Raw genomic sequence first — 72,089 nt, 5'->3', positions numbered from 1 at the left:
TGCCTAACAGCCATCCAACCCTGGAATCTGAAATGGTAACTGACAGAGCTAAAAGTAAGATTAGCAGCATTCCTGCACCATGTTAGCTTAAATCCCACTAAGGAAACAGCTAAAAATGTATCTTTTCTCCTGCCCAGCATAAATCCTTCATGTGCTCTCACTTTGTGCTGTCGGTGCAGAGAAGTTCATATCTGGGTAGCTGTTTGCTCTATAAATATTTTAAAATTATAATAATCTTAAACTCAGAGTTAAGTAATTAGTTCTCTGATATTTACCCTATCCAAAGTTTTCTGGTCTGAATGTGACCTATCTTGCAAAAATCAACATTGAATCTAATGGCTCTGCTTCTTCCTCTTCTCATCTTACCTTCTTAGTATGGAAGGTGTTTATCCAGGTCAGCAGACTAGCACATTTCATAGCAGTGTAGGTGACCAGGATCACCTGGTACAGACCTCTTCAATGCTCCTTCAGGCGAGACTTGCTAACACTATATGAACCCAATCACTGGGGTTCAGGTGATGTCCTGAAGTAGCAGCATCAACCTGATTGGAGCTAGAACATACACCTCAGCCAATCCCTTGCAGTACTGGAGGACCAGAATATCTGTGATATTCACACAAATGGCAGCAGCTGGAACAGAAGGAATTCAAAAGGTTCTTCCCAACAGTACCATGTAAAGAGACAATCCTGTTAATCTATAAGAGGAGCTTCGAAAGCTCATCAATACCAAAGGAAGGGTGTCTGATCATTTAAGAGAAATTGAGGCACAGGCTTTGGCAAATTTAGCTGTGATCATTCCATTAAGTCTCTCTATGATGCGTAAATATCTGGGTCAATAGCTGAACTGGAATCTCTGTTCAATCACTACCGCTATGCATTCTAACTGCATCATCTAATTTTTAAAGTGGTTTCCTTGATCTGATTCAAAATGAACTGGCCTTCCGAATCACAGTATCATTTCCAGGAACAATACTTTGCAGATTGGCACAATTTCTGGTGGGATATGGCTCAACTCAGCAGGAAAACAATGACACAATGACGAGGATATACCTCAATGTGTTACATCAGGGCATCTCCACTAAATCGATCTGGAGACGGCTGAAGGGACCATCATACTTCGTAATGTGGCTCATTGTCACTACAATTTGTTTGCTCACATTTTGTTTCTGACAAGCAGCCCAACGCTGAAACAAATTTTCTGCCACCAACCAAAACAGGGATCAGTACTGTTGAAACACCATCCCATGTCTGCTTCCAATCACTAGACAACCAAATGTCACTGGCATCCCTTACACATCTCATCTTTTCCCATTTGGCTTTCGTTATTTCTGGGGCAGTGTCTTGCAGTTTTCATTGCTCATTTAAAGTATTTACTGCGTTTCACAGTATATTTGTAACAGTCTTTTCTTCCACATTGTATTGCCCATCCATGTGAAAGGTGCTGAACTCCAGTGAAAAATATTGGTCAATCTCGTTCGCATAGCGGTTGCCCATAGTGACAAAGTCATTGCCACTCTTGTGTGCAGAACAGTTTACCAATGCAATTTCTTTCAGCGATTGCAAGGTTTCCAATAAATTTGAGCCATATTGCCTCTTTCTAACGGGAGACCCAGCGGAAGTCATGAAACCTCGCTATGACCATAACTGTCCAAAGCCATGTACGACCCCGACTCCATATTGCCTGTCAGTATATATGGTACCTTACGGGCCTTCCAATATATAACAGGCTCCGTGAGGGCACTTAATTCAGCTACTTACACAGACATTACATAGCACGGTAGGATGCTTCTACTCTTAGGGTGCACACAGCATATGCAGCTCTTAGAATGCTGTGTCGATCTCTCAGACAAGATCTATCAACAAAAAGTGTATGATCAGACTCGGAAGGGGTACAGCCAGTATGGTGGGTTTTGGTTTTGTGCACAACTCAGTAATACTGGTGCAAACATGGTCAAAGTCCCCTCCTCATCTCCCTTGAGTTGGTAATAGAGAAACAGGGTTTAGGATATTACATCTTCTAACATTTTCAGTAGCCACAATGATTCTTTAATAGTAACTTAAGCTGTTGTTTGTCAAATCCTGAGTGTACCTGTGAGTCATGAGGATTTAAATTGAAAGAGGGACCATTATGATCAGTAGGTATCCCTTCACTATCCCTTCCATTTGCTGACCACTCTGTTGCTACTGTCCTGAAACAGTCAGGCAATGCTGAAGCTACTGAATCAAGAGTGGCTGAGAAATTCCCAATGAGGCAAAAAGTCTCTCCATGGCCTGTTTTAGCACGGATGAAACACACCAATCTCTCTCATTGCAAAAGAGCGCAAATTCTTTGGTGTGGCCTGTAATGTAAATCTTGAAACCCCTGAAAGGCTTCCATCCTTTCATCATCTTTTACTACTCGGTTATTGACATCAGTGTGTTTCTGCCTCCGAAAAGGCTTTGTCACAAATTAAAAGTTCGGGATCCATTGCCGACAATAGCCAACCATGCCAAAAAACAGTTGGACCTCTCTTTGTGTAGTACTGTGTGGTAAGGAAGTTCATCTGCAGGACTGTTTCTACTTGGTCATAGGACACTCATCTAGCTTCTTTTTATATCTGATGCACCAAGTACATGCCTTATTTTTGGCAAAACAAATGTTTCAGGGGAAATCTTATGTCATTCTCAACCAAATGGATGAGCAGAGCAATAGCTTCTTGCCTACAAGCTTCCATGGTCATTGATAAAATCAGAAGATCATCAATGTGCTGGATCATGGTACAGCTGCATAGGAACTGCAGAGATCATAGTTTCTTTTAAGTATCTGATTGAAATATGAAGGACTTTCAGTGTTCTCTTGGGGAGCGCAACACCACATAAGAGTCTTCACTTGGAAATTCAGGGAGAAAAACTGGCTGTCTTCGTGAAAGGAAACCGAGAAGAACCGTTGGTAGAGGTCAATGACCATGAACCATTCAGCTGCTGGAACAAAGTCACGGCAGGGTTCAATACCTCTGAATATCTTGGAACAACAATGTAGCTAATTTTTCAGAGATTTTGGACTCTCCTCCATTTTTTGCAAAGCCATAATCAGACAGTTACGTGTACTCCTGATGACGTCCTTGAAAATCCCCTGTTCTATCATGCTCTCAATGACAGGAGAAATTCTTGCAATGGCCTCTGGAGTCATCTTGTAAGGACATGTTTGAGGAAAAATTGCATTGGGAAGAATAGTTATCTTTAGAGATGACGCACCTTTTATCAATCTGATTTCATTCCCTGTAAAATCGCAACCATCCTCTTCGACTGCCTCTTTCAAATCAATGTGTATCTTCTTTGATAATAAATGCTTATAGGCAGGCTCTGGCATTTGTAGCTTGAACTCTGCATCTGTTTCTTGGATGTTAATTCTGACTCCATCCTGGATACAGTAAACAAGGCAGTTCAGATTACAAAGGAAATCCCTCCACAGCAAGTTTACAGGGCTGGAGTATTACACCACAAACTGGTGTTGTTTCTTGATATCTCCAATTTTTACTGAGACAGCAGTAATCTGACTGGGATGCTACTGATTTGTAATACCCAAAAGGGGTAGTTTTAGGACCTCATCCTTCGAGTGCGTAGCTCCTGTGTCTATCAAGAAAGATACTGGATTTCAATTGACCTATCTTATGGACCACTTTGGCCACTTCTAGGATTGCGCCAATCATGCACTCCTCTCTCCGAAGGCGCTGTCATTGGGCCTGATCAAAGTCTGTGGACCTCTCAAACATCACAGGAACTGGGGCATTGTGAGACACCAATGGATTAAGAGAAACCCTTTGGCTTGGTTGGAAATGTGGAATTCCTACCTGCATTTGTATAGGTTCATGGGGAATTTTGTGAGATATGTGATTTTAGAATCTATGGAGTTTACATAGACTGTCTGGCTATTGGATGAAGCTCTCCCCACACCACGAAATTTGCAGCTTGGTCATTGCTCATGGCCCAACTGAGATTGCAGCAGCACTCTTGCTTCCAATGCCCCACCTTGTTGCAAATGTGGCAGGTGGTGACCTTCTTTAGGGCACTTACACTAGTTCCCGGTGCGTTACCTCAACCTCTACATATCCCCGAGCCACTTCCTCCTTATGCCATGGAGACTCCTTTCATGCCTGTCCCAGTCCTGGCATCAGTTTTGGGCACATGAATGGGTACATTAAATCTCTTGATTCCTCCATTTTGTGCTAATTGGGTCTGGGCTATCAAGAACTTTTCGTTTAGCCCCTTTCACTTACCTTCTAACATGTCACTGCAATATTTTATATGCTGCAGGATCTCATCAAGGGGTTTACTCTGGGAACAAAGAACTCTTTGGAAAATATACTGATTTGGGGCCATAGTCCTTGCACAAGGGAGGCGAGGAATCCTCCCATGGTATCTCCAAGTGGGCCATTCAGTCCACTATGCTCCCTGTACACCCGCATTAACCTCTAAAATGTGCATGCATGGACTCTTTGGGTTCTTGTGTGGTTCAGAAAATCTTGGACCAGTTTATTTCCTTTTGGGAAACTTAGTTTTTAAGTATTTTATCGCTTCCTCATATTTGTTCTTTACTAAGGGTAAAGGTGTGTTTGTTCCCACTACCCTGGGGTTCTTGGGTCGGCCATTCCACTGCTCTATTGCATTCTGGTCCTTTGAGACTGTCACTTCAAACAATACATCAAATCTTCCCACAGGACCTCTGAAATGGTTACCAGATGATCCATCATGGGTATAAAACTTTTTACGATTTTCTCTTACCTTCAGAAGAGAATTTGATATCTGTCTGGGACAACAGGACATATACATATGCTCCTCCCCGTACTTCCCTCAGAGGGTATTACCCTCACTACTTCTCCTTTAGCTTCCCCCTCACACTCCTTGGGACCTTCCATCTTTCTTGTAAATGTAATAATTTCCTTCTTGGACCACAATTCTCTAAAGTGTTCGATCTCACTCCAATTCCTAATCCTCTCAATTAACTTTCATACATGGGACTTCAATCCCCTTGGATTGTGTAATTTCAATTTCTTTTCACCCATCATCATCCTAACATTCTTCCCCAACTTCTTTCTCTGTGTCAAATTTACTCCACACTCATCCACCACCTTCTTCATTCTCACATGTGCTTCTCGTGCCACTCTTGCACCTTTCTTGCTCATGTAAAGCAAGTCACTATCATTATAATGTCCTAGGAAATCCATCCCTACGTTTTCCTCTTTTTTTTTTTTTTATTAAAAGTTTTTATTTTTCTTTGCAAACATAAGCACAATTCTACTTACACAAAGTACATTTTAACAATTACAGTAATTTGCTTAATTTCTAATTTCTAAATCTCATCTTTGAGATATACCATACAAAGCATAACTTCAACAAAAATACAGTAGCACATTTAAGCAGTAAATGAATCTGAAACAAACCTTAAAGCAGAAAACAAAACATAACATAAAAGGGCAATTAATTAAGAAAAGAAAAGTCCCCACACTATTCTTCCCAAACACCCCCTAATCATCCTTTCTTTGCTTCTCTTTCCATTTACTTAATGGCTCCCATATTCTTTTCCCCAGGCATCTTCCTCTCCTCCGTTTCCGAGCATATATATTTTCCTCTATCTTGTAAGCGTACAGCGTATTTGCCAGCCAATTTTGGAATTTTGGGGGATTTTTATCTAGCCAAGCCCTGGCTATTGTCAATCTGTAAACTGCCATTAATACAAACAGAAATTCTGTGCACTGCTCATGCTCCTGCTCAGCCACTCCTAACATAATCCAAGATGGGGTAAGGCAGATCACGATACCCAAGGACCTTGCTAAAAACCCCTCTATCTCTTTAATCAATGAATGCAGCTGGGGACAGGTTGCGAAAATGTGTATGCTGTCTGCTTCCATCTCATTGCAGCGGGGGCAATTAATTCCTGTATTCCCGCCCCATTTTGCAATCCTTGCAGGCGTAAAGTAAAGAAAATATAATGTTTGATAATGCTGGGACTGCAGAGGGGCTGCGCTTAATATTGTGCATCCTAGATTTAAAGAATCAAAAAACAAATTGCTTTCAACCCCCAATTTGTCTGCCCATTTCATACTGAATTTCTCTAGATCATCCTGCTTTTCTTTCAGCAGAGCTGCGTAAAAGGACCTGATTGTGCAGTCCCCCATCAACTTTATTTTCTCCATTATTTCTATTTTATTAAAGCCTACTGGGCCCCCCACTTTGTTCTTTAAAAAACTTCTAATCTGCAAGTACTTGAAGAAGCCCCTATTATCTATACCATATGTCCCTCGCAATTCTGAAAACTGTTTAAAACCATCCTGAGCAAACAAGTCTCCTATTTGCGTAATCCCTCTTGCTGCCCATTCTGCCATAGTTTGATCAGCAAATATTTCCGCTGGGAGTGATCTATTATTAATCAGGGAGACATATCTATTATATCTCCCCATCTTGACTTTCTTTAAAAAAGCATTCCATACCGTAACTGCCGCCATAACAGTTTTGAACCTGGTTCTCTTGAAATATCTAAAATCTGTGCATTTTAGAAAACAATTACAAGCATTTGGCCCTAGTACAACAGCGTAAACCTCAGTAGACATAGTTTGCATTCTTACATCGTCAGTATTACCCCCAATTAGTCCTTGTATGTATTGCAAAACAGTGGCCATATAATACAAACGAAAATCTGGTGCACCCCAGCCCCCTTTTTCCCTTGGAAGTGTCATAAATCTATAGGCCCTCCGGGTCTTACCATGTGCCCAGATGAACCTGTTACATAAGGCCTCTATACCATTAAACCAACTGGCTTCAAACAACAGAGGTATGGCCCTAAAAAAGTACAAAAATTTAGGTAGAATCATCATCTTGATGATATTTGTGCATCCTACCAGTGATAGATGTAAATTGTTCATTTTTTCCAGATCCTTTTTAACTTGAACAATCAAAGGGTCCATATTACTTTTAACGATCTTATCTACTTCAGCTGTAATTCGCACCCCTAGATAAGTTGCCGCTCCCACCACTCTATCGTCAATACATACTACCCACTGGTTTTTTACAATCTGAGTTTTAGTGTTATTTAAACTATATCCTGAAAACTGCTCAAATCGCCCAGCTTCACCTTCAATTACTCTAATAGCAACTGTAGGTTTTGCAGTCAGAATGGCCACATCGTCGGCGTATGCTAACGTTTTAAATCTACATCCATTTAGAGCTAATGGTGGAATTTGAACATTGCTTTCCAGCTTTCGTATGTAGGGATCAAGGTATAAAGCGAAGAGCAGAGGGGAAGAGGGACACCCCTGCCTTGTACCTCTCTGGATGTTAACTGCAGATGATTGTCCTCTGTTAACCCTTATTTTGGCCGTCGGGTTTATATATAAGGTCTGCAAGGCCTTTATATATTCTGGCCCTATACCGTTCCATCTCAGAACTTTCCACAAATACCTCCAGGAGACCCTGTCAAATGCTTTCTCAACATCCAAAAACAAAGCAGCCATAGGTTCTTTTAGAGTGTTTGCTACGTCAAATGCCATGACTACTTGTCTAGTATGCTGAGTTGTTCCCTTACCCGGGATAAAACCATGCTGAGAAGGAACTACTAATGTTTCGATTATCCTAGATAGTCTTTTTGCCAAAATTTTTGAGAACACCTTGACATCTGCATTCATTAAAGTAATGGGGCGATATGACCCTGGAACATCTGTGGGTTTACCCTTCTTTGGTATTACAATAATGTCTGCACCGCCCCATGATTCTGGAACAGACTCACCCTTTTGTGCTAACAACATCACATTAAACATTTCTTTTAAGAGAGATGGTTGAAAGATTTTGTAAAATTCTACCGGTATCTGGTCCAGACCAGCTGCTTTCCCAGAAGGTAATTCCCTCAAAGCCTCCACCAATTCATTCAACTGCAGTATCTCTTCCAGTCGATTTCTGTCCTCCTCTATTAGCACTGACGGCTCTATCTCACTTAGATACGTCCTAATATCTTCCTCCCTTTCCTGACCATCTAGGGTGTAAAGTTCCGTATAGAAATGTTTAAAAACTTCTCCAATCTGTTCAGCTTCCTTGACCGCAACTCCCTGAGAGTTTTTGATCTCCTTGATATCAGCCAACCCCTCCCTTTGTCTGGCTCGCACAGCCAATATATGCCCCACTCGTTCGCTAAGTTCATATACCTTTTCTTTGTTTGCTGTGTACTTCTCAACTGTCTTTTCGCCATCCCATCCATAGCTTCAGTTTTTAGAGCAACTATTTTCAATAATATCTGGTCGATTAGAGAGTGTCTAAGTATAGCTGAAATAAGTGCTTCCTCTGCTTCCCTTATTAGTTCATTATCTTCTTCAGCTTTTGCCTTTGACTTTCTTTGCATCTTAATAACATAACTCAGAGTTTCCCCTCTTATACTAGCTTTAAAAGCGTCCCACACTATCCCTGGTGATGATGTACCCCTGTTTATCTCCCAGTATTCCTTAATCCAAATATTCATTCTTTCCCTATAGCACTGGTCCTGTAGTAGTGTTCTGTCAAAGGTCCATTGTCTTAACTCTTTATTTCTTTTTTGCCCAACTATTGCGGTTAGAACTAGTGGATTATGATCTGAAATAATCCTTGGTTCCCAATCTATCTTTACTCTATCCATCAGACCTCTCGTAATTAAGAAATAATCCAACCTAACCATTATCTGGTGAGGGGCTGAAAAGAAGGTACTCCCATCTATATTTGGGTGACATTTTAACCACGGATCTTCCAGAGAGGTATTCATTGCCATATCTGCTAAGGCTCTATAAGTCCTCTTTTTCCTCCCTGAGTATTTCCTAACAGGGTCTAAAAAGCTACTATCTGCATCATGTATATTCAAGTCACCACATAGTATGATGGGCTCCGGCCATTGTGCTAGTTCTGTGTCTAAATATTGAAAAATATCAGGATCATCTCCTGTAGATCAGTAGACCGAGACAACCGTAATAGTTCCCCCCCTGAACATTAGTTCTGCTATGACCCATCTACCCCACTGATCCTCCTTCTTTCTTTTGACCTGTGTGTCGTGTCTCTTGCCTAAAATAGCCACCCCTCTCGTCTTTGTATTTTGGTTAGTTTTCGCTAATACATTAAAACCAAGTTGGTCTAGTAAATAGGCTTTAGTACCTTCAATGTGTGTTTCCTGAAGGCACACCAGGTCGGGATTTAATGATTTTAACAGGGCAGCAGTTTTAAGCCTTTTATTTATCTCATTCAGTCCACAAATGTTTATCAAAACTATCCTACAAGTCATTATAGCTCATATTGTTTCCTATTTTCTGTATATACCTATGCCAGCAATATTCAATAAGCTTCATTGTTTCCTTGCCTACAAATTTTATTACAACACTATTGGATACCTTACCCACCAAGTCTTTCTTTACTCTCCTACGTGTATTGTGCTTGTACCCACCACCTAAGTGCATGTCTTTCCCCACCCCCACCCCCCGCATTTCCCCCTCTGCCTCCCTCCCCTTTGGATCCCCCCCCCTTGCGACAGGCAAATAGGTCAATCATGACCTATGTGTAGCCCCTGTAGTCTGCAGAGTCGCTACTCTCTCCCATCCTGCTCCCACATCTATCAGATACTTCTATCCGTATTTTTGTTTGCTTTTACCACTATGGGGTTTTTGGTGGGCTGTCTGTTGGGGTTTTTGGCGGGGTTCTGGCTCTACCTTCCTTTCTTTTGTCTAACTCCGTGATCTCTGCGAGATACTCCCCCGCTTTTATCTCAGATGTGAACATCTTTGTGTACCCCTTCCTAATAACTTTCAGTCTTGCCGGGAACAACAAATAGGCTTCTGCACCTTGCTTTTGGAAGGGTACTAGCATCTGCCTTAACTTCCACCTTCTTTCCACGGTAACGTGGCAGAAATCTGGTCTGGCAAAGAATGTGTTTCCGTCTGCTGTTTTTCTGGAACAAGGTCTTGCTTTGTCAATTATTTCTTGTCTTGCTAAAAAGTTCCCTAAAAAAATCAGCATTGCTCTTGGTAGTGCATTCTCTTGCCCCCCCCTGATTTTTCCTTACGAACAGAGGATATCTATGGGCCCTTTGTACTTCAAGTTCCCACCGCCATTTTGATTCTGGGAAGGCTTCTGTTAGCACTTTGACCACATACCCTCTAGGATCTTGACCCTCCCGCCCTTCCTCAAGTCCCAAAAGCCTTACGTTGTTCCGCCTCTGGCGGTTTTCGAAATCTTCTAGCTTCCATTGTAGGTCTTCCACTACTTTTTCTTTGTTCCATTTTAAAAGTCTTCCAATCCGTTATCTCATCTTCCACTCTGCTAGTCCTTTCTTCGACTTGTGTTACTCTCACTTCGACCTCTTCCTGCTTTCTGTTTACCCTTCTGAGAGAGGCTTGAAGTTTTTTTGTATCTCTTTTTGCTCTTCGGCTTTCTGCTCTAGCCTCGGACTGCATCTGCTTCAAAGTTCCAAACAGCATTTCCAGAGTTACATTTTGCGATTTTGCCCTCTCCTCATTTTCTCCCTCATTCTGATCTTTTTCTTGATAGGTTTTCGACATAGCCGAATAGTCCCACGATAATTTCTTGTTCATACTGCTTCTGGACCCTCTTCCATCTCTTCTGACTCCAACTCTCTTTTTCTTCTTGGTCGCTAAATCCCTAGAATCTTTACTTGTAGCTGAGCCTGAAGACTGATCCGTGCTGCTCCCCTCTTCCTCATTTTCGGGTTCACTAATGTCTGTAGTATCGGAGCCCTCATTGACTGAAAAAAATTCAGGGGAGCCTCCCCTCATACCTCTATCTTCTCTGCCTCCTTTACCACTCCCCTGGTCATACATAAGCTCCTGTTGATCTCCTAAGCTTTGTGCACTCCCCCAGCTCAGGTCGAGGTGCTGCAAAGTTTTTTTGTTTAAGTCTAACTCGACATTCAGTAGCGCGTCTAGCATTTGAAAGTTATTGTGCCTTTCCAGCTGCTCTAGCGCGTTACCTTTTGGATCAGCTTTCACTGCTCCCCCCTCGCTCGCCTTCTCAGCGGCTGCACTCTGTAACGTTTGCTGCGTGCTGTCTCCCGCAGCATTCAGTGGTTGCCCAGCAACCGGGTCCTCGACGCTTGCGTCCTCGCGGTCTGTTGCTTCTCCGGCGCCCGCGTTCAGCCCAGCTGGAAGCCGCGGAGATTCCGCTTCAATCTGTTTTCCCGATGGGGGTCCGCTCGCAGCCCCGGGCTGGCGAAGGTCGGGCACCTGCATCTGGACCAGCGGGAGTGCTTTAGAGGAAAAGGATTCCGGTAAGGTCGATTGCCGCATCTGCTCTTTTGCTGCCACCATTTGTGCGCGATGGGTTTTTCCTTCTGTGTCCAGTATTAACTCCTTTGCAGCCTTACTCGCTGCTAAACGGGTCTCTGGTTTTGCTTCGATCTTCTTCTCTTGCCTTTCCGTTTTCCTGAGTAAGGCGCTCTTAGTGGATCGGTTAAGGTGCAAGATGGCCGCCGTAGCTCTGTAGAGGACAGTCGCTTATTCTCCTCTCTCCCATCCCAGGATGTGAACGGACTCGAGTATTCAGGCCAGGTTTACTAAGAAGACTTTCAGTTAATTCGGGGGCAACTTTGCTTGGCTGTTGGAGAAAATTAATCAATACTGCTAAAGTACCCCACAAAATGTCTCAAAAAAGCAAGCTGGATAAGGACAAAGATAAGTCAGTATCGTCTGGGCCGATCAAAGGCTCAGCAACAAGAGAAGGTGCAATCCCAAAGGTACCAGCAGCTGCTGCTGCCGCTACTGCCAGAAAGCAAACGGAGCACCTTAACCGATCCACTAAGAGCGCCTTACTCAGGAAAACGGAAAGGCAAGAGAAGAAGATCGAAGCAAAACCATCCTACGTTTTCCAAAATGATTTCTTTAAACCCAGCTTTCAACTAAGTGACAGTAAATCTCTGTAGTGTATGTCTCATACTTGAGGGGTTAACTGGTATGGTGCAATAATCATTTGGCCTTCCACCATGGAACTCACCAAAACCTCTCCTTGCGGAAGGCCTAATGGTATTATACCTGTTACTGGTGTGGGATCCCTGGAGAACAATTTGAAGGGTCTGACTTAGGGGAGGACTAGTAAATGTATTGGCAAGGGAAGTTTGAAGGCACCCAACGAAAGCAGTGTTCTTCTCAAGGGCTGAGCAGGGGTTAAAACCGTAGTTTCTGTATAGCTTGGGGTACGAGAGCTTCTGTAGGGATTTTGGTGTCTGTCCTATTCTCAATTGCCATTAGAACTGTAGTGCTCAGTGAGGCTGCTGAGTTATACTGGGATGGTCTTATACTGAGGAGCTCGTCTATGAAGGCGCCCTCCTCCTTACTTTCTGCCTCTGAATTAATTTGGGTTTCATTTTCCTTTTTCTCCATCATTCTCTTTTGCTGTGTTCTCACTCTCTATCAAAGAATAAAAACTCCAATAGCCTCAATTACCTCTTCCCTCCACTTGTTTTCTCTCTCATAATCCTGCACGTGTATCCATGAGTGAGCCCAATTGCTGATTTCTATTGTAACTTCTTTTTCTTTTCATTTGCCATCTGCTCCCAAAGATTTAGAGCCTCAAACGGTATGGATCTGGGTTGAGGTTTCAGATCACAAATTCTCCTTCTCAAGGATTCTCTTCTGGGAATATGGAAAGTCCAGCTTAGTGGGAATCATAGGTCTCCATCTTGAATGTATATTCGTGCCATTGGCTAAGCCACTTGCATGTGTGTAACCCTTTCTTTGTCGCCATTTCATTAGCTGGTATGCCTTTCGAGAGGGAATTTCTCTTCCTTGCCCATTATGACAAACTCTCAATCGCTCAATTGCTCTCCGTTCCAATCTCACATGCTCCATGTACTGCTATGTTTGTGACTTTTCCACCAATACCAGCGCATCTCTGTCAAAGATCACCATATCACTGCATGGCTACATCATTCGCCAGCCAATCCCTTTGCAGCATCAAGTAACGCAATGCCCAAACACTGACAAGACTTTCTGAACCCCTATTCACAACAGCAAGAAGACTAGCTACTCTCACACCATACCCGGTGCACTCACTCTTGTGCACTAAGTTCAATTAGCGCACTAACAAAATAGAAATGTTACGTCCCTATCTTCGTGTGACTGATAGCGCTACATGCTACACCTCTCCTTAGCAGATAAGTTCAACATTTAGTAATCTAACTTGAGGTATCTCTATCCACTTTATACTGTGCATATAACAACTCACACTTGGTGAATTCAAAAGTCAAAGAATATCCTCAAGAATACGATAACTATGATTCCCAGAAATCCAAGAGCTTATTTTGTACAGCTACTACAATTCCCAACATATACTGCCTTACAACTCACTTCTTATCCTCCCTTCACGTGTGCACAGATCCCTATTGATACTCATGTCACTTTTATCCAGCCCACTCGTCTTACAGAACCAGGGTAGGGTTGAGACTAGTCAATTTGAATCTCAGAAGAAAACGATCTGAACCATGAAGGTGCAGTAACTGGTGCTATTGACAATTGGAAGTAACTAGTTCTGATCAGATTCATTCTGCACCATCAGCTCTGCTATCAGACCAGTTAGTGTCCAAGCCAGCTTCTCGTAATCTTACTAAGTGCAGGCCAATGACTCAGACTTGGAGCGGTGTAGTCTGTAGATGGACTTTGGTGTTCCCTGATTGGACCCGTCTCTATTTCTGATTGATCTCAAATCAATACGAATGGCAGACAAGGGTTATGATTTAAAAGAGTTTATATAATGAACTAATAAGTAAAATACATGAAATCTATCATATGCATGGTTAGCAATTAAGAATGCAGACATTATGTACAAATAATTCAGTTAAGTTCAATGCAAAATATAGCATAGGTTCACATTACAAAGTGTGCAATGGTGTTCCTAGTTGCAGAGGAAAGGTACATCCTTTTATAGGACTACTGACAAAATATTTCATACCTTACTAAGCATGTACATGGTTCTCAAGACATACACCAATGAGGAACAAGCAAGAGGAAACATTTTACTACAGAGTAAATTTAAGGATTCTATCATAATACTGTTGCATTGAGTTCAGTTGCTACCATGATTTATTCAAGCTCAATAATGGATGCACTGTCCTCAGTTAGGTTCAGTGTGATGAGAACTCTCTGGGAAAACTCACCATCTTCTAGTGTAAGGCTTGCAATTTTTTGGGTAGAGCTGAGAAATAACCCAACAATGATCACATGGTGTGGTACAGTGATGTTTGGTGGTGGAGGAGCATGGCGTTCCAGGACTTGGTGGCAAGGTGGGAGAAAGAGCGGCTTCCATCGTGGCTACGGTGAATCTGCGGTATCTGTGGTAGGGATGCAGATCAGAGGTTTCTGGATGGTTTGTGGATGTTCAAGTGGTGGTTCACATTTGGTGGTCCTTGGTTGTGGAGGGCTTTTTAGGCGTGTGTCAGTAACTTGAATTGGTATCTTTACTGGATGGGGAACCAGGGGAGGGTTCTCAGGTGTTGGGTGATGTGGGTCCGCTTGGGCAGTTGAAGGATCAGTCCTGCCACTGAGTTCTGTATTGTCTCCAGACTTCTCATGGGTTTGGTGGTACTTCCTTCGTACAGTGCACTGCCGTTGTCCAGCTGGCTGGTGATTAATGCTTGCATTACTTTTTTCTCGTGCTGATGGGGAGCCATTAGAAAATTCTTCGGAGCAATGAGAGAGCTTGGAAGCAGACAGAGGAGACGGTGTTGATTTGTCTTTTCATGGTGAGTTTTTTGTCCAGGATAATGCAGAGGTTGCGGGCGTGGTATGTTGATGTGGGGGTTGGCACAAGTTTAGCAGGCCACCATGTGTTGTTTCAGAGGGAGGCGTGGTTGCCAAAGATTAGCACTTCTGTATTGTCTGTGTTGTGCTTCAGACAGTTGTTCTTCATCCAGTCTGTGACCTTCTTCGTGCAGTTGTGGAAGTTAGTCTTAGTGGTGGTGGTGTCTGCTGAGAGCTGGTTATCAGCGGTGTTGAATATGATGTTGATACCGTGGGTTCTGATAATGTCGGCTAGAAGTGTCATGTTTATGTCAAAGAGGGTGGGGCTGAGGGACAAACCTTGAGGGATGCTGCAGATGGTGCTCATGGGTTCCGAGGTGAAGGGAGGTAGGCAGATTCTGTGCGTTAGTCTCGAGAGGAATGGTGCGATCCACCTTGAGTGCGTTTCCCTTGATCCCAATCTGGTTCAGTCTCTTGATGAGTATGTGATGGAATACGGTTTCAAAGGCTGCAGACAGGTCGAGGAGGATCAGGGCCACCAATTCTCCTGTTGAGAAGAGTGTGGATGCCATCCATGGCAGCGATCAAGGCGGTCTGGGTACAGCGGTTGGCGTGGTAACCAGATTGGGAGCCATTTGTTAGGTTTTTTCTCTCTTGGTGTTTGTGAGCCGCCGGTTGATTGCTTTCTACAGGTCTGTGGCGGGGAAAGGGAGCAGCAAAATGGGGCAGTAGTTCTGGAGTTCGATGGAGTCGTTGGAGGGTTTCTTGAGGAGGTGTTGGACTTCTGTGTGTTTCCATGCGACGGGAAAGGTGGTTGTGGCGATGAATGCATTGAGGATGGTGATGGGTTGGAGGCTGATCTCGGTGCTTTCTGGTTGAAGGAGCAGTGGGGGCAGGAGTCCATGGGTGCTTCTAAGTGGATGAAGTTTATAATGGCTGTGGTGTCTAGTGTAGTGAGCTTTTCCTGTGCAGTGAGGTGCTGGTGGGAGGAGGCTTCTGTTGGAATGAGGAGACTGAGGGGGTTGGTGAGTTGCGGCTTGAATTTCCTATAGATGGTGGATACTTTGTTGTGGAAGTGGTTCACTAGAGCATTTCAGAGTTCCTGTGAGGGGGCAATTGTGTTCTCGGTGGCCGTGGGACAAGAGACCTCTCAGACGATGGTGAAGAGTTCTTTGGTGTGGGTGGTACTGTGAAAAATGAAAAATTAATCTGCCCTTGGTGAAAGGCTACATTAAAGTGAACCATAGTTTTACATTAATTTCTGTCTTTCACCTGCTTACAAATAATATGAGCCCACTAATCATAATGAAAGGCAGCTCCATGATGCACAGATGGTTGCTTCATGGTGCAAAGATGGTTAAGCTAAATTGTCTGAAATTCAGTTAAAACCAAATGGATTGCAAACAAATGAGTACGTGTCCCTTCTGCTGTAACTCAAACATGTGTAACGGTTCACTGGCCTTCACCTGTTTACAGAAGCCAGTTCAGCGAGTTAATTCCTAGAATTGGCTCTCTGAACTGGGACGTGTCAATCTGCTCTGCCCCTGCTTGGGTAAAAGTGTTTGCTTAGGACAAATATCGTGTGTGGAAATTGTGCGTCTGCTGACCACCTCAAACAGTGCATGTTTGACAAAAACAAGATAACAGACTGAGGCTCTAGGTCAGGAGGCAGTAGCGAAAGAGATTGGCTAAATATTAACATGGTCATGTGCGTCATGTACAAGGTAAATGTACACGTGGACTATTTGTGAAATGCTCACACCATGATGTTAGTGTTAATGATTAATGTATTCAGGTTCTGAAAAATGTATAAAAGGACTGATTTCCTTTCTGTAAAACTAGATCTCTTTGCAGTCCTACTGGCAAATTGTCTCAACTGCAGTTCATTGGCAATAAAGAGCCACACTTGAAGCCCTTGTGTGTGTGTCCATCTCATTACTCCAGAAAACCGTGCTTTAACAGTTCTTGCCTCAATGCAGTTTGAAAGGGCGTATTTTTTTCGCTTCTTTGAGTTGTTGGTGGTATTTGTGATAGGCTTGGTCTGTAGTGTTCCTGCTGGAGAGCCATCTTCTCTCCATTTGTTTACAGCTACATTTCATTGTACTGAGGTCAAGTGTGTACCAGCTGGCACATTTGGTGGATCTGTAGGTTTTGGCTGGTTTGATGGGAGTGGCTGAGTCAGCGGCATTAGTGATCCAGGTTTGGAAGTTCCGAACTGTTTGTTCTCGGTTGGTTGCCTCGTCTGCCTCAATGGTGTTAAGGGCTTATATCTGCTGACTTAGAGGTGACGCCCGTTCGGATGCACATTCTTAGAACTACGGTTTTCCGTAACTGGGGACCTAGATTTGCCGAACAATACAGGACGCTGCCTTCCTTAAGAAGACGCTGCTGCCTACTTCCATAGCTAAGGCCGGGAAGGATTGTGGCATTTCTTTCTACAAGAAAAGAAAAGAAAAAAATCAGGTTAAAGGAAGACAGCGTTTATGACTTCAAGCTTATTTTCGATCTATGGTGTCATATATGAATGTTTCTTTTTATGAATAATAAAACTTTGTGATTTTTTTTCATACATTTCACTGTAGGTTCATCATTTTGCTGAGTTCTCTTCATTTTGATTGAATTGATATACAAATATGAGGTTGAGATGTGATTTGTTTGAGTGACTGTGGCTTACATGTTAGGTTGACCAAGGGAATTGTTGAATTTTCAGTTAAGGGTATCCACCCATTGGGTCTGTGTCACTTTGCTCCATCTGTGGAAGGAGGTTTTGGGGGTTGATGGTGGTGTGTAGTGATCCTTCGAGGGTGAAGTGGATGATGGAGTGGTCGGTCCAGCTGAATTCTATGGCATGGCTCCATTTGACTCTGTTTCTGGACATGAAGGTACCGTTCAGTGTGTGTTCCGTTTTGTGTGTGGGGTCTGTAACCAGTTGGGTAAGGCTGATGTTTCCCATTCATTACATGAGGTTGGTGGAGTCAGTGTCTGTGGGATCATTCAGGTGGAAGTTGAGGTCTCTGAGGAAGAAGTAGTGCTCGGACTCGATGGCAAGTGGGGTGGTGATGTATGAGGTGGCATTGCAGAGGCCGGTGCATGGTCCTGGGTGTCTGTAGGCGAGCAAGCCTTTGATGGTTGTTTTGTGGTCAGTGTCAAGATGAAAAAGAAGGTGTTCTATGATCAGTGTGTTGTTTTCTTTGGTGGTGGTGCAGCGGATAGTTTCTCTGTGGATGATGGCGATGCCCCCTTTGAGTTGAAATATCAGGGGAGGAGGCTGGCTTGAGCTAGGTTTCTGTGATGAAGGTCATGTCGGAGTGAGGGTGAAGATGGTGTCACAGACTATGGTGGCATGTTTGCAGAGAGATCTGGAATTCATCAAGAGGAATCTGAGTGTTTCAGGGGTGGTCTCAGTTGGCAGAGAGGAAGTGGTGCATGTTTCTGTGAGGGCTGGAGGTCCTCCGTTGCAGGTGAAGAGACTGCAGTGACAGGAGAAAGGCCCAGCTGTGAAATGAGGTGATGAGAGGCAGCAGTTGTTGCGGTGTCCTATGTCCAGGGCTTGAAGGTCTGTGGCCTCCATTAAGTAGATTCTGGGAGGAGGGAGGAGCGTTTGGCAAGCAGGAAGCGGGCAGCGCAAATGGCGAGTAAGCATCAAGGGTCACTGTGCAAAATAAGCCGAATAAGCACAATAGTTCACAATTTAAAGAAAGTCGAAAATCAGACTGAAATGCAAAGCAAGGTAAACTAACAATACATCTGGGCACAGAAGAATGACAATGAGCCAACCAGGAGGAGAGGCGCACAGCCAAGCAGCATGTGGGAGCTGATAGAGGACCAGCTCAATGGGATCACTCCGACCTCCATTAAGTAGGTCCTGGGAGTGGGCGTTGGATAGGCAGAAAGCAGATGGCAGGAATGCGAGCAAGCAGTGAGACTTGCTGTACAAAATAAGTCTAAAGAAGCACAAACAGGCGCAACTCAAACAAAATACAAAATCAGGCTGAAATGCAAAGCAAGGTCCCTAACTGCAAGAACGAGAAAAAAATAACTGAAGGCTGGCCGCAGGGCCAAAGAGGAAGGAGAAATCCTTTATTTGCAGCAGGTAGATAATATACACGGTATACGGGCACCGGGGCCAAGCAGGAAGGAGAGATCATCTATTTGCAGCAGCTAAGTAATGCACATGGCATGCCAAACAGGAAGGAGCAAAGAGCAGTAATGAGGCATGGAGACTCTTACAGCATGGAGACAAGAAGTCAAGCCTCTGGATATGTTAGCTCAGGTATCACTTCAAGCATTTTTTGTATAAAAAGTATAAAACATTAAGCAATGGTCACATACCTCAAGCCCAATATTGCCTGCGTGCAAGAAACAAGACTCTTATATGCCAACCCAAAGACATTTTCCCACTTAGGTACCAAATCGCTCTCTGCCACCAAGCAAGCATTCTCTCATAAAGTAGTCCTAATTCTCATTTTAAGTACTTCAAATAAGTGTTTTCTCAAACATGAAAGATCCTGTTGGCATATGAGTCGTGCTGTCTTTCTGTTTTTCCTTTCAGTTTTACATTTGTTCCATTTACAAGCCCAATTCTGACTCACCATACATGTATCTACATCTCCTTCACAGGCTCATTAAATTCAAACCCCCCATTATTCTAGCCAGAGAGGCCAACTGCATCATTTCCCCTGAAATAAATACCATCAATAAACAATGGGGGAGCCATACGACCCAAGTTCATTAGTCGATCGCTACCATGAGGGAGATGCTGGGGATTATTGATCGATTTGATGTACATATCTTTGCACAAGATGTATTATTTATTTATTATAATTGGAACTTATTTAGCACTACAAATCCCCCTGAATGGTCTATAGGCGCTGTTTCGAGTCTTCAGACAGGAGAAGGATATTGACAGTGATCTAAGACAGGTCAACAACATCCATGCTTTAAGAGCTTTCTGTGATCGGTGCTACCAAGGTGATGTAACTGGAGCTTGTTCCAGTATTGGGGGGGCTACATATCAAAATTATCTACCCCCATTTCTGGTGGAGCGAATCTGGTTGGGATGTAACAGATGTTTCCCGCAGGACCTTAAGCTCCTGGTGGGGGCATACCAGTTACGCTTTTCTGTAAATTCTGGGGTCCATTGCCATATAGGGATTTGTGGGCCAAACTGGGAAGTTCGAATCGGCACACTTTTTATATTGGCAGCCAGTGTAGGCTTCTAATGGGTCCTGAAGGAGATAGGGGTGGAAGATAGCATACTAAAAGTGCTGCAGTTTTTTGGACCACCTGCAGTTTTCAAAACAGTTTTTCATTCATGGAGGCCATTAACACATTTCCATAGTCTAGGCAACTAATAATAAGTGCAATGACTAGGGATTTTCCTTAGATGCGTGTTCTATTTGGAGATTTGGAGATTTCAGCCAGCACTGCTAAAAGATCAAATCCACTTAGCTCATATGGTGAACATCACTTTTGAGTTTTTATAAACTAGCCTCTATTCAGCAATTTGTCCCAGCAATGGCTTGAGGACATATGTTAAAGTTTATTTATAAAGTATTGGAAGCCCATCAAGAAGAGTAAAGGCAACCATGGATGACACTAAATGATACTAAATGAGGCAGAGAAGAGACATACTATTGTAATTCAGAACTAAGACCTGCATTTCTATACAACACAATCCACCCTTACCACCTACTGAGCCCACATTTCTGCAATTCAAAGGGAACACATTACTAGACAGTTCCAAATATCACAATTCTGTATATTAATGTCTACAAACAAGATGGGCTCGTGCTAGCCATGTTAACTCACTTAAGCAGCCACAATCAGTATATCCTAAAGGTTGCAGATACTTCAGGCAATCAATGCAAATCTTCTCTGGAGATTATCAAAGAATTTACTCAATATTGTCACCAGCTATACACAAAACAGGGTCCAGCCTACCACAGATACAGCAATATCGAGCTTCATTTATTATACCACCCATTTCCCAGACCAAGCAGAAGAGCTCACCAGCCTGTTGGCCTTGAAAGAGCTATCAGTTTTATATCAGCTGCTCACCTTGCTAGGATCACCAATAAGCCCCCCTTCCTAGTGAGTTGATTGTCACTTTCTGTAACACTATGGCTTTTACTAAATATCATGCAGCGATCCAATATTAACCCATCCTGAGATCGAGTTCGATTTATTGTCTTACTTAACATGGTTAAGCCTAAATTACCATTAGATTCCTGCAAGCCAACATCACTTTTTAACACAGAGAGTAAGATATATTCTAGACTTCTTGCTTACCGATTTGGTAGTGATGGAGCAAGGTTGCACACGTAAACTGACTTGCTTGTATTCAGCCCTCTCGAAAATAATAGTAATGCACTAACTAACATGTTTCATTATTTTAATATTATATCACGCGACGTTTTTAGTATCTAGGGGAAGCTTGACAATGTGCTTTTACTAACCAAAATCTGCTTGCATTAAAATGGCTGCTGCTACACGGGATTTTCTACTGCGCATGCGTCTGTCACACTCATGTGACATGACGTGTTATTCCGCTTGGTGGGAAACTTTTGCTTCTGGGCACTAGAACCAAGATGGCTGTTTTGTGTCCTAAAGTCCAAGAAGCTTGCATCGCTGCTTTTGCTAAGCTGTCGTTCAGCTTAATCTTTAATGCAATAGTTAAAATAAAACAATGGGAATAGAATAGAAATAAGTGGTATATAGTGTATTTATTGATTCTGTGATAAAGTTCTGAATACTCAAAGAATTAGCAAATTGTCAACAGTGGTGGATCGTTTATCGACTGACACTGCTGGAGGACTCTTAATGATCAATACTGAATTATTTGCGGTAAGGTCAATGGTTTTACAAAATCAACTTGCTCTCGATACATTGGTCACAAAAGAGGGTGGAGTCTGCAGAATGCTGAAAGCGCAACATTGTTACACTTACATACCTGATAAAAGTGTAGAAATTAAAAAGTATGTAAGGAATATTACACATTTAGAAAGAGAACTCAAACCGCTGGAGGTTGATAGTGCATGGAAGAGACTTACAGATGGTCTCTCCTCTATGGGTAGTTGGTTTTCTAACATAGGGAAAGGTTTTGTAGGTAGAATACTGATGCCAACGGGGGTATAGCCCTACTGATTTTAGGGAGAGTAACTTGTTGAAGATGTCGCAAGCATAAAAAGGCATATACAGTGAATAGGAGAGGAAAGAAAAAATAATTAATAATGAAATAGAATTGGAAGAGCAGAATGGACATTTAACAAGAAAGTGAAAGATCTTCACATGACAAAAGAGAAGAATTTTAACAGAAAGTTTGAAGAAATTAGAAGTTGGCATCTGTTTCATTAATTAGTGATGATATAAAATATCATCAAAGAGGGGATTGATGGAGCAAGGTTGCACACGTAAAGTGACTTGCTTGTATTCAGCCCTCTCGAAAATAATATTAATGTACTAACTAACTTGTTTTATTATATTAATATTACATTACACAACATTTTTAGTATTTAGGGAAAGATCGATAATGTGCTTTTACTAACCATAATCTACTTGTATTAAAATGGCTGCTGCTAAGCTGGATTTTCTACTGTGCATGCGTCTGTCACACCCACGTGACATGACGTGTTATTTCGCTTGGTGGGAAACTTTTGCTTCTGCGCACTAGAACTAAGATGGCTGTTTTGTGTCCTAACGTGCAAGAATCTTGCATCCCTGCTTTTGCTAAGCTGTTCGTTCTGCTTAACCTTTAATGCAATAGTTAAAATAAAACAATGGAAATAGAATAGAAATAGGTGGTATACAGTGCATTCATTTATTCTGTGTCTCTAAAACTGTTTCTCTTCTATTTTTGCATGTATTGGGCCTGAAATGTATTTCTGAACTCCATCTTTGGAGGAACTGCGCTTGCGCAAAGAAACTCAAGCCACTGAAGCCATGGCATTGAACCAGTGCCAGAATCAGACATTGACTGAGAAACTATGAGAAATGTGATCTCCTCACCCTGCCAGAGGAAGCTGAATTGATTACTTTGTTAAAACATTGTATGTTATTGTTACATTCACTGCCGGGTGGAATAAAAGTACATGGGAAGATAAAGTTATGGGGGGAACGTAATTTTAATACATGATTGACAGTTACCTCATATTAATATGGTGGGATGACCTCTCCTCGTCTTCTGACCAATAAAATTGTGGGATTCACACATTTGCAACATTGGGGGTGGTACACTGACCAGGAAAATAGCATAACTAGGGTAGGCTTAGTTAGTTAGATTGTCCAACTTGTCTGAATAGCTGACCTGTCACTGACCCAACACACTCAATAGGTGATCGAGAGCAGAGGTGCTGGCGGAGCACTCTGTCAGAAGATTCGATAACCCAATTGGGGTTCTGGGAAGGAATTTGATAACCCTATAGGGGTTCGACTGTTAGCTGCAGAGAGGGGTGTGACGCTGGCATTGCACTTTAGCTGTGGGTGCTGGTCCAAGCCTGTGCTGGTCCTGTTCTGATCCAATTTGGTCCATAACCTATCCTGATTCTGGTCTGTACCTGTTCTTCCTCGCTGGCACCTGCACTTTAGGATTCTTATTCTTTGTCTCAGCCCGTGGCCAGGGTTGGTCTTCACACCATTCTAGGTAACTATAAAGTGTGGGTTTGTCATTGTACTGTTTCCTTTTCTCTACCCACCCTCTGTCTAATGCTTAACAATATTTCTTTCCAATTTATTGCATATGTTGTTTCAAGCTTCATTGTTCTAAATAGAACAAGAAATGATTGATTTCTTGGTTTCAAACATTTAAAGTTTTACTTAGATAAAAAACGTAAACCTTTCCCGAGTTGGTGGTTATTTATAAAATGCTAAATGTTATTTTACTACCTATTTTCTTGCTAACTCCCTTGATCCTATAGGATTTTAGGTATCAGAGACTTGGATTGGTAAGTCAAATGGTAAATATTTCGAAGGGTAACATTTAAAATTGATTGTGTAGGTTTACCTGTTTAAATATATGCTTAGTATTATGGGCCCAGGTGAGTATATTGAGCAGGTGAGCATAGCTCTATCAGTAGGGTCATGGAAACCTTTGTCTCATTGACAGAGACACCCCAATTTCACAGCTACTCTAATTAACTGGGCCCAAATTACCCAGCTCTCAACATCGTTGATCACTTTAAATGCTGAAAAAGCCTTTCAATTTAGTAGCCACAATGAGGGGGATGGGCTTCCTAGCTCCTAGTCTAATTCACCAGATGGAATAAAGCCCTGTACCATTTGTATTGGGCAATCCATCAATGGCCAATCTCCTGCTCCTTTTGATTTGACTGAGACAAGCCCCAAGGATGCCCCTTGTTTCCTTTGCTCTTTGCCCTGTATATGGAGCACTTTCTAATACCCTTTCAGAAGCCACTAACTAGCATTCCACCAATAGTATTAGCTCAGAAGGCTTCACTTATGCTGACCGTGTCCTATTTACCACCACCAACTTTCCTCAGACTATTCCTGCCATTGAACACCATGCACTCCTCGTATCCCTGTCATGATAAACGATCAATAAGGAGAAGACCCAGACCGAGATCCATCCCACAGTCTCTGGAGCTATACCAAGAACTTCTATTTTCCCCTAGCTTACATATTCAGGAATCTGATTAAGATCTAATTATGGTAAGCTAGGAGCCCCTAATTATGAAGGGGCGGACTGGGCCTGGATAAAAAGTATCTAATTTAGTTAGATTTTGCACTATTCTTCGGTGTAAAATACATCCTCATATCCATCTTTTACATGAGGCATATTTTGCACTACAAAATGGAGCAAAAGTTGCTTGAGGAGAACAAAAGGCACTCACGTTCAGTTCAGTCATATTCTTCCCATTCGCCCACAATAGAATTTTTACCCCAAATAAGTCTCAATTACATGATGTGGCACAATGGCATATTGTCAGGTATTTTGCGTAACAAACGTACTACAAAATTCTAGATGTGCGATTATGTTGACATAAAATATTTTTTTGCTCAGTGCTAGATCTGTCCCACTTTCTCCAAAAATGGGAAACTCTTCCCCTATAACTGATCAGTCTAATAAACATTATAAAAATGGCAATCCTTCCAAAATTGGTCGACCTATTTTGAGCTTTGCCTGCATTGTCCATTGTCTCCTCTTATCTTCCTTCATCTGCATGTAAAGAAAACTCAGCATGCTCTGTGCTCCAATGGGAAGAGGAAGTTGGGAGCTCCCCAACTTTCAAGTATATCGCTGTGTGGCCCTAGCTAAGGGTCTAGTAAAACTAAAACAAAATGATAGGCCTTATAAATTCTTCTGTATCTACTTTCGTTTTTACTTTCCACTATTCTTTCTTGTTGGTTTCACCAATTCGAAAAACACCCAAAAACATGTTAAGCTCAAGGGTTTGGCAGATCTATGCCTTGGGTGGCATTATCTGAATCAACGAAACAGTGCTCCACCCCCTCTGAGGCTATGCACCTATTTGGAATAATCGTATATTGCCGCAGATATTCGCAATAACAAAAAAATGATCTTCAGTTGCTACATGAATTATATGACCCAATGGTTCTTAAATCCTTGTAGATTTTATGCCGCAAATTTAACATGGCACATAACAAATTATTTCAATATTTAAAGATGGGTGATTTTCTAACCAAAATTCAGTTAACATAACGTGAGGCATTCTTGATTCTACATAAAACATCATCACTTAAAATATTAGGCATTGGCTTAGTAGTCTGCAAAATCGAAATATGTGATGGGCCAGGAGATAGTTCTAATGGCTCCATTCTCAATCTCTCCAGATAATTTGTCTACGTTGTACAACATGGCCTTTCAACTATCTAATTTCATTAAATACCAACTCCTTAAATTACTATTTGATTTATGTATTGCCCTAGCTAAAATTTTCAAATGGTCACTAAAGTCTGGCCGTGGGTTCTGTCCCAGATGGCATTTCCTTGCCCCTGACCAGGGAGATGTGTTCAACCCTTACCTAGCCTTAACATTTATTAAGAAACAGTTCTGAGCACATGTGCAGCCCATAAGTGGATATCGTATGGACTTCAATCCCTTACAAATCACAATGGGAGTCATCATAGCCCACCCACACAGCTTTATATGCTGCGCTTTATTTTTTATCATGTCTACTAATTGCATGCCAATGGCAGGATATTCGAAACGTGGCCATAAACAAGTGGATGCAACAAGTCCTAAAACACTCTTACTTAGTAGAAAGACAGTATTGTATGAACAATCTGCAACAATTGAAATTGATCTCGGCGAAATTTGAGAGAGACCTGTTCCTTCAAATAACAACAAATAAACTTTGAGGGTTTTAACTTTGACATTTTTTGAAGATCACGCTCATTTTTTCCCTTTTTCCTCTCATTCCTTTTTTCTCTTCTCATTTATATAGAGAGGATAAGGCACTCCTTAGGTGTCTACATTTGTATATCTACCTACTTTTTTTCCTTTACCTTTTAACTTTTTTTCTACATTAATTCTATGCGCCTTGCATTGGACGAACTATTTATTTCAAAGAATGAATCTTGTCTCCATTATTTTAATTTATCGGCTTAGCAGTCTGCAAAATCAAAATATGTGATGGGCCAGGAAATAGTTCGAATGGCTTCAATCTCTCCAGATAATTTGTCTACGTTGTACAACATGGCCTTTCAACTATATAATTTCATTAAACACCAACTCCTTCAATATAAATTACTATTTGATTTATGTATTACCCTAGCTAAAATTGTCAAATGGTCACTAAAGTCTGGCCGTGGGTTTTGTCCCAGATGGCATTTCCTTGCCCCTGACCAGGGAGATGTGTTCAACCCTTACCTAGCCTTAACATTTATTAAGAAACAGTTCTGAGCACATGTGCAGCCCATAAGTGGATATCGTATGGACTTCAATCCCCTACAAATCATAATGGGAGTCAACATAGCCCACCCACACAGCTTTATATGCTGCCCTTTATTTTTTATCATGTCTATTAATTGCATGCCAATGGCAGGATATTCGAAACGTGGCCATAAACAAGTGGATGCAACAAGTCCTAAAACACTCTTACTTAGTAGAAAGACAGTATTGTATGAACAATCTGCAACAATTGAAATTGATCTCGGCGAAATTTGAGAGAGACCTGTTCCTTCAAATAACAACAAATAAACTTTGAGGGTTTTAACTTTGACATTTTTTGAAGATCACGCTCATTTTTTCCCTTTTTCCTCTCATTCCTTTTTTCTCTTCTCATTTATATAGAGAGGATAAGGCACTCCTTAGGTGTCTACATTTGTATATCTACCTACTTTTTTTCCTTTACCTTTTAACTTTTTTTCTACATTAATTCTATGCGCCTTGCATTGGACGAACTATTTATTTCAAAGAATGAATCTTGTCTCCATTATTTTAATTTATCGGCTTAGCAGTCTGCAAAATCAAAATATGTGATGGGCCAGGAAATAGTTCGAATGGCTTCAATCTCTCCAGATAATTTGTCTACGTTGTACAACATGGCCTTTCAACTATATAATTTCATTAAACACCAACTCCTTCAATATAAATTACTATTTGATTTATGTATTACCCTAGCTAAAATTGTCAAATGGTCACTAAAGTCTGGCCGTGGGTTTTGTCCCAGATGGCATTTCCTTGCCCCTGACCAGGGAGATGTGTTCAACCCTTACCTAGCCTTAACATTTATTAAGAAACAGTTCTGAGCACATGTGCAGCCCATAAGTGGATATCGTATGGACTTCAATCCCCTACAAATCATAATGGGAGTCAACATAGCCCACCCACACAGCTTTATATGCTGCCCTTTATTTTTTATCATGTCTATTAATTGCATGCCAATGGCAGGATATTCGAAACGTGGCCATAAACAAGTGGATGCAAGAAGCCCTAAAACGCTCTTACTTAGAAGAAAGACAGTATTGTATGAACAATCTGCAACAATTGAAAGTGATCTCGGCGAAATTTGAGAGAGACCTGTTCCTCCAAATAACAACAAATAAACTTTGAGGGTTTTAACTTCTGACATTTCTCGAAGATCACGATCTTTTTTCCTCTCTTTCCTTTTTTCTCTTCTCATTTATATAGAGAGGATAATGCACTCCTTGGGTGTCTACATTTGTACACTTTTTTTCCTTTACCTTTTAACTTTTTTTCTATATTAATTATATGCGCCTTGCATTGGACGAACTATTTATTTCAAAGAATGAATCTTGTCTCCATTATTTTAATCTCTGCTACTTAATGAAAAAGAATGCAATATTTAGACTCTATTTGGAAATTTGAGCCTGTCTTTGTGGAGCAACAGCCTATCAAAAGTACATGATTTAACTGACAATCTGATTCTTTGGAGACACAGCTGGTGTATGTACTGGAAGTGAAAAAGTGGGGTGGGGTAATGCTATGCGAGTAGTCAGCTACACATACTGTTCATATTATGGCATTATTTACTTGGTATTCAAAGGTAGTTTTTTCTCTTATCCTTGTCATGTCAATACTAACTTGACAGAAAAATCATGATCTATATTGACAGGTTTTTATGACATTAGTATCACCATGTATGCCACAGCTCTCTCTGAAGTCTGATCCTCTGAGACCAGTGTGAGCTAAATAAAATACTTGTAGTCTGCTGCTGAAAGGTCTATGTAGACTGAATGCAAGCTCTGCCCTCTCAGCTTTGATCTGTTTAACATTATTGATATACCCCTGCTATCTTAAGCCTGGGCATTGTAAAATCTGTGTAAATTTTCATTTTCACAACCTGCTCTCTTGATTTCCCTGTCACATTGCATGACTGTTAATCTACTGGAGGTTGCAGGGTGCAATAATTAAAGACAGTGAAATGTAGAACTTGAGTTAGGCAGTGAAATGAATATGTCTTTATTCTTCCCTTTTCTTTTAAACTTAATTCCCTTAAAATGAATATATGGACATATCACATTTCTTATTTCTATTGGTGTTTTTTTATTAGCCTTTATCACCATTCAACAATTTTGCACAGAATGTTGGAGAGTGCCTCATTTACATGAGGACTGCACCGCCAGAGAATAACTTTTTATGACGCTCCAGTGGAGCAGGCCTCTCAATCATATCTATGAGGCGACGCAAAGCCACCCTGCATGGCTTTGCTTTCCCTCATTGATATGGACTTAGGCAAGGCAGCGCGAAGTGCTAGGTTGCCTTACTCTACGTCAAGAAAACATTCTATGGGCATTGAGGTGGGTTTTCCCACGCAACACCCATGAGTTTTCACACATTCCCAGATTTACAAGGATCTTTACACCTGGGTATGAGTCAAAACTGTGCGCCTCCCCAGTGGAGGTATAATGAGGAAAATAAACTTAATTTCTCCTTGTTTTTTCCTCTTTCTATGTGTGCTGCATTGTGCAGGAGACATAGAAAGAGTACAACGCCTCCATTGAATGTTTTTGGGCTGGAAGGTGTCCATTCCGACATAAAAACAATTGTGCCACCAACACCAACACCAAATTGTGCGCAGGCACAGGAAGAAAGGACAGGAATGTGCCCTATTTGATTAATAATCTGCATCCCTACCCTTTACTTTTGACGCAGGGCAGCGCAGAAAGAAGCCTTGTGGTGCTTCCCTGCATTAGAATGTTGTAAATGAGGGCCAGAATATTTAGCTTGCTAATATTTGTAATTCATACAGATCCGTCAGGGGATGCAAAGCTAAGGGGAGATTAAAAAAAGAGTTAATATGCTAATAATTGTGATATGTTTTAACAAATTACCATGCAATTTGGTAGTCATTTATCATGTTCAGCTGTCTGTTGGCATGTCATGTTTCATGCAGATTCATAAAGAGGGGTTACATCAAATGGGAACAACTACATTTTCATGTGCAATAACTGTGACATTCTATAGGAAAGTTAAACACGCTGCTGAAATATTGTAAAGTATTTCTCCTTACCTCCCTGCTGCACGTAGGCTCTGATGCAGAGGCTAACCCATTCACAGCCTCAAGCCATACAGCACTGCCCAGGCAGAGAGGATCAACACCATACTCGCTGAGCGTCATCTTTGTTGTAAAAGGGTGACGTTTTTATTTGTCCCGACCCACATTCAGCCTGCATTCCAATGCATTTGGTCTGTTCCTGGTTGTAACTAGTTAGTTAGTTACAATGTTCCTACTCCTTAAGTGTAGCACCTACCATGCCTCTCATTTGTCAACATAGTTTTGATATATGAAGGGTATGTTTCCCTATTTAACATGAAGTACCATATAATGATGCAATTAAATTGCAAAAAAGAGAGAGCTCCAGCAATGATATCTTTGTTTAGAAATTGCGTTATTATACATTGACACGGATCTCGGGTATCCAGAGTATCCAGTTTACCATCCAGTACACACAATATGATGCCAAATATGAATTTTTTGATACTATCCCAATTTAATATGCTTGTGTTTCCAGTCCATTTCAAGTATCCTGAGAAATGATTATTATTACTCAGGATATTGTCAACCTTTAAGCCTGATGCTGCCAGCACATCTTTTCCCCTCTCCTTTTGGCAGGCAAGCCTAACGCCTTATCAGGCTTGCCATCCCTCTAAGGACCATAACTGCACCTGCAGTGGCTAGGGCCTTAATGGTTATTTTTACCCAAGTGGGTTTCCTCTAGGAAGTGGTGTCAGACAGGTTCACCAACTTCATGTCCACGCACATGAAGTCCATGTGGAAGGAATGTGGGATAACCTACAAGTTCTCCACACCTTACCACGCTTGTTGAAAGGCTCAATGAAACCATCAAGGGCATGAATATGGGCCTACCAGAGAACATTAGGCGCAAGTTGGACGTCCTCTTGCCTTGCCTCATCTTTGCCTATAGGGAAGAACCACTGAAAGGCCAAGGAAATCCTCAGCACCTGTCTGTAGTGTATCTAAAAATGTACCTGCACACTGCATGCATAAATATGAACACAGTATTTTGAGTTTCTTGTTTTCTTTCTTTATTCTTATAGTTTCTCTTCAGCCGACACGTGTTTCATCGCATACACTGTCCCACGACTTTCTCAAGGCTTTATAAACACAAACAAAAGACTGATGTAACACCATACATACACTGGTGTACATTATCACATTAGAAGTACCCCATGTCTAGAGGTAAAAATATACACCTCTAAGGAGAAACATGTGGTGAAAGGCACAAGGTAGAACAAATGAACATGACACTCATGCCAATCAAGGTCCTAACCTTACTATTAAGACAAACTAGTAAAGTAAAGAACAGCCTGAATAGGGACTGTAGATTGTCAGATGCAAGCAACAAATCACATAAAACAGACAATAAATGATGGAAGAGTGATCAACATATGCACCTTAAAGACCAAAGTCATGCGTATGTGAGAACGCATTTCCAATACCTCTACAATCTTTGGTATATTCTTCTGTGAAATTAAGGAAACCAATAATTAGAACAAACTCCTCATGTGTATGCCTACTTCCATTTCTAAATCTGCCATGCAGATGGAGAACCTACTCCTTATGCGGTGATAATTCCAACCCACAAAGTGTCAAATTTCTGTCTTCTGCTTTAAAATCGGTTCTTCATTCAGGAAAAGACTCCACCTGACCAATCCACAAGCTCTGTAAATATACATATATATATCCGGGAATGTAATAATGTATACACTCCTCCAAAGAAATACTCTTATATATCATTAGGTAAGATTCGTACAATACTGTAATAGCACATATCTCAACTTTCAAGCCAGAAATTAATAGACACTGGGCGCTGCGCCGCCTTATTCATACCAGAACACACCAACCAGCCACAACTTTTTGAGGTCATGTTTGCTTGTTCAAAATGCAAACGTGTGTCCCCGCTTGCATATCCATTATGTTGTCAGAGTAGTAACATGAGCGGTAACGTATCAATGATAGATCCGTATATGTCCCATAACGATCCCAACACAAATCCATATGGACTGCACCCAATTGGTACACAAATATTTAACAGATGTCTCCATAACACATGCCCAAGTTACACAAGTATGCTGTCTCAAACTCCCCGCGTAATCCCTCAAAGTGTAACAAGGTATCCACAGTCAATATCTCTTACCGAATGGACAGCTCCGTCATCAATGTAGTCCAAAAACCGTGACTCTCGAGTATGAGAACACAGAGGAAATGAGTGTTCCCGCCTTTATACAATCTCTCCCAGCTAGGAGTCATCAAAATAGAAGAAGGACACTCATTGTCTCCAAAACAGGTGCCATCTTGAACTTCCCAATAGGCACCAAAATCTTTTAAATCCTCATGCAGCAGCACTTTATTAAAAACCCTTACAGTGCTATCTGACCTAAATTATGTCATATGGTTCTACTACTTTTAGTGTTCTGTGTATAGTGCAAAATATTCAGCAAATTGATTGTGATTAAAATTGTACCAAAAATGGGTGCTATCTTAAAATGTGTTTCACCGGGTTTATCGTGACATGCTTTCCAAAATCGAGTAGGCAAATACCATCTTTAAGTGTATGAAAGGACGTACGGTCACTTTCAAAATTCATTAAGATGGTGTGACAAATCATCTACAACCAGTGTTGGTTGTGTTATAATAACGCTGCATTTCCCCCCCCCCCCTAGACAACTTCAATTAGATTTACCTTTCTATGTTTTTTATATAAGAAAAATATAACCGGAAAGTGGACATAACGATTTTTAACAGAAGACAAAAAGAAAAGTGTACAATTTGAGTTACAAAACAAGGAAACCAAAATAATTTCTTATATTACATACTTTTGATAACTATTATCCACACAGAAAATGTTGTATTAGGCATTTCACCTTCTCAAAAAATAATGCAGCTCCTGATCCACATTTAATCCAATCTCAGTAATACGAAGATTGAGAATCCAAAGAGCCTCACGCCTTCGTAAGGCCACTTCTCTGTTGCCCCCTCTGAGGTTTCTCTGAGTTTGTTCTGTGCCATAAAATGAGAAGTGTTTGTTAGTGGTTTGTGAGGGGCAGAATGTGACGTATGCTGCGATAGGATATCTAATGTCCCCTTGTTTCTCCGCTCTCGTGTGTTCCCCTATTCTTTCACGTAATGTCCTTATGGTGCTACCCACATATCTTTTGTCACACCTGCACTCGATAGTGTAAACAACAAATTTAGTCAGGCAGTTTATATTGGTAACAATTCTGTACATTTGGTCTCCTGGGCCCTTAAAAAGTGTCTTTCTGCTACAGGCCTACTTATATGCACTACAGTGCCCACAGCCATAAAAACCTTTTTGTACGTTGGGTAAGCCAAATCTCTTTCATCCCAATTCTTGGATAACTAGGGCTCAGTAAATTTCTCAGTTAGACTCCTCGTCTATAAGTAATGTCTGGTCTGTCTGAAATCACATCACTGAGTGATTTGTAAGCTCTCAGAATGTGCCAATGCTTGTTGAGACTGTGTACTAGCACCACTGACCAAGCGTTGTACCCAGTCACCATACGTATTGTCTAATTTTCATTTTTTTACTAGGTTTGGTGTATTCCCTCAAAGTGTCTGTCTCTTTACACCATTTATTCTCTGTTCAACTTTCATGAGTGAATTTTTGTCATAGCCCCTTCTCTAGAAGCGGGCCAACACACCTTTCTTACTTTCCTCAAATTCCGGATCTTGGCTGCAATTTCATCTAACACTGATTAGTTCTCCAAAGGGAATGGACCTAATTTGGTGAGATGGATGAGCACTGGACGCATGCAACAGTGTGTTGGTCACTGTCTTTTTTTTAATGAAACAATCTGCTCTGGATCTTGTTTTCCTTGATTCAAAGTTCAACAACTAAAAAGGAGATCTTGTTTGAGCTGAACTCAAAGGTGAATCTGATGTTATATTCATTTTCATGGATGTATTTGAAAAAATCCATCAGTTTATTTGTTGTGCCTTTCCAAATCATGAGGCAATCCTCTATGTACCTGCCCCAATACACGATAGAGTCATTCCATTCGGATCCCGTCGGACCCCAGATTCTCATCTCTTCGAACCAACCCATAAACAGGTTGGCGTATGAAAGAGAAAATCTGGAGCCCATGGCAACCTCCTGTTTCTGCCTGTACCAATTTTCTATGAACAAAAAAACATTATTATCCAAAATGAGTTCAATCATACTGAGCAGCATCTCTGTGTGATTCCATGCACTGGCTGACCTAGTGTTGAGTATCTTTCTGATGGCACGCAAACCAATCTCTCTCTCTTCTAATGCTTGTGTACAATGCCATAACATCTAGGGTAACCAAAGTAATGTTTTCTTCCCAATTCAGGTCTGTCAGTATATGACATAAATATGTTTTTTGTCACGGATGTACGAAGGCAAGTTTTTGACCATTGGTTTCAGAAATGTGTCTACATATTCCGATATCCTTTCGGTTGGCCCATCATTACCAGATATGATGGGTCTCCAGGGAGGAGATGAAAGGTCCTTGTGTATCTTGAGAAGCGTGTAAATGAACTGGTATCTCGGTCGGTCAACTCTCAAATAAGCCAGCTCGTTGTCATCCAGCAAACCCATTCAAAAATCAAAGACACACTGGGGATCCATATCAGAGCCTGTTAGTACTCTCTAAGTAAACGCACACTCCTAACTAAGTCAGTGGGCGTTACTGAGGCTATATACCATTTAGCTTTCTCATAAAGTGCCAAAATGAGCAACCCGTATGTTGGGATTCACTTCAATTGTCGAATAGACCCATACAGAGGAAAACTGGATGTCCATCAACGTCAGATGTAGATCATGTATTCTCATTTGGTCATTCAAATAGGAATGGTGTGTCTCATGATCATTGAGACTAGTCCATAACCTATACTTATAATAATAATAATAATAATAATAATAATAATAGGGGCATTTATAGAGCGCTGAGTTACGCGCACCGGCGTGTCCCCGCGCTGACGATGAGAAGGCATAAGACAGAGAAATGAGGCTGCTAGGCCGGCCAATTATCTAACGTAAAGGTACGTTTTTAGCTTAGCTCGAACCTCGTTTCTGCTGGTTCCAAGCGAAGGTCTACTGGAAGTTTGTTCCAGTAGTTTGGTGCTAAGTGCCTGAAGGATCTGCCTCCCATGCGAGCTTTCTTTATCTTGGGGATCCTCAGCAGTCCCCCGCCCGCAGATCTAAGCGCTCTGACAGGTTTGTAAGCTTCGATCAATCTCTGCAGTGGCCTAGGTGCCCGGCAATTCAAAATCCGATGACAGGTGCAGAGAGCTTTGTACTCTACTCTGCTCCTCACAGGTAGCCAGTGTAGTTTTTGCAAGGCCAACCCTTATCTGGGTCACATCTCCAAATGTACGAGCAATGATCGTGATGGAGTCCGGTGCAGTGCAAAATAATAAAGTGTGGTGAGATTAAAAAAGATTAAAAAAGGATAGAAGATCAAGACAAAGCTTTAATATAACTTGATCTCTCCCTTACTAAAAACAGGAGCAGTGCAAAGATGCAGTCTAACCATATAACTGCATGTATCTGGCCAACATGTTTCATCCTCAAGGGAACCAAATCCCACGGCTTTCTTCAGGGCCACAGTCCTTAACGTTTGCTACTGCATATCAAAAACGTGGAACATAACTAAACCAATCAAAGGATACAAATGTGTCGTAAATGTTTCTCTCAATCCTCTGTATCAACCAGTATCATTTGTATCTGTTCACAAAAGAAATCAGAAATATATAACATGAATCCCAAAGTAAGGTTGCCTCTTGGTCACAGTCCTAGAAAAAGTGACTACTCTTTATTAACTCACTATGTACTGACCTGGGTTGTACAGGGAGTGTACCTCACCTCTCCTGGTACCTTGCTCAGGATAAAATGAGGCACCACTCTGAAAAAGGTGAAGAAAGGGATGAACAGGGAAGCGGTAGGCTAAAGTGACCTAGTCTTCTCCTGACTGCCTTGACTGATACCCTTATAATCTTTACACCTTTTTGAGCATACCCAACCCAAGCCAGTGTCTCAAATGTCTGTTTATGTGGTCGGTCAGGGCCCAAATGGAATTGGTCTTAAGAGGCTCATAACATTCCTGATCATTGAATTGCAAGAGGATGTCAATCTCATAGTCCGTACTTTGCATATTAACTATGTTCCCCCCCTTGTCCGCCTCCCTTATCATGATGCTCTGATCACTCATAAGTTTCTTTAGTGCTTGACTTTCTCTATGTGTCAAGTTGTCTCTCATACTACCTGTATGTTTCCTTCTGTGCATATGCTTGCCAAGGTCTAAGAGCACCAGTCTATGGAAGATATCTTTATTTATTACCTGTGAAGAGAGTCGGTGTCCATTTAGACTTCTCCTTCAAGTTATTGGTGATACTAAGATTGCTAACTATGTGCAAATCTCACATGATCATATCCGAGATTACCACCTCGTCGTCACAATCAGTTAGTGTTACTAACAATCTGGGGCCAGATGTAGGTAAATTCAATTTATCCGAATCGCTATTAAGGACTCGCTAAATTGAATGTAGGTAGGAATCACTAAAATATTGCGATTCCTTAAAATTCCTTAATAACTAATCACAAATTGAGATTCGTTAATAAGGAATACCTACCCATTCAATCCTATGGGCTAGGAGGCCCACAGGAATAAATGGGAAGATATTCACTATTTGCGATTCAGTATTAAAGAAGCGCAAATAGCAGGAGCTATTTCAAGGGTGCCAGGGTGTCAAAAGGACACCCTGTTGCATCCCTGAATGTGCATGTGTGCACATGTGGTGCACATACATCCCCTAACGGCATGAATGTGTGCCACGTGGCACTTTAAAAAAGCAAAAAAGTGTTTTTTACAGGAAATCGCTAATTACCACCAACTTGAAGTTGGTGGTAATTAGCGATTCCTTAAGGCTAAAGTGCACTTTTGTTTGTGCTACCTACATTGAATTTAAGGAATTGCAACTAGCGATTCCTTAAATGCAAGAGCAAAATAAGGAATCGCAAATTTTGCGATTCCTGATTTTGCTAGTAGGTTTAAACTCACCTACATTGCTACCAGCCAAATACCACTCGCAAACACTGAAATTCTGAGAATTTCAGCGTTAGCGATTGGTATTTGACCACCAACATCAGGCCCCTGGTGTCCAATACATCCTGTATCAAAAGTGCACTAGAGGCAAAAAAAAAACATGACTTGCCTCCAAATTTTTATTGTCAAAGTTCATCATTTAAAAATGTTTCTTAAGTTTCATCCGTCTAACAAATGTATAATGATCTATTTTGAAATCACAAGTATCATCAATACTGTTAGGACAAAAAGTCTCAATGAAACCGCCAAGGGCATGATTTTGGGCCTACCAGAGCACATCCTGTAAGGAGACCTCTCAGTTTGATGTAGGAGGAGTGGGAGCAAGCCCTCAAGAAACGCCCTCAGGATGTGGTTAGCTACATGCTAGCCCTCTGCACCCAAATGCAGAAGTTCTGAAAGAAGGCTTCTGAGAAATTAGAAGCTAGTCTGAAGGTGATGAAGCAATGGCATGACCAGAAGTCCACTCTGATCGAGTTTCAGTCTGGCCAGAAGATGTGGGTGATGGAGCCTGTTGATCCCAGGGCCCTCTGAGATCATTGGACAAGGCTCTATGAGGTGATTGAGAGGAAGGGGGAGACTACCTCCATGGTGAACATCAAGACTCCAAAAAATCCCCTATAGGTTCTCCAACTCAATTGCCTGAAGTTCTGCTATGAGAAGTCTGAGATCAGCATGCGGTTGACGACAGATGATTGAGTAGAGGAGGAGAGTGAACTTCTCCCTGATCACCTGTGATCCTAGGTGAAAAATAGGTTAGTAAAGGATGTCAGCTTCTCCCCTACTCTGACCACAGAGCTCGAAGGGGACTCTCTCCTGCTACTGTGACAGGTCGCCTCTCTGTTCTCTCTTTCCCTTGGCTTACACATTTGGGTACTCACAATATAGACACTGGTGACACTCTCTCTGTCAAAAATAAAATCTACAGACTCAGATAAGGTGAGAGCCAGCATCAAGGAGGAGGTCACCACCAGGATACTGTAATTGGGCATTATTGAGCATTCTAGTAGTCCCTGGTCCAGTCTAGTGGTGCTGGTTCCCAAGGTTTCCCAACTGTTGCACCACATCAGAACTCTGGTTGTTTGTGGACTACAGGGTTCTCAATTTAGTCACAAAGACAGATACCACACCATCCCCTGAACTGATGAGCTCACTGATTGGTTGGGGGCTGCCAAGTTCCTGAGTACATTTTGACTTGAATTCTGAGTACTGGTAGATTGCCCTAACTGAGAGAACTTAAGGGAGGTCTGCATTTTTCATACCAGAGGGCCACTTCCAATTGAAGGTAAGGCCCTTTTACCTGGAAAATTCCCCTGTTACCTTCCAGTGGCTGGAGAACCAAGTTTTGTCTGAAATGGAGCCATTCCGCGCTACTAACCTGCTGTCTTTAATAGCAGCTTGTAGGACCACCTGTTTCACCTCCATGAAATGCCAAAGTCCCTGCAACAGGCATGCCTTACTATCAAGACAAATAAGTACTTACTAGGGCAGGGTGCAATGGTGTACTTGGGTTGCCTAGTGGGCAGTGGTAAGGTGTGGCCCCCACCCAGGCCAAATAGCAATTACCCTGGCCTGGGAGTCCCCCAAAAGGCAGACAGAAGTGAGGGCTTTTCTGGGCCTCACTGGCGACTACAGGAGGTTTGCCAAGGGATATATCCCAATCGAGCTGACTTTGAAACAGCAGTCAAGAAAGGTGGGACAGAGGCCTGTCAGAAGTCTTTGACTCCCATGTAAACAAGGACCCTGAGTTTTCAATGGAATTTATTGTGCAATCTGATGCCTCAGAGCATGGCATAGTGACAGTAATCTATTGTATACTTTGTTTTGAGCAACGGGTAGTTAAAGAAGGTATCTAGGGTCACAGCATTCATATAATTATAGCGTCATGGGTTTTTTCCAGAGCGCGCTTCCTATTAAGCTCACATCGCGTCGAAAGTGGACCCAGTCTTCCAGTCTTAGGTGAGTGGCTCACTCTGACATATAGTTGCAGTTACAAGTAGCAAGTTTGTTAGAATTTACATCGTAAACGCTCATATGTTTACAGCACCCCATTTATTCATTACAGATCATGAACGATTACTATTGTCGACATTATCTTGAGCAGGATCGCATAATTTGGCCTGAGAGGGACGTGATAAGTCTTTCTTGGTGAGTTAGGTTTGAGTTCAATCTATTGCTCATATGAATGCCATGAGGTTGGCTCACTCATTTTTATTAAATTACTTAGGAAGTCTTATTTGACATTTCAGGTAGACATTTGGATGAATCACCATATGTAGTCGCGGATTCGTGTTTCCGTCCAACCAGCTGCTCCATTGAGTACTTTGATGATTACTGTAAGTTATCGAGTGTGATAACAAATTGTGACTTTCTCCAATAAATGGGCCACTTTTTTATTAATGGTCGTTACGGCATTTGTTCTCTTTGTTTAACAACAGAGGTGCAGTGCCCTACACATTCAACCCAGTCACACAGCCATCTATTTCTACACTAATTTATCTAGAAGTGAGTACGACTTTGTTCAGACGGAGCAAAATCTCAGGTTTTCTTGGTGTTTCAATCTTCACAGTGGAGGTAGTAGGATATCAGTGTCAATCATACTAGGTTTAGAATCGAGAATTTACTTAATACTTCACAACTACGGTGGTGGTTTACTTAGAGGCTATTTCTTTTTATTCTTTTTCTTGTTCTCCTCACACTTTTGTTTCTCTTGACCTAGAAATAAGTTCATTAGGCAGTTAACTTGTTGTAATTAATATTGATTCCAGTATGTTTAAAGAACTGCCACTGAGTGATTTCATGCATTTATTTATTTGGCTGCATTGAGTAACAACAGGTTTACATAACTTTAGCTACTTACACATTGTGTTGATTAAGTGTTTCATGTTTTTTTCAAAATTCCCCTGAAGAAGGGAGATTCCCGAAATGCATTGGGCCTACTTTAAGCTGTGACTGAGTTATTATGTGCTTACAATTGATTGATTCTTACATTTATTCAACTCAGTACAACAGCTTTATAACAATGATTTTGTTTTCGGTCTCAGCAAATACCGCGTGTACAAATGTTATTGTGTGCTTATTGAAAATGCAAATTAATTCATAAATAGAATCAATGTTTTTTTTTTAAAGTGCAATTTTTGACATTATTTGGGAGTTTAATCTGTCACAGTTAAATACTTTATCATTGATATACTTTACAACACGTTGTGCGTTTGGTATACTAGTGTAGTTTCCACCAGATGTTGTTCTTCAATTAGGCTGGCTGCCTTCTAACCAAACAGCACACATACTTTGTTTAAATAGTTTCATACACGGAGTACTTAGCATTTAGAAAGGGTGTGCGCAGGCAATCATTTCTCTATAGTGACAGTATTGTCACAGTTAAATGAGGAGGGTTGAATCCAGCCTGTAGCCTACAGTGGTGGACTGCTATTGTTTCCTGGGAACTAAAGAAGCTAAGACTATACCTGTTTAAAACTCCCTTCTGGGTTCAGACAGACCGCAGGCCTCTCAGATGCTCAATCAAATAAGGGCTGAGAATCCCAAACTGTTGAGGTGGTTCATCTCTCTACCAGGAATTAACTTTATGGCGGAACACCATTCGGCTTCAGACCACCTCAATGCTGATGGTCTCATCAGGTTTTCCCACCTCCCATGATGTGGGGTAGTTCTCTCCAATTTCAGCTGGGGTGAGATCTGTCAGCCTTAGGGTCTTCCCCCAAACCTTTTGCATATACCCCTCCTATTATTACTGATCACTTTGTTGCTGGCCTTATGACTATGCACACTTTACCACTGCTAACCAGTGCTAAGGTGCACATGCTTGCTCCTTAAAACATGGTAACATTGGCTTATCCACAACTGCCATATTTAATTTACTTGTGAGTCCCTAGTAGAGTGGTACTAAATGTACCCAGAACCTAATGAGCTGCAGCACTGATTATGCAATCCACTTAAGTAGCAATTTAAACATGTGTCAGGTCTGCCATTGCAACCTGTGTGCTGAGTTTTTTATACTGCCATTTCTACCTGGCAAAATAAATATTTTTCCAGGTCAAAACCTTCCTTTTTAATACATATAAGTCATCCCTAGTGTAGGCCAGGGACAACCTGGAGGGCAAGTTGCAATGTATTTACAAATGTGGACATGTACATGTCTTGGTAGTGAAAAGCTGTTAACTTCTTTTTCACTGTTGCAAGGCCTACCGCTCCCATAGAATAACATTAGACTTACCTTATTACATTTAATAAGCTGTAATTTCCGTAATGGGACGAGGTAGCCAGTTCATGTTTGGTGTTTCTTTAATCCTATTTAAAATACAAATTTAAGGTGAAGTCTGATTTAAAATTAGAATTTTTAAAATCTTACTTTTAGAAAGTTGGCATTTTCTTGCAATAACCACTTATTGCCTGTAGCCTGTCTGTGGTCATATGACTGGGTGTAGCTGACAGTTGAGCTTTGTGCATTCCTCCGAGACAGCCCACGCAATAGGGAGCTTAGGTATGCCTGGGTGAACAATCAGTGGCAGGGTGGGATTTGAAGTGCCGGGCACAACTCCACTTACACCTGAATAGGCTGTGTCCTCCCTCCACACAAAGTAGTTAGTCTGGTGCCCTGTGTAGGGATGGCAGGGTTACTGAGCCAATCAAACGGAAACCTCTAGAAGCTTCTCCTCTACTTCAAAAGCATAAGTGAGTATACATACTTGATCTCAAACACCACCACTTCAGTACACTTCCGGACCTGGGGATACTCTGCCAGGAAGAATAGTTGCTGTGCTGCTGGAGGGCCACTCTGCTGGGCTGCACTTTGTTGGAGGGTGCAGCTGACAGTTGAGCTTTGTGTATTCCTCCGAGACAGCCACACACAATAGGGAGCTTAGGTATGCCTGGGTGGGCAATCCCTAACAAGGTGGGATTTGAAGTGCTGAGCACAACTCCACTTACACCTGAATAGGCTGTGTCCTCCCTCCACACAAAGCAGTTAGTCTGGTGCCCTGCGTAGCGATGGCAGGGTTACTGAGCATATTAAACAGAAACCTTTAGAAGCTTCTCCTCTACATCAAAGGCATAAGTGAGTATACATACTTGATCTCAGACACCACCACTTCAGTACACTTCTGCACCTGAGGATACTCTGCCAGGAAGAATGGTTGCTGTGCTGCTGGAGGGCCACTCTGCTGGGCTTCACTCTGCTGGACTACTGCCTTGCTTCTGCTTTGCTGTGCCGGCCTTCCTGGGTAGAAGGACAGGACCAAGGACCTAGTGTGACTCCAAGGGCAAGTTGGATGTCCTCCTCAGGGACCTAACAGACCTCCAACAACCTTGCACCTGCACCTGGTTTCTGCCAGCTGTGAGTCTACCCTGCCAAGCGATGCCCTTTGGATGTGGGCTGAAGGTGCTTTCCAGCCTCTTTGGATCCAGCTGAACCAATGCATCTCCTCTGCTGTGAGATGCAACCTTGAGCAGAACTGATGCATCTCTACTACTGTGTGGATTCCATACACCACAAAGACTGGCATCACCGCTCCAGCTCACATTGCATTCAGAACCGCCTCTTTGCGAAACATACTCGGAGCTGGCCCTCGCATCTCTCGACAATGGCATCCCTCGACAACAATGCCGGACTCCTCATCACAGCCACTCAGCTCCTCAGAGCTGACGGATCACTCTGACTGACCTCCCATCCTCGACTCTGGACTTTACAACACAGCCCCTCCTCAATGGGATCTTCGGAAATGACACAACAGGACCTCGCACCACAGCCTTGTGGCATCTCGGAACTGACACACTGCTTTGGCTGCGCAATGCATCTTTGACTCGGTCTGCAGGCCAGGATTAAAGGTACTTTGTTCAGTTGGCCTAATGGAATCCCTGTAGCCTGCCCATGCTCGATTGTGGTTGGCCTGAACTGATGTTTTTGTCCCAGTCCAGCATGACCAGATATCCAGAGTTGACACTTTACACCTTTTGGCACAATTTTTACTAACATTTTTAAAATTGAATATATCTGGTTTTGCTAACTGGAGTTTTGTCATTTTCATCCTGTTTTATTTATTAAAAGGGAATCTATTTATCTAAATCTGTTGTGGCCATTTTTGTGGTGCATTTTCACTGTGTTACTGTTTGAAGTATTAACATGTTGCACAAATACTTTACACATTGTCTCTGAGTTAAGCCTGGCTGCTCTGTGTCAAGCTAACAATGGGATGAATGAGCACAGGTTAATTTAGGGTTTGTTTGTGACTTCACCCTGAGAAGAGCTGTGTTTGCTGCCTGAGAAGGGTTTAACCCCTCAGCCAGTAACCCAATTTCTTACAGTTACTCTCGATTCACTTACTAAAGCGACTCCCTTTTTCTGCTCTTCCCAAGTTACCGACTACAACAGAAATGGCAGTTTTTTTATTCTGGAGTATTTTGCCTCCATGGATTGTCCCGAAAAATCATTTCTGATTGTGGCTCCCATTATATTTCTTATTTTTAGAAATTTCTATGTTTAAACCTCGGCATCCAAAGACCATTACATTCTGGCCTCCGCCCTCAATCTAATGGACAGACAGAGGATGTAAAAGACTCTTGAAAAGTTTTTAAGATGTTACATTTCTGCCGCTCAAGACAACTAGAAATCCCTTTCGCCTACTGCAGAGTTTGCTTATAATAATTCTAGTCATACCTTGACTGGGCATTCTACTATTTTTGTTTTAACCGTGTTCCATCCTCAGAATTTCCCAAACCCCTTCCAGCACACTAGGGCCGATTATGATGGCGGACGGACCTGAGTCCGTCTGCCACCATAGAGTAGGAGGGACCGTCCGCAGGGGTAGCGGCGGTCCCTCCGTGCAGATTAGGATGTGACCGCAAGGGTGGCGGTCACATCCTCTATTTTTAACATTGCGGTGGGTGCAGCTTCAAGCTGCACCCGCCGCAATGTTAAAAATGCATGCACGGCATTTGCGTGCACAAAGCGGCAGGCACCGCGCGGTGCCTGCCGCTTTGTTCATGCAAATGCAGGGGGGTACCATAGGTACCCCCCATGTGCACCCCCCACCCCCCCTTCATCCAGAGGGCCCGCAACGGGCCCCCAAAGTGAAGGTCCATATGCTTTTCTACGGCGGTAAATCCGCCGTGGAAAAGCATACTTTGTACTCCATCATAATATGGCTGGCGGTGTCTGATAGACACCGCCAGCCATGTTAATGCTTTTCTGCCGCGGTCGGAATACGACTGCGGCAGAAAAGCGGCGGGCAGATTCAAAGACCCACCAGCCATCCAAATGTGGCAGTGGGTCTTTCCAGCATCCGCAGCGGTTTTCCCGCATCCTCCGGACCGGTGGTGGATTCCGCCGGCCCGGAGGATGTGGGAAATCCACAATCCTAATCTGCCCCTAAGTGTAAAGGTCATTGAGAAACTTAAAGGAAATTTGAGAGACGTTACTCCACAAGTTACATTTAATCTAAGTCTAGGCAACAGAGTTTAGATATGCTGTCTCAATCTACGTCACTCAATCTGTTGGTCTAAATTTTCTCCTAGATAATATGAGCATTTTGAGAGTTCTAAGATTAGAAACAATGTCACAGTCGACTCAAACTCTCCACTTACCGGAGAGTTCCTCCTGTCTTTCATGTTTATCACCTAAAACCCTATCACTGTCATAAGGCGCATTCACTTAGAAAAGACTGGGTCCCATATTAGTTGATGGACAAACTGAGTATGAAGTCCAGGAAATATGCAATACCCGATATCTTAGTGGGAAACATCAGTACCTTGTTGCTGGAAACGATATAATCCCTTTGACCATTCTTGGGAATCAGCAGATTACATTCGTGCTCCCTGTTTGATTAAACAATTGTATTTAAAAAATCCCCATAAACCAGGAGTTCCTAAGAGGAGGCACAGTGTAATGAGTTTCTCCCTTCTGCTGCATGCAGGGTATGCCACTGCTGCTTCCCCTTCATAGCCGCTGGCCACACAGCATTCCTCAGGCAGTGAGCATGGAGATATCACTAACTCTTAACCTTTTTAAGCCCACTAACACATTTAAAAAAAACAACTAATTACAGCAAACCAAACAAAGGCACTTTCTTGACTAAAGTTGATGACAAGTTTGGTGTCATTCAATTCAGTATTTTTGTCTGTGGCAGAGAACAAACTTAGAGTAGGAGGCAAGTGTCTGACTAATGTTGCACAGATCCATTACACTATTCCAAAGTAATTTAGCAAATCGCACATATTTCAAAACCTGTTAATTTGACAATTCTGCATGAAACCTGAGATTCGTGCACTAGGCCTAACTTGTTAACAGCCTGCCAAAGTTTATGCAGATTGGTCCAACGGTTCCAAAGTTCTCAGCACATGAAAACGCTTTTACCCCCGATGGATCTCTACTAAACTGTTCCATCCATACAGGGAATGCCAAGAGAGTTAGGAGCAAACCATAAGTTACAGGCATGCAGACAGAATTCTCCTTGTATGCCTGTATGGGATGTTGTTGAATGCCATGCTCAGAGTGTACTTGTTGGGTTCCCACACTGGCATACCGTGCTCGCAGTTACCCAGAGAGCTGTTGCATGAGTTGTGTGAAATGTCGGGCAGTAAGAATAGCTTGCACAGAAATATCAAACTGGGATTATTCTTCCTATACGTAACTGACATCATTAGTTACAGGAAGAAGACATGGACATGGACAGTCCTTATGAACTGCCCTTTACAATATGTTGGTTTGTCCACTTCCTGTTGAAGTCATATATAAGAAAGAATGTACAAGCGACAGTTGCATTGTGTGTCAAATCATTTTGAACCTTCTTTTTCACCAGATTTTTCACCCACGTATAATTTTTACTATGATTTTGATCCCTTATAGCTGGAGAATCTGCTAGATTCCTACTAGTTTTTATGGCACAACTGTAGACTGGCTTTATGCATAAACCTTTGTTCTCTACTTCTGAGAAGCAACACTTCAAAGGCCTAATAACAGAAGACAAACTCAGCACAATTCCAGAATTGTAAATCTGCAGCACTTATTGTGCTAGCCCGTAAAACATGTCCCAGGTCTGCCATTGCAGCCTGTATGCAGTTTTAAACTACCAATTCAACTTGGCAAAATAACCCCTTTCTAGTTTCAAAACTCTATTTTCAATAGATATAAAGCCCTAAAGTATTCCTAAGAAAGTACACTGGACAGGGTGCATTGTAATTAAAATGTTGGACATGTACTTTTAAGTTTTACATGTACTGGTAGTGAAAAAACTCAAAACTTCGCTTGTCACTACTGTGTGGCCTAAATCTTTTGTATGCCTATATTGGGTTATCCTACTTTATTTAATAAGGATTCACTTTTCATTGGAAACAGACACATAAGTCATGTTTGGAATCTAATGTGCTCCGGCTTGGGTGAGTGCGTAGGGCCCCCTGGCGGTGGGAAGATCTGACCGTGCACATGAGCCTGTCACATAGAAAGGTGACCACGTAGGAATAAGAACGTTCCTCAAGTTGAGACACAAAGGAAGAAGGCAGTCGGAATGTTATGCCGCCACGCACTTAAATATAGACAATTAGACAGTTAGCAAAGCAGATTCAAACAGTAAAGCTCAAGAAGACAGTGTACATATCTGAAATGCTGCTGGGGCAACGAAGAAAGATGAAGCTAGAGAGTCTGGGGGGACTGCAATACAGACGCCAGCACTCCAATTGGGCAAACTGTTTGTAGTTTTTTTCCCATTGTCTTATGGGAAACATAGTTTATATTTGTTAGACCTGGCACCATTGGTAGGGGTTTCCCTTTCATTTTTGCTGTTGCCTGATGTGTTTTTCTGGTGTTAGACGCTTTGGGCACTGTGCCACTCCTGTCCGGTGCCACATTGCGAGGGCTCCCTACTGTAAACTGATGTATTGATTAGTGGTTACATGATTGGATGTTTGGTTTACTGTCAGACCCTAGTACAGTGCACTGAGTGTGCCCAGGGCGTGTAAATCCAAATGCTGCTAGCGGGCTTGCAGCACTGGTTGTGCACCCCACAGAAGCGGTTTTGTAAAACCTGTCTAAGCTCTGCCATTGCAGAGCCTGCGTGCAGTCTGGTACTGTCATGCTGACTGGGCAAGTGCACCCACTTGCCAGTCCCTAAACCTTCCCTTTTCTTCATATTAGTCACCCCTATGGTAGACCCAAGGGCAGGGTGCATTGTAAGTATAAGGTAGGACAAGCCCTGATGTGTGTGGCATGTCCTAATTGTGAATTACAGCCATTTTCAAATTTTTCAAATTTTATTTATTATGATAACGGAACTCAAAAGAGATCCACATAAGAATTCATAAAGTCATACAACAAAATTCCATAAAAAGTACAAAGGAAATATACATAGTATTAAGTAATCAATATAATGTTAAAAAGCATTTGAAGAAATAAAATAATTTAAAACAAAACATTTCATCGGGGGGATTAAGCATTGCTTCAATGAAATCATAAGCAGTACGAATGCCCAGTTGGAGGCACATAGGTCTTAGCCACTTACGTCTAAATGCCATAAGGGCCGGACAAACGAAAACAACATGGTACATATCCTGGGTATTAAGGTTACAATGATTACAGATATCTGAACTACCATACCATTTGGACAGAAGGCAATTTAACGGGAGCAAATTATACCTTAACAGCAGCATAAATCGCCTAATTCCATGAGGAAGATTCCAGCATATGTATGGTTGGGGAGTTTTTATTTTACAAAATTTACCAATAGGGAACATTCCACTCACCGCTTTACTGGTCCCACTATCAACTCTAAAGCTCAGCTCCCAAGAGGCAGATTTTAAAGATAACTTCAGTTGGGTGTCAGATAATGTGAAAAGACTTTGTTCGTCTAGCTGTAGTAGCGCAACAGCCTGTCGGAAATTCCTCACAATGGAGGAATGAGCGTTACAGGAACCCAACAGCTCATTTTTTATTAGATATCTCAATGTGCCAGGCATTCCTCTTGCAATGTTATAGACCCAACGCACCACACTCGCAGATGCCTGAGCCCGAGAGCTGCGCAATCCAAATTCTCGTCTTAAAGAGGAGGTAGAATTTGCGGTACTTACAGAGGCTAAATTGCGTAATATTTTTCCTTCAGTAGAATCTAAAAAATTCCAGCATGCCATGTCCACTATTTCTAATCCATAGATTAGGGATGCAGGGATTTTTGCTCGGAAAACCTCGAGCAATATGGAAAAATGCCTTCTGCCAGTCGCTTTGTAGAGGGAAATATGACTCTTCCCTTGAACGAGGGCTTTTCTGCTGTTATTCTCCGTGTGGGCTTTTTCACTAAGATTGTTCATGACAATCTTACCAAGGAAGGGATAAGATTTCACTACTTCCAATCTTTCACCCCCAATGGACCAGTAGTAATTTTCATATTTGGAATTTCTCTTTCTCTGAAAGCACATTATTTTACTCTTTGAGATATTGATTTTTAAAAAGTGAGCCTTAGCGTAGGAGGACAGGGCTTGTAAGGGGTTATTCAAACCTTTTGGGGTGAGGTCCAAGATTAAGATATCATCTGCGTACATTAAGCACGCTATTGGAGCTCTCCCCAAAAGTGGAGCAATACCATTACTGGTTGATAAAATAGCTTTGGGGAGGTCGGCGATATATAGGGAGAATAACAGGGGAGCCAATAGACAGCCCTGTTTCAGCCCATTATCTGTGGGTATAACCCTAGACAGTCCTCGCTCGCCACCCATTAAAACTCTGCACCAAGTATCTGTATGTAGTGCGATAACTAATTTTAATAAACTAGATGGTATCTCTAATTTGGTTAACTTACTCCACAGCAGGGACCTATCCACTTTATCAAAAGCCGTAGAGAAGTCAATGAAAGCCCCAAATACACCCCCTCTACGAACTGTAACATATTTTTCCACCAGGATTTGAAGAGCAGTAAGATTATCCAAAGTACCATGCTGTTTCCTAAATCCAGTCTGTTCCAACGGGAGTATTGCAGATTTCGTTACCCAATCATTTAAACTATTCAATAAACATTGAGAAAAAACTTTGCCTATGGCATCTAAGAGGGCTATTTGTCTATAATTTTGAGGTAAGTCTCTAGCCCCCTTTTTGTGGAGCGGGATTAGTAAACTCCCCTTCCAAGAATGTGGAACCGTGCCATTAATAAAGCAAAGTTTAAAGACTGGGTATAAGATTTTTCCCCATAACGTGCTATAGGATCTTAGCACGGAAATTGGGATTTCATCTGGGCCTAGTGCGCCAGATGAGCGTAAAGCTTTGATTGCAGCAACTATTTCTAATTCAGAAGGAGGGTCATATGGGGTTGAATCCTCCTGCAGTTTATCAGAACAGAACTTCTCATCATTGCTATTATATAGTTGTTGTATAAAATCAACCCATGTCTGCTCAGCCATTTTCGTTTTTCACTATTGCAAGGCTACCTGTTCTCCATAGGCCAGAATGGGCTGCTGGATTGTTACATGTTTATAATCCTAGCAGACTCAGAGAACATGGTAGAAATTCGAGTTTAGTATGCCTGGACTCAGAATAATAAAATTGTTTTTTTTTCTGAAGTTTATTTTAATATTCTGTGTTTGCAAATACCACTTTTAGAAAGTATGTATTTGCTTGCCTAACCATTTGAGCCTGCCTCTGAGAGTTTGTGTATTCCTAGTCTAGGTTTGTGTGTGACAGGGCTGGGGAATTCCAGGAGACAGGCTGGGGCTGCCAGGTGGTGAATAGGGAGATCTGCATCTAGATGGGAGGGAAGAGTTGCACCTGGGACCTAAATAGGGCTGGGCCTTCCCTCTACAATGCTGGATCCACCCCCTGTGGTGTGTCTGATGTCTCTGCCCTGCACACTGAAAGAAGAGGGGGAAGACTGTCAACAAAGTGCTCTAGGACTTTACTTGCCTTCCACAATGCTGGCTCCACCTCCTGTGGTGCGTCTGATGTGCCTGCCCTGTGCCGTGAAAGGAAAGGAGAAGTCTGGTAAACAGAGTGCTTCAGAACTGGCTTGAACTGGGCACAGGCCCCTCTCCCCTTAGAGAAACAAAGGATTTTGGGGTAAAGGTATTGGGACCCTGATCCCATGAAATTAGATCACTTCTGGACTTACAAGACGAAAACTCTGCTGAGGAGAAGGAACCTAAAGAAAGAGAGGAGAGACTATTCCCAGGCTGAAGTGCTGCTTAGGGGATTGACCTGCAGTGGTTGCCTGACTGCCAAACAGAGGAGAAAGAACTTTAGACTTTTGTTTCAACTTGTGCAAAGATCTCCAAGGGCTTGGAAGAGAGCTTGCCCCCTGACAGAAGTCCCTGGACCAGTGGACTTCACTAGCCTTTGTGAATTGTTGCTGGAAACAAGTGGCTACAGAGCCAGGGAGCTGTGACTGACTCTCACGACCAGCCCGGTGTCCCGTAGGCACCGCACCACGCAACGTCCGCCTCGAACAACGCAAGCTCTGTGCTCACCAACTCCGTCTTGATGCTGTCAAGTAGCTGTAGCCTGCACTGCGACTGGAAGAACACCGCAACGTGCAACGCCTCGCTACACCGAATCTATCTGGTCTGACCAACGCGATCAATGCTGCTGACTTCAAGTCCTGTGACCGCACAGCCTCGCACGCTTCACGACGCACAGCCCGACTCGCACCCCTATCCGGACTGACCAACGCCAGCTCCTGTACTCCAGCTCTGTCGCCGCACTGTAAAGCTGGAAGTACCACAACAAACAACGTCCACCTGGAACAAAGCAAGCTCTGAGCTCACCGATTCCGTCTCAATGCCGTTAACGAGCCGTAGCCTGCACCGCGACTGGAAGGACACCGTGACCTGCAACGCTTTCTTTTTCTACACCGCGACGAACTCCGGAACCGGCTCGCACATCAGTGCCGGCCACCTCAAGTAAAAGGTACTGTGACTGAGTCTGTCAACATTTGAGTGGGCTCAGACCGCCGCTGTCCTCTGGATTTGTTAGACTCTGTGTTCTTTTCAGTAACGCTGTACCCGGACAAGGCTACCGACTCGCACAGAACCTTGAATTAAGCCTTTTTAACCTGAACTATTGAAACTTAATAGTACTGTGGATTCTTTTTGTCGTTTATTGGTCTTGTGATTACTCTATATAAAGTATCCTTATTTTTGATAGAAAACCTGTGTTGTTTCGATTTGTAGTGTTGTCACTGGGTTACTGTATGTGGTCACAACTGCTTAACTCACATCGCCTCTGAAATAAGCCTTGACTGTTCGCGCCACGCCGCCTAGAGGGTGAGCAGGGGTTATTTTGAGAGAGTAATTCCCTTGCCCTGACTAGAGGAGAGGGTTCCTGCTTGTCACAAGTACCTACCGTGCCAACCAAAGACCCCCAATTCTAACAATGTTCATGAAAATAGTTTTTTTGAAAGGCTGCTGGCAATAAATTTAAGAAAGAAAAGTCTAATACTCGCCTCCGGGTCCTGCCATAGAATTGTGATTTTTGCTTAAGTAGGGTGTCATCCCTCTCAACCAACAACCCAATTTCTCACAAACTTCACTGCAATTTTCAGTCGGAATACCATGTTAGCAAATAGTTCACACTAAAATGAGAATATAGTATACAAAGGGAAGAGATCCAAGATACAAGTCAAAACAGTATTCTTGACATGCCCTCAAGTAAACAAAATGTGTTGAACAATCCAACTCCACCATGTCCAAGGACAAACTTGAGCTACCATTATTCTAACAGGGATGTGCGAGGGAACAACGAATGCCTTTACCATGCATTCCTTTGCAACATGGCTTCTACAACGAACCTACCAGAACAATGCATGTTTTTATTACATGTTACTACCATGCATATACATAGGGGTACATTACCTTTACCTTTGCCATGCATACAAAATACCATACATAGCAATACCACGCTTACCTTTACAACACATTAGTAAAATATATGGAAATATATAGTTTTTAATTGAAATATAATATGTAATTTAAGTAACATGTGTAAAATAAAGCAGCTAAGCACCATTTTTCAAAACAGATTTTTAATTGAAACAGTTCAAAAAAGACGTCACAATGCAAGTAACACCTAAATCAGAGCATTGACATTGTTTTCGTTTGTACTTTAGTCCTTTCCTTATTTAACCCTCTCTGTGCACCTTGTCCCCAATCAAAATGACTGTTGTTATATGTCAGGAACGTAAATGATTACACATATAGTCAGATTCTAAACCATGTTCAAAAAAACATTCCAAAATATATTTTCTTTTGAATTATTGAATACCACAAGAAAATTTGTAAATTTAACCATCCGCCATTTTGTGCTCAATGGTACACAAACTTAGCTTGTGACTGCACACACTGTTGAGAGCAGGAGTTAGAGAACCACAGCCAGTTGCAAACAGTGCTATCTAGCTACACCAGTAAATATAAACTTGACAAATATTAATCTCTAACAATACTAACATTGACACCAAAACATATATTTATTCAGATTTTATTTTAATATTACAGACTTTAAAAAAATTCACTACAGTGGACTATTAAAGTGCTAATACTAATTGTATGACACACAAAGGTAAACAAACTAACATATAGATATATTTATTGAAATCTATTTAAAATATGCTTCCTACTGAGATTTTATAATGGACAGTGACAACTATAACTATTCTAACTCTGCTAGGTGTTTACCTCAGTGCAGGTGCTGGATGATGACTAGGGGCAAAATTACTATTCTTGCTTCACTGGGTGCTTACTAAAGGCAGGTGCTGAACAGTAACTGAGGGCAAAATAACTATTCTAACTCCACTGGGTACTTACCTCAGGGCAGGTTCCGTACAGTGACTGGGGCAAAATTACAATTCTAACTCTGGTGGGTACTTACCTTAGGGCAGGTGCTGGGCAGAGACTAGGGCATAATTAGTATTCTAACTCTGCTGGGTGCTTACCTCACAGCAGGTGCTGGAAAGTGACTTGGGGAAGAATTAGTATTCTAACTCCGCTGGGTGCTTGCAGTGCTTAGTTTGAAAAATAATATTTACCAAGGCCCTGACCAGGAGTCCACTGCAACTTTCACTACCCATTGCCCCATGATTGCTCCAATGACGGTACCAAGACAACTACTAAGCATCTCTCTCATCTGTAAATGCAACAGTTCAGATTATTCCAGATCCCCAGAGCTAAAGGAATGGCTGGTGAGGCAGTTTTTTAATGTTTATTGTATTCATAAACAACAGTTGATCTGCTCATCTCTAAATTAGATGAGAAGAGCCACCACATGGCGGACTGTTGTAAGTGTGGTGATGACAATTGAGTGATGGTGCTGAGCACCGGATACCAATTAACTGCAAGGGCTGAGCACCGGAAATCACAGGGTATATGAGATGTAACCTGTTTTGGGTTAGGTATGACCTATGTAAAATATCAAACTGAATACATTTAAAATAGGTGTTTTAAGACAGCTTACTGTGGTATTCAAGGGTTGACAATGTCGCTGAATGGTTGGCCCAGGGATTCCTCCCATTTATTTCGGAACTGTGCCAGAGCCCGGAGTGGGTCACGTTGGAATGACTTGTAATAAAGTGTGTTCTGTGTCCTATTGTATGTAATGTGTGGATGAAAAGGTTGGGGTCGGGTTCCTGGCCCTATATACCCCAGTGAATATTAAGGGCACCTCTGACAGTGCCATATAACAACAAGCATTGCAAAGCAAATAGGTCTCGCCTTTGGGAAGCATTGACTTTGCCATTGTTTGTTAGGAACGCTATGCAGCATGGCTAAAGATAAAAACCAAAAATATATAAAAGTGGTATAATGCAGCTGCAATGGCTGTGACATTTTGTAAGCGCATGCATCATACATGCATGCACTTACCAAATTCACAGGTTTTTTTCCTTTTCATTTACTGATCAACGTACAATTGGTAAATAAAAGAGGGCTCAGTGGGGAAAAGGATCATGCAGGGCGGCGGGAGAAGTAAAAGACACGGACAAGAATGAACAATGCTAAGAGCGGTAGAACAAAGGCACACAGGCGAGAGAGAATACAATGTGGAACAAGGAGAAGCACACAGAGGAGAGAGCAATATGGGAGAAGATGAGACCTGTGGAGATCAGAGGACACAAATATGTGTGGGAAGAGTGGTCCCTGGGAACAGATTAAAGTAGTTAATCCAATATTTGAGGCAGAAAGGATAGCCACCCTTTGACCCTCAGAAGCTGAGTCAAGATAAGGCGTTGCACTCATTACATATCTCTGCAGGCCAAGGCGGCCTGGACCAGGACATCCCTGGGTCCTGACAGGTCTGTGGGGATCCTGTTGATGCTATGCCAGCCCAACCTTATGTTGATATTGACATTCCATGTCCATGAGTCTTTGCGTTTGTCAAAGTAGTGTGTTTGTTCTTCCGCCATCAAACGTAGCCAGGCAATGGCATATTTAAGCCTGATGTCCCAAACAGTTTTTTCATGCTCTGTAATGAGTCCCTTCATCTTCGGACTGCAAGAATAAAGTCCAGAGTAGTCTTATCAGAATCCTCAAACAAGAGAGGGTCCTTCTCTCTTGCTTTTTGCAATATGTTGTCACAGTCTCCGAAATGTAAGAGTTCGACCACAATTGTGAGTAAATGTTCCTCTCGGAAGTCACATTTCCAGAGCTCAATGGGATCTCCACACTGAATACATCGACAATAAGCCCTCCAGAATAATATCACTGCAGGGCCTGGCTCTATAAATGTGGTCAAATCAGGGCCCTCCTTGACCTTGTGTAGGCCGATCATGCATAGGTTGTTCTTACGTGTCCTACTCTCCTCCTCTTTCACTTGACACTCCAGCAAGTGAACCTGGTCCATCAGTTCCATTATGTTGAACCGTGTGTTCAGTAACTGCCAGGGTGAATTGTTTTATGGCTGTCTCTTTATGCATGATCCTCTCATGTAGATCATGCTGGCCCTCCAGCAGCACTTCCAGATCAGAGCAAAATTATAGATTTTTAACTCTAGAGAGGATTGTGTGTCTCTAATTGCTACAGCACTAAGATCTCTGCAGCAGAGTCTGTAGACTAGGAGGACAGAAAACCTGGGGGAGGCTTCCAGGGCTATTATCTTCCCTATTGCTTTGCATCACGGCATTCGTGGCTCGATGTATCTCCATTATGAGAATATTGTTAGGTTGCACTGAGCGTATGTCCAAAATTCCTTTCCTTGTCGAGGTGGTTGAGTTTCTCCGAATCTTGGTGCTGCTTATTGTTGTGTTATGGGTGTGATTGCGTGTGTCAATGGGAAACCCTGATAAATTAGGAGTTTTGATTTCATTTTGTAGGCAGGTGAGAGTTTATTTTGGGAGCTCATCAGAGGGGATGTATCAATTCTGTTATCAGGGCCCACCAGGCCCCCCATTGCAATTGTTACCGGTATGCAATCCAGTAAGGGGGTTACCACTTGCAGCGCCACCACCAGATGCTGAGTTTAGGTCCTTTAGTATTCCCATAAGGCCTATGTTCACCAGGACTAGGAGGGCCCCCCAAGACTCATCACTGTTTTTATTTTGTTATTATTTAGAACAGGGATCTCTAATCCTCTCTATAGTGGGAACAACTTATTGCCAATTAAAATAATCTAGAACCATTGCCTAATATAGAGATTAGATAAGGGTTCATAATGGCTAAGCAGCTTAAATGTTGCTCCTGGTGTACCGAAGTGCTGCTGCAATGCGTACACTGGATTAACAGCAGAAGATCTGTATTGGGAAAAGTTTGCCTGTGGGATCCCTGAGGATAAGTAACTTCCATGTACTATTGTTCATGAATCAACTCTGTGAAGGGACTATCTAAGTGTTTCTCAGTCATACAAGTATGGAAAGACTTCCATTACAAGTCCTAGTCTATTGGTTGATGTCCAGAAATTAAGATAAAGATAAAAATGAGACAGAATAATAAAGGAGACACAAAGATAAAAAGGAATGTAAGGAAGAAAAAAGACAAAAGAGAAAAAAGAAATATAATTGTAGTGGAACTGCCTAAAACAAACTACGGGGCATATTTACAATAAAGTGACAGAGTGTGGCATTAGCTTTCCTGTCTTAATGCCGCACTCTGCACTGGCACTAAACATAGCAGCCTTGCGCCAACGTGTCAGGAATGGTGCTTTCCAGGGTCAAAACCTGCTCTCAACTACTTCCCAGCAAGTCATTAAAGTTACTAAGAGTCCAGATCATTTAGTCAGCTGGACGGAGTTAGTGGCAAAATTCCACTCTAAAATGGTCGAAGCACTGTCCAGATCCCTGGAATGCCTGAGCAGATAACGTTCTAGTGTTTCCCCCCTCGCGCTCCTCAGTGTACTTGGAGCGCGAGTGAACGTTCTATTGCGCACTTCAACTGGCATATTTTGAGAGACGGTAGCTCCGTGCTCTCTCTCCTAGTTTACTTTCTTTTTTCTGAAGTATTTAACGCTCTGTTCCACATTTGGGTCTCCTGCATTCACCCGTCATTTCGGCTCCGTCATCCTCGTCGGAGTTCCGAGATTACCTTTGGCTGTTTGACGGGTTTGATTCATCGCCGCAGTTCATTGTGTCAGCGAAAGCGGTAGGAGTCCAGCTCTTAGGGTAAACGCTATGAGGCTCCAGTTCTTCGCAAATCATTATCTCCGGTAAGAACTTTCTGGTATTCAGCTCTGTCAATGCGAGTATATTTACAAGCATCCTGTACTCAACAGCAAATTTGGAGTTCTGTCAAGCGGGGAGCTAAGCTCGATATTTACAAGCATTCTGTATCCAGCAGAGATTTGGGAGTTCAGTCTAGTCAAAGGTCAAACCTCATTTCAGACCTGTTATCACAAGTCAATGAGGTAGAGACATTATTCAAAGAACACTTACCTAACCTTCTTGGCGCTCTATTCAGACATTGTTTTTTTGGGCGCAATTCAGGAATAGACTGCAAACTAATTCTGGTACTTCATTTGGAGGTTCAGTCAGCACCAAGGACAATCATCATTCAGTTGCCTTACGTAGATAGAAATATATATATATATTTTTGCTTACCACCTATATCATCATTTGAGAACTATTTTCAAGCGCACTCGATCTGCCTTTAGAGTACCCGTTCCAGGATAAGTCATTCCTGTATTTCAGAGAGGGGCTAACGTCCACACACACGCAGGGAAAGGAAGGTTGTGGGTAAAGTGATATATATATATTAAGTAAATACCAGAAGTCACAGGTTGCATGAACGTAGTAATTGTTTGTTGATTATTTCAGGTGTAGCTTTCATCTTTGAAGAAGAAGAGGTGAAGACACCAGTGTGGCAGTCTCTCTGTTTTTTCTTCCACTTCCCCTTTCCCCCGCACCTCTGAGACCAGAGAGATCTGGTTCAGGGGAGTAGGGGAATTGGGAGCTTAGCTTCAAATCTTCAGTTGGACGCCCCTACGGAATTCAGGAATTCCAGGTACTGAGTCTTGACAGATTGAAGTGCCCGCAGTTGCCTTCCGTCTGGGCGTTATGGCTGAAGGTTTATATTTAAAGGCCTTGGGTTCAGTCTTGGAAGGGTTACAGAAACAGTTGAGTGAGACTAGGGAGGAGGTTAGGCCAGAGGCGCAGCGGGCTGGTGCAGCGGGCGTGCCGGATGCGCGCCGAAGCCGCGCCTAAGCCAAGCCCGTCTGCGCCCGTCCGCAACCGGACACGGCCCAGGGCCACGACCCCTGGTCCTGACAGTCGATTCACATGGAGCAGGAGTGATTTAGTAAGTCTTTCCTCCTATGCATGTATTCTTGGCCACCATAGTATAAGGGTCGGGGAGAACGAAGGGTGTAGACACTGCCAATTCCGTTTCAACACAGTGTTAGCAGACTCCAGGGCTAGCTGCTCCTTGTTGTCCTGCGGTCTGATCAATGTGAGGTCGCTTAGCTGTCACAAGCACGATGTATATGATCTCCTTACGGATAAACAACCAGATCTGTTGTTCATCACAGAAACTTGGTTGGATGCCAACTCTGATCCCGATATTATTCAGGCATTACCAGATGATTACCAGATGGTGCGTCTGGATAGACCTGAAGGCAGAGGGGGAGGAATAGCGATTGGCTTCAAACAGCAATGGGCCTGTAAACTGGAACCAGTTCTTCTGGCGGGATGCGAGGCGGGTGTCTTCACCATAAAGATCGATGGGAGCACAACTGTAAAGGGACTCTTAATCTATCGTTCACCAGGACCTATGTCCAGGTTTAAAGGCAATCTTTTAGAGTGTGTCACAGAAACAGCGATGAGGAGGGATAAGTTTCTGTTGCTTGGAGACTTAAGCACACACTGGGAAGATTTATCAGATAAAGGAGCAATGGAGTTCCGCCAAGAACTCCACACCCTACAGCTAGAGCTAAAGGGGCAGCTCCCTACACATAATCACGGGCATCTGTTAGATCCGATATTTGCCAACTGGGAGGATGTCTCAGTTGCTCCCCCAGTGCCCCTGCCCTGGACCGATCATTTTTTTGTTCCATTTGTAATCTATCTGCCCAAACACAAAGCCACTGCCCCCACCCCACTTAATTATCCTTTACGCAGGTGGGCAAGATTCTCCCTGCCAGAGTTTAACAAGGCTCTGACCGCGGAGGGGCCCCCAGGAGGCAATGACGTGGTTACGGCAAATAAATTGCTCAACGACTGCATCACGGCTGCCCTGGACTGTAGGGCCCCACTGGGCCGGTCAATAATGGGAGCCCGCAGACAAAGATCTGCTCCTTGGTTTAGCGAGGCGCTGCGCTGTGCCAAAAAGGACTGTAAACGAGCAGAAAGACAGTGGAGAGTGGCATATGACGACCAGTTGAAAGAGGGCTATCTCGCTAAGAGACGCGTCTATCATAATAAGATCCGGATAGAGAAAGCCACATATTACGCAGACAGAATCCAGGGGGCAGAGAACTCTGCTAGGGAATTATTTAGCATATATAAATCCCTGGCCATCCCGAAAACCTCCTCTCTAGCCGAAGATCACTCGGTAGCAGCATGCAATCGCATTGCCAACTACTTTGGGGACAAAGTGTCTAAGATTTATTCTGCTTTTCCCGCTATACCACCAGTAGTGGAAGAGCCAGCAGACTCAGTAAGAGAGGAAGTTGGTCAAAACCTGCTACTCAATTTCACTACCCCAACACCCGAGGATCTAGTTAAAATATGTAGATCGGTGAAATCAGGCTCCCCTCGTGATCCCGCCTTCCCAAAAAGGTTGGGGGACAGCCTGAAGACACTTGAACCCTACATTAGGCACCTGCTGGATGTCTCTTTCCGGTCCAGCTCCATACCAGAGGACTGGAAACAGGCTGTGGTGCTCCCCATCCGCAAGAAGCCCAACATAAGCTTTGAGAAGCTGGACAACTTGCGTCCCATCTCCCTGCTGCCTTATTTTTCTAAGGTAGCGGAGAAGGTGGTAAACAAACAGCTAATGAAATTTGTGGAGGAGAACAACCTTCTTCATCCTACCCAATTTGGGTTTCGGCCTCGTCACTCCACGGAGTCTGCCCTTCTCAGGGCTACTGAAACCCTCAGGCAGGGTGCTGACGAGGGCCAAACCATGGCCTTAATTCTCTTAGACCTCAGCGCTGCGTTCGACACTGTAGCACATTCCATCTTGCTACAGTGTCAGAGCAAAGGAGGGGTGAGAGGGGCAGGGTTGAAATGGATCCACTCATTTCTAGCTGGCCGAGGCTTCCAAGTGAGGCAAGGTGACTACTACTCGGAGCGAGTTTCTTTGGACCAGGGGGTGCTGCAGGGCTCGTCCCTGAGTCCAACTCTCTTCAATCTTTAGGTTGCCACCATAGTAGAGAGTCACGGCCTCCGCATGGTGTCATACGCCGACGACACGCAGCTGGTCATCTCCCTGTCGCGTGCGCCCGGTCTATCGGCGGACATCTTCAGAGCATGCATGCAAGACCTAGCTGCCTGGATGTCCGCCAAATGCCTCAAGCTCAACGGAGGCAAGACCGAGGTGCTGGTCGTGGGGGGAGACCAGGCGGCATGGACGTCGGCATGGTGGCCGCCATGCCTAGGTCCAACACCTACCCCTTGCCAAAAAGCAAAGAACCTGGGTATCTGGTTTGATACCGACTTGACCTTTGGCCCTCAGATTAATCGGGTGGTTGGATCATGCTTCGGGACACTCAAAAGCCTCAGGAAGGTATTGAAGTTCTTACCGATTAAAGCCCGTCAAACCCTGGTGCATGCACTAGTCACATCTAAGATAGACTATGGCAACCTTCTCTATTTAGGGACTTTGGAGAAGAATCTGAGCCGCTTACAGGTCTTACAGAACGCTGCTGCCCGACTAGTGCTCAGACTACCCAGAAGAGCTGCCTCTACAGCGGCTCTCCGGTCCCTGCACTGGCTTCCGGTTAGAAGCAGGGTATATTTTAAAGCACTATGTACTTGCCATCGGATTATCAATGGGAGGTCTCCCCTCCCTCTGAAAGGACTGCTGACACCTTATGAGCCGTCCCGCTCCCTTAGATCTTCCGGCACGGGGCTCCTGTCCATTCCCAAGGTGTCCAAAGCACGGATGGGCGGCAGATCCTTTAGGTACCTGGCAGCATCTAGATGGAACAAACTACCCATGGCGTTGCGCCTAGAACCATCAGAATCAATTTTCAGAGCTAAGCTCAAAACTGTACTATTCACCCAGTAAGTTATTCCGCTCCGGTAGTTTCCAGTAAGCATCAGCTCCTCAGCGCGGGGACATGCCGCTGTGCGTCACCAAGTGCTTTACAAAACCCCCTAAATAGAAATAGAAATAGAAAATAGGAAATCCAACCAAGAGACTAGTTATTTGCGTCAACGTCTCAATGAACTCTCCATTAGTCCTAGTCCCAATTTTGGGGGTCAGAGATCCCAAACCTTCAGTCCTTCCCCGTCTTCCTCTGAGCTTACCACTCAGGTAGTTCATGCCATGTCTCCTACTATTCCGTGGGCCCCACCCAAGAGGTTCCAGGGAGACCCAAATAAGGCTCAGGTATTTGTCACTCAATGTTCGCTACATTTCCTGTGTAAGCCCATCATTTTTAAAGAGGACCAATCAAAAGTGGCGTTCATGCTGTCTTACTTGAGTGGAGATGCCGCGGCGTGGTCCATGCCTTTGGTGTCCACCAATGATCCAGTGTTATATAATCTTGAAAATTTCAAGACTGAATTTTTGCGAATTTTTGATCGGAGAGCTATTTCTCAGTCGACTGACAACGAGCTGTTGGATTTGAAGCAAGGGAATCGAGAGTTAGTGGCTTATCTAGCTCAGTACAATAAACTGATTGTGGAAACGAAATGGCCTGAGGCTAAAAGAGCTGCCATCTTCTATCGAGGTTTGAGGGACGAATTGAAGGATGGCTTGGCACAGATTCCCAAGAGGCCAACTGATGTGTCTGAATTGATTGATTTAGTTCTTCAAATTGATCAGAGACTAACAGAAAGGCGTACAGAACGTCGGAAGGAAACTCAACCAATTCCACCTAGGTTTGACCGAAAGCGCTCAGATTTTGGGAAGATTAAGGAAGAGGCTTCAGTTGAGGAACCGATGCAGATTGGCACAGTTCGAGGACCGCTCAGCAAAGAAGAAAGGGAAAAAAGACGTGTTGGAAAGTTGTGTATGTATTGTGGCGGTACCTGCCATTTTTTGAAAGAGTGCCCAAGACGACCTAAGACTACGCCATGGGTAAAAGACAGGCTCCACCAGTAGACGGAGGTGCACTGGTGGAAGCTGAATCGAAGTCAACTCCCAATCTGCAAAGTCTAGCCAATACCTTGCAGTCCTCTGCTCCTCATCTAATTATTTTGTGCCAAATTTCTTTTGGAGAAGCAAAATTAGCAACTGTGGCAATCATGATCGATTCAGTAGCAACGGGAAATTTTTTTGATCTCTTGTTTGCGAGAAGATTGGGCATTCAGTTTGTTAAGAAGTCCAAACCAGAACCTGTACGAGCAGTTGATGGAACCCCTCTTTCTTCTGGACCAATCTCTTTTGACACTGAAGAAATCATCGTTTTGGGTCCTGGAGAACATCGTAGTTGTATTAGTTTCAATCTAATTGATGCCCCGCAATTCCAACTGATCTTAGGGCTGCCCTGGCTCACTGAGCACAATCCCAAGATTGATTGGGCTAAGCGTACAGTGGAGTTAAGTTCTGACTATTGCCTGGAACATTGTTTTCATCCAATTTCCAAGGAAAAAGATTAGTTGAACTCTTATTGTTTGGCAAATCAACCGCAGATGATCTGTACTGTGGAAATCCCTGAAATTCCGACAGAATATCAAGACTTGAAATCGGTTTTTGATGAAAAAGAAGCACAAAAGCTCCCTCCTCATCGGGAGTATGATTGCAGGATTGAGTTAGAGCCTGGACCATTGTTGCCATGTAGTCGGATCTATGCCTTATCTGAGTCCGAGAATCAACACTTGAAGGAATACCTTGATCAAAATTTGGCTAGTGGTTTCATCTGACCTTCCCAGTCTCCAGTTTCCTCTCCTCTTTTTTTCATTCCAAAGAAGGACAAGAGTTTGAGAATGTGTATAGACTATAGGGCTTTAAATCTGGTTACAAAGAAGAATCGTTACCCACTACCGCTCATTTCCGAGCTTTTGGATCAGGTGAAGGATGCCCACATCTACACTAAACTAGATTTAAGAGGGGCTTACCATTTGGATCGGATGGCGGAGGGGGATGAGTGGAAAACGGCGTTTCGAACTTTGATTTGGATTATTCGAGTACCAGGTGATGCCTTTTGGTCTGTGCAATGCTCCCGCTGCCTTCCAGCATTTTGTAAACAACTTTCTTCAAGATTTATTGGATCGGTTCGCGGTAGTATACATAGACGATATTTTGATTTTTTCCAAAGATATGGAAGAACATGTTTTTCATGTACGAACCATCTTGAAATGTTTGTTGGAGAATCAACTTTTTGTCAAATTAGAGAAATGTGTATTTCACTCCTCAAGAGTTGAATTTCTGGGGTTCATCCTTTCTCCTCAGGGAGTGTACATGGACGATTCTAAATTGAAGGCAATCAAGGATTGGCCCACACCAAGATCGGTAAAAGAAGTCCAAAGCTTTTTGGGTTTTGCTAATTTCTATCGTCGTTTCATCCAAAACTTTTCGGAAAAAGTGAGTCCAATCACTCGTTTGCTCAGAAAAAACAAAAAGTTTGTTTGGGGACCAACTACGGAGGAAGCATTCCAATTCTTAAAAAAATCCTTCATCTCAGCTCCCATTCTTCAGCATCCAGACCCAAAGGAACCATTTTTCATTGAAGCAGATGCATCCAACTGGGCCATTGGAGGAGTACTCTCACAGCGTCACAAGAGCACCGGACAGCTTTACCCAGTGGCTTATCATTCTCGAGAGTTATCCTCAGCAGAGATCAACTATTCCATCGCTGATAGAGAATTATTAGCGGTGAAAGAGGCGATTCAGGAATGGCAACATTATTTACTGGGAGCTAGACATGTGGTAATAGTCTTTACTGATCATCGAAATCTGCAGTTTCTGAAGTCTGCTCGAACCTTGACCCCACGGCAACTTAGATGGTCTTTATTCTTTGCAGATTTTGACTTTGTTTTAACTTACAAGCCTGGGGTGGCTAATGGAAAGGCAGATGCGCTTTCTCGTTTGAATTTGGAGGAAAATCCAGAAACAAAAACAGAGTTTAAGTCTGAGGAGTTTATCATTCCCAAAGAAAAGATTGTGGCAGTTTCAGTGGTCAGTGAGTTGGAAGAAAGAATCAAGGAAGAATTTCTGAAAGAGAACTACTTGAATTAGGAGTTGGAGGGTTCGGATCGAGTTGTGAAGGATGGAAAACCGTTTATTCAAGGGAAAATCTTTGTTCCTGGAGCTAGGTTAAATGAAGAGACGATTGGTTTGTTTCACGATCAGCAATTGGCTGGGCACAAAGGTATAACTAAGACTTTGGAGCTTTTGAAACGTAATTTTGATTGGACGGGCATGGAAGCTCAGGTGAGACAGTATGTTGCCACTTGCGAACAATGTTTAAAGGGGAAGAGTCTAAGACAACCATCTCATGGTCTACTTATGCCTTTGCCTGTACCTCCTTATCCATGGCATACAGTTTCCATGGATTTTATTGTAGAGTTGCCATCTAGTCAAGGTAATTTAGTCATTTGGGTGGTGATCGATCATTTCACCAAGATGAGTCATTTTGTCCCCCTTAAAGGTCTTCCAAATGCTACGCAATTGGCAACCTTGTTTATTCAGCATGTGGTAAAATTACATGGAATTCCTAAGGTGGTCATTTCTGATTGAGGGTCACAATTTGTGTCTCGTTTCTGGAGATCATTCTTGAAAGGGTTGGGAATTGATTCTCGTTTGTCCACCAGTTATCACCCTGAAACTGATGGGCAGACCGAGAGAGTAAATCAAGACCTAGAGCAATATCTTCGTTTGTACCTGATGGAACAAGACGGAGAGTGGCCTTCCTTACTTAGTACAGCTGAGTTTGCGTACAGCAACTCCGTTCACTCAGCTACGGGTTTCTCCCCCTTCTTCTTAAACTATGGCAGACATCCTAACATGTTGGTGGGTCAGGTCGAAGTTGAAGTTCCGGCTGCAGGGGAGATAGTTCAGAAATTGCAGCAAGCATACCAGTTAGCTTCTGAGAATCTAGTTAAGACAAAAGCAGCGTACAAGAATTAGGCAGACAAGAGTAAAAAGGAAGGACCCGTTTTTGAACCTGGGGATCAAATTTGGGTCTCAACTCGTCATATGCGATTGAGAGGGAACCGAAAGATTAAGCCCAGATTTGTGGGTCCATATCCAGTGGTCCGAATGATAAATCCAGTGAGTATTAGGTTAAGTTTACCTAAAGCTCTTAAGATCCATCCCACCTTTCATGTGTCATTGATCCAACGAAATCCACCCAATATGCGTAAGGTTCTTCCTACAGCACCAATTCAGGTACAATCTGCTGAAGAATTTGAAGTAAAGAGAATTTTAGACTCCAAGATGAAGAGAGGTCAGGTGTGCTATTTAGTAGACTTGAAGGGGTATGGTCCAGAGGAAAGATCTTGGGAACCCAGTTCAAACGTTGATGCCCCAAGATTGGTGAGGGAATTCTATAAAATACATCCACAGAAGCCTAGGGATGGGGTTTTGGTGGGGGATACTGTCAGGAATGGTGCTTTCCAGGGTCAAAACCCGCTCTCAACTACTTCCCAACAAGTCATTAAAGTTACTAAGAGCCCAGATCATTTAGTCAGCTGGACGGAGTTAGTGGCAAAATTCCGCTCTAAAATGGTCGAAGCACTGTCCAGATCCCTGGAATGCCTGAGCAGATAACGTTCTAGTGTTTCCCCCCTCGCGCTCCTCAGTGTACTTGGAGCGCGAGTGAACGTTCTGTTGCGCACTTCAACTGCCATATTTTGAGAGACGGTAGCTCCGTGCTCTCTCTCCTAGTTTAGTTTCTTTTTTCTGAAGTATTTAACGCTCTGTTCCACATTTGGGTCTCCTGCATTCACCCGTCATTTCGGCTCCGTCATCCTCGTCGGAGTTCCGAGATTACCTTTGGCTGTTTGACGGGTTTGATTCATCGCCGCAGTTCATTGTGTCAGCGAAAGCGGCAGGAGTCTAGCTCTCAGGGTAAACGCTATGAGGCTCCAGTTCTTCGCTAATCATTATCTCCGGTAAGAACTTTCCGGTATTCAGCTCTGTCAATGCGAGTATATTTACAAGCATCCTGTATTCAACAGCTAATTTGGAGTTCTGTCAAGCGGGAAGCTAAACTCGATATTTACAAGCATTCTGTATCCAGCAGAGATTTGGGAGTTCAGTCTAGTCAAAGGTCAAACCTAATTTCAGAACTGTTATCACAAGTCAATGAGGTAGAGACATCATTCAAAGAACCCTTACCTAACCTTCTTGGCGCTCTATTCAGACTTTGTTTTTTTGGGCGCAATTCAGGAATAGACTGCAAACTAATTCTGGTACTTCATTTGGAGGTTCAGTCAGCACCAAGGACAATCATCATTCAGTTGCCTTACGTAGATAGAAATATATATATATATATATTTTTGCTTACCACCTATATCATCATTTGAGAACTATTTTCAAGCGCACTCGATCTGCCTTTAGAGTACCAGTTCCAGGATAAGTCATTCCTGTATTTCAGAGAGGGGCTAACGTCCACACACACGCAGGTAAAGGAAGGTTGTGGCTAAAGTGAGATATATATATATATATATATATATATATATATATATATATATATATATATATATATATTAAGTAAATACCACAAGTCACAGGTTGCATGAACGTAGTAATTGTTTGTTGATTATTTCAGGTCTAGCTTTCATCTTTGAAGAAGAGGTGAAGACACCAGTGTGGCAGTCTCTCTGTTTTTTCTTCCACTTCCCCTTTCCCCCGCACCTCTGAGACCAGAGAGGTCTGGTTCAGGGGAGTAGGGGAGTTGGGAGCTTAGCTTCAAATCTTCAGTTGGACGCCCCTACGGAATTCAGGAATTCCAGGTACTGAGTCTTGACACAACGCAGACACACTTGCACCACAGTGCAAGGGTTTCTGCATTGAGGGGAAGATTGTTTATCTGCAGGAAGGTTTAATGAAGGATAAATGTAGCACACATAGAAGTTGCAAAACGTCATTTTCTGTTGGATTGCTTATGTGCAGGAAGGGTCACCTTGTAGTGTGGTTGTGCAACCTCACCATGTAATAAGCTTACAAACCTGTTCTGGGTCCACTCAGGCTTATTTGCAAAACCTTAGCTCAACTCTGGGTAGCTTTGGCTTTGAGCAGTCTGGCTTTGTCAAAGGAACATGTGTAGATCAATTAGAAGGACCAAAACAGTTTAACAAGAAAGAAACAAGACACAACGGAACCAAGACTAACAAAATCCACTGGAGTGTTGTCAGAAATCCACAGATACCTTGTTGCTAAAGAAGCTGTTTAGTAAACCTAATAATTCATTCAGTTAGGTCCCAGTCTGAAAAGAAGACAAAATGTATATGTTGAAGACAGGGTTCGAATTCACAGTATTCCACGATGCATGACAAGATACTGTTCTCTCGTTGGCTCCCACAGTTTAGCACACTTCACCTGACAATATCCAGAGAGTAACAGCGTTATTAGAATACACTGCGAAAGCTTAGTCAGGGTAGAGTCGACGTCTTACCGTTGTTTAGTGTCACCGCGTATCAATGTTTGTTTGTGTCTTTCTTTCGAGTTGCACTGGGGAAAAAGGAGGTGGAACCTTGTTCAGTGCACGCAGTGTCAACATTCTGAGCATGTGTACTTCTTCCAATATGAATGAAAATTGCATTGGTTTCTTAGCCTACCACCTTCTAAGAAGGGTCAGTACAAGCCGTTATAGAAAGTCAGCATTAGAAGAAAACTTGCATAGGATGAACAAAAAAGTTAAACCTGCAAGTAAAACAACACAACCTAAGAAGTCTCAACAAAAGAGAAGAGAAGATTCTAGAAAACCTGATAATCTGGAACTGTGTTCTTTGGCCTTCTAGTGTCAAGCGAGTCACGCAAGTACCTAAAAAAGGAAAGGAAAAAAATATTATGATATTCTGTATAAAGTAAATGTACACATTAAGAAAAAATGAGTTGTAAATACTGTCTAATGAATTAACAATAGACAAAAAAAAATAAAACTGATGACACCTCCAGTCGTAAAACTCTTGTAAATAGAGTGAATTGCATAACTTTTATAATTATAGGTACGTGAGATATTAAGGTTGAGTAATGTAGAATGTTATTTTACAACCAACAAGATTTTATCCATTTTTATAAGTTTTAAAAATGCAATAAATTGTGAAAAATGGTGGTATGTGTTGCTAGACTTTGTTGATGAGAAGGAGAAGCACTATGTGTTTTTAAAATACCCCTCACACACTACGAATCGCATAGTGTCATGCTTCATCATGGGGGTCTTCCCGTCCCTCTACGGGGCGGGGCGTGCTACTACCTACGAACTGCGCGGGAGCACTTGTTGTTTGTGGAGTCAGGCTATGTGTGCTGTGAAAAGAGTGAGTGGTAGGGGGTGAGAATATGTGAAAGAATTGCGAACACATCACCATCAAGTGGATTTTTTATTCAAAGTGATACATTTTTCTGAATGTTTCCCTTTGTTTTATATCAGAAAATTAACTTTGGTTTAAACTGGCGAATTTCGGCATGTTTTGACGTCATTTCACTGTTTCATTTTACAAATAAACGCACAAACATTGCTTAAAAAACACACTCCTTAATTGTCCTACATCAAGTTGTGTAGAGAAATATTTCTATATATAATATCATGCCTGCGATCGGTATTGGTAGTAGTGGCTAATGACGTTCGTTAAGCCCATATCTTAGCAAAATGTCTGGCTGTGGCTCCGGGAGAGTACCCCCTCAATTAGTTGAAGAGGTCATATATGACCACCCTGCTCTCTAGTGATTATACATATGGATGCATTGAGGGTTCGTATTTAACAGCATTGTCAATCACACATATATTGTACATCACGCTCTTGAGGGATGCACTGAGGGTTCGTGATTTTAAGCATTATCAATCACACATATATTGTAAATCACGCTGCATTTTGGCAACATCTTATTGTATCTACAAGAAAGAATAATCTTTAAATTGCAGTCCCGAGGGAAATACATAAATTTAAAAATGCGTGATAGGGCCCCATCAGCTTGGCATCAGAGGTGCAGTTGTTCAGACGGCCACTGTTGAAAAAAAACACTTCATAAAGAATAGAGAATTTCGTACTCTGATGAGAGTTTGAGGCAGGTGAACGCCAAAGATTAAAGACTAATGGGGAAACCCTTACGTACATTACCCCTGGTACAAACGCTCCTTCATTGGCCCTCCGTGCTGCTCCGATGGGTAAGCTGTATTGTGCTGTGAAAGCGGTTGTATTTATTTTTCTTTCGGGATTAAAAAGACCCGCAAAATATTTCCTGCTTCGTAATGGGGAGGAAACGCCATATGTCTCTGTCGTGTAAAATCAATAATACAACACCCTAATAATCCTTTCCGAAATCACATAAACACCTGGAAAAGGTATATTGATGATATCTTCATCATATGGGATGGTGATGAATCAACAGCGAAGAGTTTCATCTCTTGGTTGAACTACCAAGATGATTTTCTAAAATTCACAAGTACTATTTCCAAGGAAGAATTGGTATTTTTAGATCTGAACATATTCCCCAAAGAGGGAAGGCTGATGACAACCACACACTTTAAGACAATATCAAAAATCTGTCTCCTAATGTACCAGAGCTTTCACCCCAAACATCTGAGAGATAATCTTCCTTACAGGCAGTTTTAGCGTCTACAACACAATTGCACTGCGATTCCCAATTTCAAATCACAATCCATAGATCTGAAAAAGAAATTAGCAATACGACAATACCCTGAAAAAATCATTAACCAAGCATACAAAAGGGCACGCAACAACTGCAGAGAAAGTCTCCTAGAAAAACCCAAGCGACACCTAAGGAAAATCAACTTCTTTGTATCGCCACATATAATTCCAACTCAAACCAAGTGACCAAAATAGTCAATAAACATTGGAAAATCCTGAACAGCGGAGGTCTCAACATCCCGAAACCTATGTTTTCACACAGGAGGGGGAGAAGCCTTCGTGATATGCTAGTTCACACCAGATCAAAAAAGATTGAACAACCCAGCCAATCTACAGCAATGAGTAGTATACAGGGACATCACCCTTGCGGAAGATGCAAAGTGTGTCATCTCACCAGAAAAAGTAAAGAGTTGAAATTCCAAAATGGAACTACATGGGAGCAAAGGAGATTCACCACCTGTAACAGCCACAATGTGGTCTATCTAATCACTTGCCTGTGCTCATTGGAATACATTGACATGACTACAAGACAGGTAAAAACAAGAATTGGGGAACATAGGAGCAATTTAAAATGCAAAAAGAGCAGTACCAAAATGGCAGCCCATTTTGTGGAAAAAGGACATACCCCCAAAGACATTTTTTATTTTTTATTTTTTTAAACCTTTATTGATGCATTCAAAATAGTACAAGCGCCGGCCTACAACCACTGGGGCCGGCCGCAAAGTAGCAAATCAATTCAAAGCATATGCATCTATCAGCAATCCTGGCGACCTCTACGATGAATTTGCAGCAGACGGTTTAAATGCATCACCAATATAATAAACATATTAAAGGTTTCGTTTTTTCTTTTTTGAAGAGACAGTAGTGGCATTACTGTGAGAGGCGTCACACCATACTTAAAAAGCAGTAAGAGATGAGGGGATGTACTACGCACTGCGGTCAAAAACGGCAACAGTTAGGAGTAAAAATATATATACTAGCAAGCGATCAAGTGCGAGCACCCGCCCGAACATCCACCTTCAGGAGAAAATGAAGTAGAAGCTGGTTTAGACGCCCTACGATTCAAGAGAGGGCAGAAGTAGAAACAGCCAATCCACTGAAAAGAAGAAAGGAAAGAAAAAAGACGGCCATAGAACAAAATGAACTAAAATAACAAAAGCCCCCCCTAACACCCGCCACCCTGCACCCCTGTAATGGCTACGGCCTACCTCACTAACAGCGTGCCTGTCGCCCCGGAACTACCCTAAAGAAAGGAAAGAAAAGCGGAGGAGGAGAAGAACATACACACTTCCGGTCTCCCTCTCCCCCCGCCATTGGTGACCTCCCCGGGACATCCTAACCACTATACAAAGCAATTATTACACCCCAACCTAGGGAGGACATCAACCAAACCATCCGACCCCCGTTACAATATGAGGTACAATCCTGTCTTATAGCACATGACGCAGAACCACATAAGCCAAAATCAACCCTGACCAGTATATTTCTTTACGATAGTCCTTGCTGCCCAATCCACAGTCTTCAAAAGGAAATCAAAGCGTGCAACACAGTACTAGTCAATGAAATAGATAGAAAACAGGACATAACCAAAATCAACCCTGACCAGTACGTGCCTTCCCGATAGTCCTTGCCGCCCAATCCAAAGTCCAAGGAAATCGAAGCATTCAACACAGTACAAGACAATGAAGTCAGATCGAAAACAGGATATAAGATGGCGGCATCCACAATTCCGGCAAGGAAAGATGAAGAAGAAAGGCGAACTTCTCCGACAGGCACTGAAGAGTTGGTAAAAGCAATCAACAATTTTAGCACCGATGCTTTGTCCAGCAAGGATTGAGTAGGGGAAGCCAGCAATGATCATAGGTACGCCATCCACAGAGCCAGAATCTTCCGAGTGGGCTAAATCAGGCTTCCGCTCAAGGCTTTCAAAATTATAAGCAAAGAATTCCGCAGGAACCACGGGTTGCTGATAGCATGTCGGGGCATCGTGCTCCGGTCTGAAACACACCTCATTCAGCGGTACAAACATCCGAACGTACATGTCAGCCATTTGAGAGTGGAGCGCCCCAATAGCGGCCATTACAGACCTCAGCGATATAGTGTCGTCCACCTCCTCCATCCCTTCTCCCAAGGAGATGAAGCAGGACACGACCACCAAACACAAACTCCGAGGCACTAGGCACACACGAAGCCGAGGATAACAGCGGGGCGCTCACCAAACTGGCAGAATCGACACCTTCGCCGCCCGCGGGGCCAAGCCCGTCGACCCCGGCCCAGAAGGGTCTCCGGGCGTCGGACCCCCAGTCACGGCTGTCGGTCTTTAATTGTAGCACTGTACCATGTCCACCGCTCAAACCGGTCACTGAGGTGCCGTCCAAAAAATCCCAAGAATGGTCCAAGTTCGAGAGACCGGAAGCAGCCCGACCCCACAACCGATGTTGTGCAATTCCAACCCGGCTGGGCTAGAAATCGAGGTCCAGGCTGCAGCCCTGGAGTAGGCCAAGAATAGTTCTCGATATAACTTCGCCACCCGGTGAGTTGGGAAGACCGGGAGTGCACCACAGGAGTCAGAAGCACTTCATGCGCACGGGGGTCTGGTGTGATAAAAGGATAGTCAGCTGGATATACGAGCCGCCAGTGGAGGTTGGCGGAGCCAGGAGCTTATGCGGCCATCTTGGTTCGCAGCGTAGCTCCTCCTTCACATTTCTTGGACGGTCATAGAACAGGTGAAAAATGACAAATACCTCTTTGAAAAAGAACAGAGAGGGGTTTTCCATTTGAAAACGAACCAGAAAGGCCTGAACAATGAAATACATTGGGGACAATTATAATCACAGTATAATTAGAATAAAAAATTATGTCAAAACGACCCCAACAACAGTGAAAACAAACATGAGAAATATGCATCTCTAGAACTGGTACACTTTCTACTATTTCAATTAGAGAACCAACAGGTACGCTACCCCTATTACTGGACTAAATTGTCCAGTCATT

Source organism: Lissotriton vulgaris, chromosome 10 (assembly GCF_964263255.1).
Source record: "Lissotriton vulgaris chromosome 10, aLisVul1.2, whole genome shotgun sequence".
NCBI lineage: Eukaryota > Metazoa > Chordata > Amphibia > Caudata > Salamandridae > Lissotriton > Lissotriton vulgaris.
This window is presented reverse-complemented; position numbering follows the sequence as displayed.